Raw genomic sequence first — 69,014 nt, forward strand, 5'->3', positions numbered from 1 at the left:
ACTTAATGAGGAAAGATAAGATCAATTAATAGTATTGTGGTTTTGGGAAGTAACAATTCATTCAGGACACACATTTTTGTAAGTCACAAAATCTACGACCACATGTTTTATGCAATGTGGAGAATACGTATTTCGTCGGTCTAAACTCATACTGCTCAGTGGTAGCCTAAGTATACGCTGGCACATTAGCATTACCACAATATTAGTAGACATTCAGTAATGCTTATTAAAATATTTTGAATTACCTCTTATCAAGACAGATAATCCATTCTGCAGATGCAGGGGAATGGGTGGAAGTGTGCACCGCTACCATCTTCGCAAGATCAGCGACCTGGGTGACGGTGAGGAGATCTACACTGGCAGTTCTAGATAATGTTGGTGTGTTGTTCATTTCACTCCTGTTCTTTCAAAGCATAATTTAAAGTGACCATCCTCAATTTCAGCTTGCAGCCCCTCCACTTTTTAACGAGCTGATGGGGCATGCGATGGAGAGCACTTTCACGGGAATCTAATCAAAAACAAGCTCTGGCTCTATTTAGATGATTACCGTGACCACAAAAGCTTCAGCAAAAATACGAATTAGGTTAAACACATGATAATTGTCCAACTGACTGTCCATACAAAATCAAATCCTCATATTTGGGAAAATGTGTTGCCTGACACACGTGGAACTTGATACCAATAGGTGGTTTCGACCAGGGTGCTGTGACAGGTATTGCTGGAAAACATCCAAAGGTGCTAATGCTGTATAAAAATGAGTGTTGTTTGTTTAAATGTTACATATCCTGGCCTATTTTACATAATGTACTTTGCAGCTCAAACAGCACCAGTTATTGACAGTAGGCCTAACCTAAAGGAACATTACATGAACAAGCAAGAAGAGTGACATCGGCATGCTAGGGTGACCAAGCAATGGAGTAGCTGGGACTAACAGTCACCACGGTGACAGAGTTGTAAAAGAGTGAGTGGGAGGAATATAATGAAACCAGATCATTATTTCCACTGTCAAGTGACTCAAGGAACGGCATGGTTAGATTGTAAAGGCACAGCTCTGAATGCTCTGCTTATGGTATACTTTCACAAACAGCAGAGTTTTCTGCAATAATTGGTTTTACGCCTCGACAGGAACTTGGGGAGATGTAGCATGTGCTCTCCTGCAGATGGACATGAAGGCTGCAGGCGATGTGAGGGAGATGTTCAGGGTCCAAGTGGCAGCTGCAGTTGGATGTGCCAGAAGGCATGATTAACATGGGCAGTCAGCAGACCAGGGGAATTCATAACGCCCGCCCTGTGGGATATTAGCAGGCCGTGCCATGCAGACAGACAGGCATGTAGGCGGGCAGGCAGGCGTGGTTGTGGAAGTTGGAGTCCTTTACAGGGTGTGGTGTGGTCAAACAGGGCGGTGGGAGGGGGGGGGGGTGTGTGTGTGGGGGGGTTCAGAATCAAACCTCTGTCACTGTTAAGGGGCTACTACGTAAAACATCCCATTTTGTCGTGACAAAGTCATGCCAAACATGACCTCATTTGTTTTGGAACAGCTTTTCAAAGTGAAAAGTGCTCTGCTTTAAACACAATCTCATTAATAATAAGTGTTAAATTACTCATTAAAGGCCTTATTATTAATCATGTCAAAATCTAAAGGAAAATGCTTTTTTTGAGCTTTTATCATCACCAATTTCAGAGGCTTTTATAAACTGTATTCATGTAACCCCTCTGATTCCCGCTATATCGTTTTGAGTCAGAAGGTGGCAGCGTTCCCTCTTGCTAGCTATAGGTTGACAAGAAATGTGGATTAAACAACTCATACAAACATGAATTTAAACGCGTACATATGCATATGGAGCTCCAGTAGGGGCTTGATGAGGAGGAAGAGCTGAAGAGGAAGGAGCAGAGGAAACATAGTGCCTAACACAGTTGGCAGAGAGAGGGAACTTGGCAGACATTCAGCTCCTCAGTTCTAGACAACTGTTGCATTCGGACCACGCCACAACTTCCCTAGCTTATCACTACGAAATCAATTCTCACGCATTGTGGAAGCCTACGTTGATGTCCGACAGACAATCGCATGTCAAAGGCTACTGGGTAATAATTTTCGCGTGTTTTGTTTTGGATCCGTTACCATGGTGACGCGGGCCCCACTCCCGGTTCGCCTCTGCGTTGGGGTTCGTCAGCAGCCAGAGGAGGCCAGGTCGCTCAGTCTGAGGCACGCAGGGGATGAACAGCACACACATTCCTCTGGGACACCATACCACCAGCGGGGCACTGCTGCAGGCTGGCCCACAGTACCACCATGACAGCCACTGCTGCAGGCTGGCCCACAGTTCCACCATGACAGCCACTGCTGCAGGCTGGCCCACAGTACCACCATGACAGCCATTGCTGCAGGCTGGCCCACAGTACCACCATGATAGCCACTGCTGCAGGCTGGCCCTCAGTACCACCATGATAGCCACTGCATCAGGCTGGCCCACAGTACCACCATGACAGGGAAGCTGCTCTCGCACCCCACCTCCCCAAGTCCTGCCTTCTGACCAGGGCTCTTCAGGAGCTGATGAAGGGGTTACAGATATGTCAGATATGTTTGTGAGGATAGTGACGTTAGTTAGTCCATGTGGAGACTCTGACTCATTAGTTTTGATTTGCCTCACCTGCCGCAGACAGCTAACTGGTATCTTGTTGAACATGTATGATGACCTTTGATTAGAAGAGTTCTGGATCAACTGGTTGTCCCATCAAAGCTTTCATGCATACCTTTTTGGCGAAGAATCCTCGCTCTCCTTTTTTTAAACGGTTGGAATGCTATTCTAGGAATTCATGAGATTTACCGCATAGCCTTTTGTGTTGTGTGGAGGAAACACGGACAACTTTTTTTAAAGATTTATGTCAGTATTTTATAGATCTGGCAGTGAAAAAGACTAAACTGTTGCGCATGTGTTGTACTGAAACGTGTCAGCTGTGAGTCACATTGCTGCCTTTTGTACAGTACAACGTGAGCTTAAAGCCATTGCAAGTATGACTTGTTCCTAACTCTCCTTGATTGAAAGATACCACTTGTTCATCAGACATTCTTTGCGGTGTTGTCATGGGGATTGTTAGCTTGACGATGGACTACCCCTGTGGAAGAGCCGGCCCTCTGACTGCCTTAAGGCCTTTCAGTCCCCACAGTTGCTAGGTGATAATCCACAGAGCCCATGATAGCAGACAAACACATGCAGACCTCATGTGTACACGCTGCTCAGTTTAAATGCTGACATACTCAGACAGGAAGCTGTTTGTAGCAGTTGGTATGTAGAATTCTGTCCAAGTTTGGGTTTAAAAAAAGTATTTTGCACCCTAATCTGCGAGTCCTGTTCTAGTCTTCGGAGACACTTGTAGACAATTAAGTGTGAAAACAAATGTCGTTTGCAGAGTTGAACATGAGCCTTCGCCTGTATAAATGATTAGTGCTAGTGCCATATTTTAAAAGAGTAAGTTTAAGTTGTTTTGGCAGTTTCTAATTCAAATCATGTTGAGCCTTCACTGCAATTCCGAATACAATTCCCCAACATCTGACAAATTACACATAATTAAGTACATTAGTAAATAAGTCATCATTAAACCAAAAGTGTATGTAACGCGGAGCAGCTAAACTTCTCACATCAGATAATCATGTCTCGAATGGAATGTGAGAGCAGATCATTTCCAAGGACGTGCCTGCGAAGCAGACCACGTTAGTATGCCTTCACAGATTATCAATCTAAATGTAGCTACAGTTTTCTTCTCCAAAGAGCTATTAAAGAAAAGTGCTGATGGTGGATTGTTATATTTTGTTGTCTGCATCTCTGTTTGGTGTCACTAAACATACATTTTTCATGTTTCACTAAATGAATAATGTAGATGGGACAACTCTTGGATCGATTTTGAGAAGAGACATGCCCTGAGAAAGGGCCTGCTAATTAGATCACCATCTGTGCAGGCATGTTCTGCCAAGTCTGTTTTATCAGAAGTATTTGTTTGCTTTAGATGAGTCACACTGTGCTTGTTTGTTTGTTTGTGTCTGTTGCTGCCATAATTAATTTGGGCAACACCCACATTTATTTGAATTCAAACAGGCACTTTTCCTTTCCTAAACATTAAAAGGTTTCTCCATTAGAACAGTAACCATCGTCATCGACTGTGTCCACTGACAAGCAACAATGCAACTCTACATCATTGAATTGAACATCATTGAATTATCATGCTTGGAATGTGACAACATTGTGTTACAATCTGCTGTTTTATGAATCGGATGCCTACTTACAAATGCAGCCTATCAAATGGCATGTGTATAACAAAAGGTGGTGTTCAGAACACCATTTTTCTCAAACAGTTTTTACTTTTACATCCTGCTCTCTGTCTCATTGGTCGGTATTTTTGAAATCTAGGTCCTTGGCCAACTGGGAAATATCACAGAATTCTCATTCAGTGAGTTAATGACTGATCTCAAGGACATGGGCTAAATGCATTGTGGCTTGCATAGCATTTTCATACTCCAATTGACAGTCAAATATTTGTATGCTTCTTGATAACTGCAAACGGTGGCGTTCCTTTGAAATGTGTACAGACAGCCATGGAATAGCCGTGTTTTCATCTGCAGCATGGTGACGTGCGTTCATGTCTCTGATGAAGGAACACGCGGAAGTATTCTGGTTCCCTTAGTCTTGACTTCATGTTTTGTGTGTGCAGTGCTGTGATGCTGCATATCCTAGTTGTGGATTGAGACTTTTCAACTCTGATCAAGCCACAGCCACAGTACAAGTGAATGTAATATAAAAACCTGTTTTGTTTTGGTAGCCTTGTCTGCTAGCGGTAATGTTTAAGCCTCTTTGCTCGTGGCCTACTTGCATTGTCAGGAAGACTGAATATCTCCACAAAGGTTAGATAACTCTGTTACACAAAGAGCACAGTCAGGTACATTACTCAAGGAAGGGTTGCATTTCCTGAAGGTTTTTTTCCTTTTCATTCAGGTCTGATGAATAGGTCAAGTGTGATTGTCAATAGCGTTTCATGCACTTCAATTGCAAAGTTGCTGGACATGGCGAGCACTCTGAATATACACAGTTGGTGACCCAATTAAGAGTCGGCGACGTAGCAATAAAATCATTTTCTTATAAAAGCGCATTTCAGAAGTGATACAGCTTGCTTGTGCACGTAAACAATGTGCATGTTTGATCTCCCCTGCAGCAGCAGCAGGATACAGTAGCAGGAGAGCTGCTTCTCTATGAAATACAGTAGACTTGCTCTTTCCCACGCCATTCCCCAAAACTTAACTATCATGTCTGCGCGGCCATGCTCCCTGGAAAGGGGTGGGGGTTTCAGTCGTGGAATGTGTTCGTGTGCGCGCACCCGATCTTGTCTGATCTGGTAGCGAGCCAGGAGTGTTCGCGGGTGCGCGACGGGTCTGGAGTACAAGGAGGCAGGAAAGCGCTGGATAGGGGGGACGATGGCGGTGAACAAATGACAAGTTTGAAAGTAAACTGAACCGAATAGGCTACAGAGGATTTACCAACGCCCGGCACAATGGAACGAGTAGGAGGTGAGATATAAAGTCGATGGCGACGTGTGATAAAGCTTTGAAATGTTTCTCTCACTTTGTGTCGGGCTACTTGAATTGCTACACTGTGAATGTATGACTTTTCTCTCGTAGACACTACAGTCATAGAGAAACTAAAGTGCAACTTTGTTTCACTGAAGTCACTGCTGTCTAGTGGGTTGTAGATTTGTCTGTTGTCGGTTAAGGATTTCATTTAAGGGACACAGTTTACAATCCATGTTTAAACAATACCTTCTTTGGTCAACTGATGTAGAATCTATTGGCGCTATTTGCTAGCCTGATTTCTATTTCGACGTAGTTATGCCGGATAATAGAGAAATAGGCTGCATTTAATAGTCAACCACTGAATAGGTGAAATTGACTATTTTATTAGGGAAGTTGGTTTGGAGAATACAGCCCAGGTAGACAAACGCGTTGTATGCCCAAACAATGAAAAACGGGCCCTTGTTTTGAAAACTCTATTCAACATGTTTTAATTAGATTTGTTTTGTTAAGATTATGCGTTCTTTTCCTTGTAGATAACCACAACATGCGTGCGTAGTTGAAGAAAAGCACCGGAGAATCTCAGCGGGGAACCAATGGCACTAGTCGAGTAGTCAGGAGAGGACAATAGCCTACAAGTGGGACGACAAACAAGGAAATACTCTTCAGTTAAACTTCTTCAAACTCGTTTTCTCATGATTATTACTGGTTTATAAATCAATAATGATTAAAGCCGAGGGCAAAGGAGAGAGGACTCTGAGGAGTGCTTCCCCTCATAGAAATGCCTACAAGTCGGATTTCCACGCCATTAAGTGCTCCTTTGATGGGACAAAATCAGACGTCGCTGCGAAGTCATATGCAAATGGTTCGAGCGACACCCGGGAAGATGCAAGGGGGAGGCCTTTTGGAAATCGGGTAAACAAGATAAAGAACATTTTCTTGCAGATGGACGGACAGCAACAAGAAAGTCAGGAGTTAAAGACCGTTGTAAAATCAGACGCTGCCCCGGTTTCCCCGCCAAAGCCACAGTTTGCAGTCAGCACACCCAAAACTAGCTTAGGCAATGCCCCTAGCCCGGAGCCGCTTAGTTTAGACAAAACTCCCAAAGGTGAAGACGTCGAAATTGACAAAGTAGCTTTGGCAGAGAAATTTTCTGTGACCAGGAAACTCTTTGAAAGGGGTTTGAAAGAGCAGCCCACCGCTGAGAAGCAGTCTACAGTTCGAGTAGTCAGCCGCGTGTCCCTGGGCAGTGTGTCGGATGAGGGCAAGAGCGCTAGGAGAGTGTCGGCGTCCACAGAGAGCAACATAAAAACAGAGGGGACTGTTACTTCAGTGAAGAGTCCAGATGAGAAGAGTGATGCGGAGGATGTAAAGCCTGTTTCCAGGCAGTCTCTTAATGCAGGGCCCATCTCAAGGAGGTTGGATAGCTACAAAGATGGTGACAACGAGGAGATAAACAAAGCCAATGCTACAGGCAGAGAGGCTAGATCATGCACTTCCACCGATCGCTCACTACCCACTTCTCCAGCAAGGGAGAGTTTTTCCAAACCCACATCTGCTTCTAACGAGGCCACTACCAAAGCCACATCCCCCACTGGTAGTGCCGTCAACAAACCAACCTCACCAGTCACCACCATCACTCTCAAGTCCACCTCCCAAGTTTCCAGTGCCACACACACGCCATTGTCCCCAGTGACAGATGCCACTCCTAAACCTGTGTCACCAGACCAAGCCGCCCCAGGCAGCCACGGTTCCTACAAACGCTCTTCGTCAACCGGGGACAGTAGACAGTCAGTAGGCTCCGAGGAAATCAAACCCACCAGTCCAAATCCAAGAGATCAAAAACAGCCTTCTACTTTAGCCAACAGCGTTAACAGCTCCAGCAGGCCCAAAACGTCCGACAGGACCAGGAGTGACAGGAACGCGTCGCAGAGTCCCACCAAGGACCAGCCACCAGGCCAGGCGTCCCCGGAACCCCAAGGGGTGGGCATGGTGCGGGCAGAGCTGGTGGTGGTCCAGAACGAGTCGTCGGAGAGCGAGGAGAACGAGGGGGAGAACGCGGAAGATGACGTTTTTGAGGAGCTCGACGTGCGGAGGCCGGCGGAGACGAGAGCAGGGCCCCAGGACTCCCCCCTGGAGAGGCTGAACGGCGAGGCCGCTCGTCACCTCGCACGGAGGGACCAGGGCGAGGCGAACGTCGTCGTCCCGGAGAAGGGAGATGCAAGTAGAGTTCAGGAGGAGCGCCAGCCCGGCTGGAGGGAGGTGGGGAGCGAGGAGCCGCGACCCGCGGCTCAGACTGGGGAGACTCGAGAGGAAGAGGGCGAAGAGGAGGTCGCAGAGGAGGAGGGCGAGCAGGAGAGACCCGCCGAGCAGGAGAGACCAGCCGAGCAGAGTCTGAAAGACTCTCCAGCGGTCTACGGGATTGAGAACGCAGCATTTGTGGACGACAGGGACATACACCAGGCCCTCTGTGAGGAAGAGGAGGAGGAGGGGGAGGAAGTGGAGGGGGAGGAAGAGGAGGGACAAGGCCCACAGGAAGAGGAGGAGCCTTGTGAAGAGTATGAGGAAGACTATGAGGAGGCACCTGGGCTTTCTGACGAAGAGGAGCTCGCTCCACGGAGGAAGATCAAGTTCTCAACAGCACCCATACGGGTAAGTGGGAACACTTCAGTAAAACCTTCCGAAAATATTAGGAACCTACTGTAAACAGTTCATGTTAAATGTCCAGATGGTAACGTCTAAGACAAAGTCACACTTGGTTCCATATAAATGTTCCTGACTTGACAGCCAGGTTATAAAGTTGGCAAGGCACACATTTAGTGGCTATTGCGTTAATGTGTTTTCTGTGCTACTGTATCATTATAAGAGCTGTTTCATGGATTGGAAACCAAAAACCGATGTGAGGCACTGCCCGGAGATGTTTTTGAGGGAGCACATGTTTAGCATGTCAAGGATGCAGTGGAACAGGCAAGGAGACGGGAGATGCGTTTGTGGGTGTTAGTTGGGAATGCTCCAGGGGGTATTTTGAGGAATATTGTTGCCGCTACATAAGAGCTTTGTGAGAGCCCAGGCTGAATGAGGACAGCCGGTAGACAACTGGAGGGTCCTGTGGAACTGTACTGTAATACAGTAAACAATGTCATGGCTGCTACTACAGTCTGAGATGAGTTGCCGGTTGATTGTGCTCTTCCAGAATTCTTCATCTTCTTGTTCTTTTGATGTTCAGCCATGTACAGCTTTGAACGTGTAAAGACGCCTTGGTTGTTGTGGTCTCAAGGAGCGTAGGCGCTCGTTCACCCTCGTGATCTCAGTCTCGGGCTGGGCCTTAGTCATTTCGTTTGTCAGGGGAATTCTGGGCTTTATCACTCCAACTCTAACTTTACAAGCAGGACGTAAATCCAAGGTGAGAACAACGCATTCCACCTTGGCAGGATCTCCTTACATCTTCTGTTCATTATCAGTCAGGTTAAAAATGGCTGTTGAGTGATTTAGAAACCAGAAACTACAGAACTGCTTTTCTTTGTCCGTGTCTGCCATTCCAAAAACGTAATAAAGTCATTTTGGGAGGGATTTATTTCTGCCACAGGATCTGATCGTGTAAACACCATGAGGGAAGAAGGATGTTGGCTTGTATCTCCTGTTATCATCAGATCTAATCACCATTTTCGGCTGAACAGGGGAAAACAAATCACTTCAGTCCAGTGCATTCCAGTGCTTGTGAACGGCTGGGTGTTTACGCAGAGCCTGAAATGTGTGTGTTGTTATCTCAGGGTGTGGATCCCCCAGTTGTCGTAGCAGGGGATCCTGGGAGAGGTGACCAGTAGCTGACCTGGAGGTGGACACACACACACACACACACACATGCAGTGTTTGTAGTGCCTAAGTTTAAGTCAGGGGTAGGCAACCCTGGTCCTTGAGGGCCCCTGTCCTGCATGTTCTAGATGTTTCCCTGCTCCAGCACACCTGATTCAAATGAATGGTCATTACCCGGCTTCCACAGAGCTGGATAACGACCCATTCATTTGAATCAGGTGTGCTGGAGCAGGGAAACATCTAAAACATGCAGGACAGCGGCCCTCGAGGACCAGGGTTGCCTACCCCTGGTTTAAGTAGTAGCAGACTAGACATTAGGCATGATTCACAGTTCACAACAAGATTAAATACAATCAAGAAATAAAATTTACTGTTGTCAACCCACTTGTTGACAGAAACAACAGTGAGAAGTAGATGGCCACCACCAGAGAAATTGTTTAGACATTCCCATTATGACCATTGCCCTTGGAAGTGGTTTGGATCTCGTCCAGGGTGTGACACCATTGTTGAATGAGTTCACTGTTGGTCTCAGCTTGTGTTGCTGTATAGCATGCTTGGAAACCTCCTCAGTCCTGCCCTGGCATGTGCCTCTCCTTGTTATGTGGAGATAACCCACACTGGGGCAGGATGACGACGTGTCACTACACATTTCTCTCAGTGTGTATCCGCTGGTTTCGATTACTGTCTTCTATTCAGAAGTAAGTGCATGTCCTCCTTCTGGTCCCCATATGGTGGGTGGCCCTATTTCATTCTATCTAAGTTCTTCATATTGAACTGAAAGTGAGCTACTGTACATTGCTGTGAGGCGACTCCACCTTGACACAGGGCCATCTCTAAACACGAGACAGACCTCGTTCTAGCACCTTCTCCTGCCATTTCCTGACACCAGTTGGAAAGGTCCTTTTCACCCATCCACTACAGCAAAGTTGTGTGGTGAGATCACATCAGATGGGTCTCTCTTACAGTGCTTATCAGGTTGCTCCATAGTGGTAGCGTAGGCATGTTCGGTTACCTCATGTATTTTCCCCCTCCCTCCCTCTTTCCACCACCACACGTCCCATGTTAAATAAAATGTTGCAACAAGGGGTCATTGACAGGCTGTCTCTTGCCGGTGGAATACCAGTGCTTACTGGTGTGTGTGTGTGTGTGTGTGTGTGATTATCTGAGCAGTGACATTTGCATTTTAACAGTTCGTTCATCTTTGCCTGAGCCTCGGGCATGATCAAAAAAACACGGTGAACGCAACACGGTGAAACAGCTTTGGCTCTCCCGATCCTCTTCCCCGGTAGCGCTTGGCCAGGATCTGGTGTTGACAAAAGGCCCCCCCCCACTGGTCCGGGCCCCTCCTGTTCAGCCTGCTGGTCTGGGCTGGGCGCTCCGGAGTCTTGGCCTGCTATCAGAGAGGAAGGCCTTTGTACTGGAGCCTCCTCCAGGATCTGGGCCCTGTGTAACCTGACACGGGCCAGAGGAGGTGTCCCGGGCAGGAAGAAAGCTCCTCTTTGTGAGATGCTGAAGATGGTCATCCCGGAAAACAGGGTTTATGTGTTGCTCAGCTTTAGAGTAATCAGACACGGGGAATGCAAGGTTTTCAGTGGGTTCTGTGTTGCTTTGTCAGTGGAGCACTGGCAATTTACATTACAGTGTGAAATGTAAAAACAAAGTAAAAAAAGTGAATGAACATGACAAATCTAGACTGCCCTTTAACCATGACCTTGGGCACGCCAGAGTAATCTTAAAATCTAGTTTATCATACAGTGTTTGACTTGACTTCTTTATTCCCTGTCTAGACTAGTCTTCTCTTCTGTTCATTGTCTTGTTTACACGCGTGCCTGTGTTGCGTCAAGATTATTTTTCCTGTCTGCGAATGTAGGACAGGACGCTACAACTAGTTGATTTACCGTGCAGTCGAAATATACTGCACTGGGCCAGTGTCCTCAGTCTATGGAATCATATAAATTATTTGTGATAGGGACCATTTTTTTTCTTCACATTTTGGTTAACCCTATTCGGCTGCTGTAGCACTTTTCGTGGGGCGTTGAAATGCTACACTCTCATTGCTGCTGTGTCAGTAGTTCTGAGGTGTTCCGGAGAATTCCCTGGTTGCCTTTCCCTCGTCCTCTGGAATGAGTGAACACACGGTTCATGTTTTCATAGATGTAAGACCCTAACCCTGAAAGTGTCTAATATACATTTACGTTTACATGTAGTCATTTAACAGACGCTCTTATCCAGAGCGACTTACAGTAAGCACAGGGGCAAGCAGGGTGAAGTGCCTTACCCAAGGACACAACGTAATTTAGCGCGGCGGGGAATCGAACCGGCAACCTTCTGATTAATAGCCCGACTCCCTAAGCGCTCAGCTATCTGACCCCGCTATACATCTGACCCCGCTATACATGCTACATGAAATCCTCATCGTTATTTATCTGTATATAAAAATGGTTCTACCTCACGCAATTTTGTGACGCGTGACGAGGAAAGGGTTAACTCATCGGCGGTGAAGTCTGAATGGTTTTCCGAGGCGTGTCCTAATCGAGAGAGATTCTCAGGTGGCGTGACTCCTTAAAAAGGTTTAAACTTTAACCACAGGGTGCTGGTGCAGCCAGCAATCTATGACTGCTGGAATTCACGTTCACCTTTTAGATCTTTGGTATGACGACCAGCCCGAGGGTTACAGGCGAGGGCAACTGAGCAACACTCCTGCTGCCTTGAAGCCTGTTATTATCCTGCTTCAAGCAGCAGGTTGTACTTTAGCACACAGGTCGAGATGTCAACGCATTGTCCAATGCCAGATCTGTCCAGAAGGTTGTGAAATCTTGTCAGCCCGTGTGTTTGTCTCTGAGTCAGAGAGGACATTTGGCACTGGAGTGGAGCTGAGAAGGAGTTAATCATCACAGAAAACGACATGGCAGGAACCAGGATCTGCACCTGCCGCTAGGCCCCTCCCCCTCTCAGGCTGTCACAGGAAGTCCAACCAACCGCTCTCGGCCAAGCAAATACTGCCACAGTCCCTTCCCTCTCGCTGTGGTGAAGAGGCTTTTGAAAACCCAAAGAATGGGTTGGGACTTTTTGCGACTTTGACTTTTGTTTGCACCTGCGCTTCGCCATTGATGAGTGCAGGGGAAGGGAATGCAGAGAGGCTAATGGAGGGGGGAGATTGTTCTTTTGTATGAATAGTCCACTTTCTAGTGAGTTGGATCTCGCTCTGTCATTAGGACATAACTGTGTGCTGGCCTCGCTTTATGGAAAGGTTGACTGCCAGCTCAGCCATGTGTGCAGTCGGCAGTGCTGCAGAGGAGAGCACAGTGTGTCTAAAGTGACCATTCTCCGTCCCCCTTCTGTGCCCCTGCCCCCGTTTGTTCGAACCCAGAAGGCCTGAACACGAAATCCCCGCAGCAGCGGCTGTGTGATTACTGATGTATGTTGTACAATCTGAGATGAATCCATTGTTCCCAGTCAGTCCCTGCCTCTCCCCTGCCTCTCCTCGCTCTGTTTCCTGTGTGTTCGGAGGGTAGAGAGAGCCGCGCTCGGGTGTGTTGTGTGTCTCTCTCTCTCTGTCTCTCTATGTCTCTGTGTCTCTCTGTCTCTCTGTCTCTGTCGACAGCTCCCAACAACATCCACACGGAGAGAGCAGAGGGAACACTCATCCCCTCTGCAGTTCCTTCACCAGACAGGTCGTGTGTGTCTGTGCACCCAAACCTGCTTATTCAGGGCTGCAGCTGGACTGGACTCGATCCTGATTATACCTGTCCCTCCCAGTGTGTGTTATTCTTTCCATTTCCTATCTGTGTTTGGTGTTCTGGTGCCCAGGAATGTGACTGACACACTCCACCCTCCATCCTGCTTAGCAGACAGGCAGAGAGAGAGACACACAGGAAGGCAGACAGACAGACACATGCAGGCAGACAGACACATCCAGGCAGACAGACACATGCAGGCAGACAGACACATCCAGACAGACAGACCCATGCAGGCAGGCCGACCCATGCGGGCAGACAGAGAGACGCAGGCAGGCAGACAGACACACAGACACACATGCAGGCAGACTGATGCAGGAAAGGCAGACACACATGCAGACAGAGAGACACAGGAAGGCAGACAGACAGACACAAGCAGACAGACAGACACATGCAGACAGGCAGACAGAGGGACACTGGAAGGTAGACAGACAGATACAAGCAGACAGACAGAGACACAAGAAGGCAGACAGAGAGAAGCATGCAGGCAGACAGATTCAGGCAGACAGACACTTGCAGGCAGACAGACACATGCAGGCAGACAGAGAGACGGATGCAGGCAGACAGACAGACAGACAGACACATGCAGACAGACAGACAGACACAGGCAGACAGGCAGACAGACAGACACATGCAGGCAGGCAGACAGACAAACACATGCAGGCAGACAGGAAAGCAGACAGACAGACAGACACAGACAGACAGACAGACACATGCAGGCAGGCAGACAGACAGACACATGCAGGCAGACGGACAGACAGACACAGGCAGGCAGGCAGACAGACAGACAGACACAGGCAGGCAGGCAGGCAGACAGACACAGGCAGACAGGCAGACAGACAGACACATGCAGGCAGGCAGACAGACAGACACATGCAGGCAGACGGACAGACAGACACAGGCAGGCAGACAGACAGACAGACACAGGCAGGCAGACAGGAAAGCAGACAGACAGATGAACATAAAGACCCCATCCAGGATCTGGGCTCCTTCCAGCCACCTGGCCAGCTCTGAGTGGCTGGATGGGGCCGGGGCTGCATACTAACACACCCAGCTCAATGGCAGCCATTAATGGATCAGCTGGGATCAAGACTAGGGCTCCTTCATCACAGCATCGTACTGACTGTCATTATGGCATCACAAATACAAACATGAATAAACACTTTTTCTTTTCCTCTCTGCTTTTCTTTGCGGTTTTACTGAAGACGAGACTGTGTTCGAAAGTTCACCAGCTGCACCAACGAGACCCAACAGTGTGTGGTGATGTGAGGCTGGGTACTGTTAGTACACAGACTCGCCCCGCCTGTCTTCAGTGCTTCTGTGAAACCCAAAATGGAAGCCATGATATTCCACCCCTTTCAGACTCCATCTCACCATATGTAATATAATATGGCGTCATTAGATGTGGAGAAACAGACTGCTGTGGGTCTTCGAGGATTCTCACTCTGTCGTTCTCATCGAATCCATGAGATGAAAATATTATTCAGGCGAAATGTCATTCTGCGCTTTGTTTATTTAGGACTTGGCTGCACCCTTTCTTTCCTAATTACTGGATGATGTGCTCCAAGCCCCTGCCACTAGCCTGCCCCCGGACTCCCTCCCTCAGCATGTTTTGATTTGCTGGCTTTGTGGAGCTGCTTACATTACAGGCTCCCCCAATTGGCACTCGGTGCTCGCTTTGGTGCCCTGGTGCAGTGTGAGTGCTCGGCGCTGGCTTTGGTGCCCTGGTGCAGTGTGAGTTCTCTTCTCTGGGCTCGCTTTGGTGCCCTGGTGCAGTGTGAGTTCTCTGCTCATCGCTCGCTTTGGTGCCCTGGTGCAGTGTGAGTTGTCTCTCTGGGCTCGCTTTGGTGCCCTGGTGCAGTGTGAGTTCTCTCTCTGGGCTCGCTTTGGTGCCCTGGTGCAGTAGGAGTTCTCTCTCTGGGCTCGCTTTGGTGCCCTGGTGCAGTGTGAGTTCTCTTCTCTGGGCTCGCTTTGGTGCCCTGGTGCAGTGTGAGTTCTCTTCTCTGGGCTCGCTTTGGTGCCCTGGTGCAGTGTGAGTTCTCTTCTCTGGGCTCGCTTTGGTGCCCTGGTGCAGTGTGAGTTCTCTTCTCTGGGCTCGCTTTGGTGCCCTGGTAGAGTGTGAGTTCTCTTCTCTGGGCTTGCTTTGGTGCCCTGGTGCAGTGTGAGTTCTCTTCTCTGGGCTCGCTTTGGTGCCCTGGTGCAGTGTGAGTTCTCTTCTCTGGGCTCGCTTTGGTGCCCTGGTGCAGTGTGAGTTCTCTTCTCTGGGCTCGCTTTGGTGCCCTGGTGCAATGTGAGTTCTCTGCTCGGCGCTGGCTTTGGTGCGCTGGTGCAGTGTGAGTTCTCTCTCTGGGCTCGCCTTGGTGCCCTGGTGCAGTGTGAGTTCTCTGCTCGGCGCTCGCTTTGGTGCCATGGTGCAGTGTGAGTTCTCTCTCTGGGCTCGCTTAGGTGCCCTGGTGCAGTGTGAGTTCTCTCTCTGGGCTCGCTTTGATGCCCTGGTGCAGTGTGAGTTCTCTCTCTGGACTCGCTTTGGTGCCCTGGTGCAGTGTGAGTTCTCTCTCTGGGCTTGCTTTGGTGCCCTGGTGCAGTGTGAGTTCTCTCTCAGGGCTCGCTTTGGTGCCCTGGTGCAGTGTGAGTTCTCTCTCAGGGCTCGCTTTGGTGCCCTGGTGCAGTGTGAGTTCTCTCTCTGGGCTCACTTTGGTGCCCTGGTGCAGTGTGAGTTCTCTCTCTGAGCTCGCTTTGGTGCCCTGGTGCAGTGTGAGTTCTCTCTCTGGGCTCGCCTTGGTGCCCTGGTGCAGTGTGAGTTATCTTCTCTGGGCTCGCTTTGGTGCCCTGGTGCAGTGTGAGTTCTCTCTCTGGGCTCGCTTAGGTGCCCTGGTGCAGTGTGAGTTCTCTTCTCTGGGCTCGCTTTGGTGCCCTGGTGCAGTGTGAGTTCTCTTCTCTGGGCTCGCTTAGGCGCCCTGGTGCAGTGTGAGTTCTCTCTCTGGGCTCGCTTAGGTGCCCTGGTGCAGTGTGAGTTCTCTTCTCTGGGCTCGCTTTGGTGCCCTGGTGCAATGTGAGTTCTCTTCTCTGGGCTCGCTTAGGTGCCTTGGTGCAGTGTGAGTTCTCTCTCTGGGCTCGCTTAGGTGCCCTGGTGCAGTGTGAGTTCTCTTCTCTGGGCTCGCTTAGGTGCCCTGGTGCAGTGTGAGTTCTCTTCTCTGGGCTCGCTTAGGTGCCTTGGTGCAGTGTGAGTTCTCTCTCTGGGCTCGCTTAGGTGCCCTGGTGCAGTGTGAGTTCTCTTCTCTGGGCTCGCTCAGGTGCCCTGGTGCAGTGTGAGTTCTCTCTCTGGGCTCGCTTAGGTGCCCTGGTGCAGTGTGAGTTCTCTTCTCTGGGCTCGCTTTGGTGCCCTGGTGCAGTGTGAGTTCTCTTCTCTGGGCTCGCTTTGGTGCCCTGGTGCAGTGTGAGTTCTCTTCTCTGGGCTCACTTAGGTGCCTTGGTGCAGTGTGAGTTCTCTCTCTGGGCTCGCTTAGGTGCCCTGGTGCAGTGTGAGTTCTCTTCTCTGGGCTCGCTTAGGTGCCCTGGTGCAGTGTGAGTTCTCTTCTCTGGGCTCGCTTAGGTGCCCTGGTGCAGTGTGAGTTCTCTTCTATGGGCTCGCTTTGGTGCCCTGGTGCAGTGTGAGTTCTCTTCTCTGGGCTCGCTTAGGTGCCTTGGTGCAGTGTGAGTTCTCTCTCTGGGCTCGCTTAGGTGCCCTGGTGCAGTGTGAGTTCTCTCTCTGGGCTCGCTTAGGTGCCCTGGTGCAATGTGAGTTCTCTTCTCTGGGCTCGCTTAGGTGCCCTGGTGCAGTGTGAGTTCTCTTCTCTGGGCTCGCTTAGGTGCCCTGGTGCAGTGTGAGTTCTCTTCTCTGGACTCGCTTTGGTGCCCTGGTGCAGTGTGAGTTCTCTTCTCTGGGCTCGCTTTGGTGCCCTGGTGCAGTGTGAGTTCTCTTCTCTGGGCTCGCTTAGGTGCCCTGGTGCAGTGTGAGTTCTCTTCTCTGGGCTCGCTTTGGTGCCCTGGTGCAGTGTGAGTTCTCTTCTCTGGGCTCGCTTTGGTGCCCTGGTGCAGTGTGAGTTCTCTTCTCTGGGCTCGCTTAGGTGCCTTGGTGCAGTGTGAGTTCTCTCTCTGGGCTCGCTTAGGTGCCTTGGTGCAGTGTGAGTTCTCTCTCAGGGCTCGCTTAGGTGCCCTGGTGCAGTGTGAGTTCTCTTCTCTGGGCTCGCTTAGGTGCCCTGGTGCAGTGTGAGTTCTCTTCTCTGGGCTCGCTTAGGTGCCTTGGTGCAGTGTGAGTTCTCTCTCTGGGCTCGCTTAGGTGCCCTGGTGCAGTGTGAGTTCTCTTCTCTGGGCTCGCTTAGGTGCCCTGGTGCAGTGTGAGTTCTCTTCTCTGGGCTCGCTTAGGTGCCCTGGTGCAGTGTGAGTTCTCTTCTCTGGGCTCGCTTAGGTGCCCTGGTGCAGTGTGAGTTCTCTTCTCTGGGCTCGCTTTGGTGCCCTGGTGCAGTGTGAGTTCTCTTCTCTGGGCTCGCTTAGGTGCCCTGGTGCAGTGTGAGTTCTCTCTCTGGGCAGCTTCTCTCCTCTGCTGACTCATTTCCCACACTGGTATTTTTTCAGGGGGAAGGGAGCACGGAAAGAGGGAATGAGTTTATGTTGTGTGTGGGTCTGCGTGTGTGTGTGTGTGTGTGTGTGTGTGTGTACGTACAGCAGGCAGCCCTTTGTGGTGGTTTAAGGTGGATGAAAAGTAATTGACAAGCCAGGCATGCTGCAGGGAGCTGGAGGTTCACAAGCCGCGGAGAAGATGAAAACATGGAGCAGATGGCACAACGGTCTCCCTAGCCACATCAGAACTTCTGTCACCCCATAAAAAATGTAGAGGAAGAAAATGACATAAAAAGAATGCCTTAATTGCCAAGCTCTCAGTCAAGTGTTGAAGAGAAAGCGGTGGTTGGTCAGAAGCACAGGATGTCCTTGTTTTTGCACTTGTCGACTGACAGGTTTGCGTCCAGAATTGAGCCACTTACCTGCTGAACCAGGCCTGTACTCAAAGATAAAGGCAAACAAGTGTTTCTCCTGGTAACCGGAGACGGCGATAACCACAGCAAACTGTGTGTTTCGGCGGGCTAATAAAGAGATAGATTTCTGGTTCTCTTTAGTCTGAGGAAGACGGTGCTTGGGTGATTAGGTTTCAGCAAAGAAAGGGACATTGTTCAGAATAGCTGGAGTATTCCATGGCAACAGGGAAGCCGAACGGGGAGGGGGGGGAGGGTGAGGGGAGAAGACGAGCCCAACCACTTTACGATTGCGGCTCCAACTCAAGCCTGGGAGACTTCAGTTCCCCCTGTACTCTGCTGCTACATTCTCTGCTCTTATTTACCATAGCCTCCATGGTTTCATCCTTAATTAAATATGTCTGCTCTAACTTTATGGATTCATTTGGATTTTAACTGGCTATGAAGCTGCAAGTTGATCTGCTTTTGTGGTTCGTGTAAACGGTCTATTCCTTTATGGCTCGTTTTATTTTTTCTATTTTGTGCAGATCTATTAACTCTGTGTTCAAGATAATGCAGCCGAGCCTGATGATCTTAGGCTGAACTGTTTTCATGGGAAACAGCAGAAGGTATTTTGTGTTTCCTGTAGTTGGATTAATTGGCAAATCCACTGTAATCTGGACTCCTCATGAGATGGCTCTGCCTTGTGGTCTGTGAGCCGAGGCCTTGTCTGTCTGGCCCCCAGACCCCAGCCAGTAGAGGCTGGAGGCCCGGGGCTGTGGTGGGTAGAGCTGGGAGTAGATGCATCGCTCGAGGCTGGATCCTGATCTCAGGAAAAGGAGGATGAATGTGGTTGATGGGAGGAGTGGAGGCTGTGTCCGAATCCGTCTATCCTCTACCACAGTGCTGCGTAATCCTGCAGTCTGTAATCGGGGTTCATGAACACGGGAGACAGAGCTGAATTAACCCCTCCCACTTTCATCAATTGCATACCGTGGGGTCTAGGGTACCGCAACAAAGCAGTCATATTCTTGGAACGGGGTCATGTGAATAGATCGCAGATTTACAGCGTGGAATAATAGTACTCAAATAAGAACATGGTTCTCCTGAAGCAGAACAAGAAATCAAATCAAAAGAAAATCTAATATTAGCCTGTGTGTGTATGTGTGTTTTATATTTTATATATAAAAAAATATACTGTGTGTATGTGTGTGTGTGTGTGTGTGTGTGTGTATATGTGCTGTGGAGCCTTTTTATAAACAAGTAACGTCACAAATGGCTTCACACATGCCTATAGACACCTAAAACCCTCATCAAACTCCCCAAAGAAGACAAGCAGCAACTCCTAAACTCAGAGGAAAAAATTGAGGAAACATTGGGAGAAGCAATTCAGTGGGGATACCTTTCCCCAGAGACGGTTGTTGATCCAGAGAGGCCCAGTCCATAGGCTGAACACAATCAAGCACTAAGAATAGCGACAAAAAAACAAACAGATATTCAGGGTTTGGAATTCGTACGGCATTTGCAGGGTTCTGCATTTGGCGTTGTTCCCAATCCGGATCCTCTTTCGAAGCTCTTCGTCAGCAGTGAGTTGGATGGAAACCAAAGATTCCACGTGAGACAGGGAGACTGAGGGAGTGGGACTCAAGAGGCTGGTGGTTCTGAGACACTGCAGGATCCAGACCTCAGACTCACTCTGCTGCCCAGAGTGGAAATAGTTGCGGACTTACATCATCTCAGCTCGCTCCAAGCTTCAAAACAAGTCCTCTAATCCTATAGAGTTGCTTTCTCTCAGTTTCCCTCAGCGAAGAGCCACCTTTGGCTGCTTCAAGGAGGGCTTTCATCTTGTCAGGCACGTCGCAACATCTGAAGAGCACTTGGAAGATCTGATGAGCTTTCTCAGGGAGGGAGATTAGTCTGCCTGTTTGATGGCTCCGGTACCAGGCCATATGTGAGCACTACATTCGATCACCTTTTGTCCCCAAGAGGATGGGTAAACCAGTCTGTGTGTTTTGCGTTCAAGGTGTTTTCTGCCAGATTAAAGTGCTGTGTGCCACAGCAGGGGCCGCCCTCTTTGTTCAGAGCCTCATTTGGGCTGAATGGCCCCCGCGAGGGTGCTGGGTCAGGGCCAAGGCACGCCAGGGAACCAGCCCAGTCCATGTATGGAGGGGAAGGCTGTTTCACCGAGTCACACTTCAGTCAGACCTTATGGCTCTCGGGAGCAGAGTGAGTGTCAGTCTGGAGGTCACGTCTTTGGCAGAAAAGCAGAGGAGCAAAATTCTGTTGTCACTCCAACACTTGTGTGTGAATTTGTCCCACTTTGACACACACACGTGGGAGGGGAGACGTGGAGCTGAACGGCTGATGCTTCCCTCCTGCTCCGCTGTCACGTCGACTCTGATTGGTGGAGGCTAAATCTGACTGGCGAGCGCTGTAGAGCAGACAAGATTTACGATCGGAACATCCCAGCCGGGCCACAACGGGCTGTGACAGGACATTCTAGTGAAGAGTGTGTGTATACAGGCCTGTGAATGAATCTGGGATGTATACAATCTCTATATCCTGGCTGGAGACTCACCAGATGGTTATCTGCAGAGGGCAAAGAGTGGTTCTGGAAACTCACCTTAACTTGACTCGGCGAGTGTTTCACAGATTGGATTATGGAACCCGGCCATGTTGGCCTAGTAATATCTGTGGTATGCGGTGTAAATACAGTGTGTGTGCTGCCTTATTTAATCACAGAAATGGCCCCACCTGCAATCTAATATGAATGAGGGTAAAAGGTTTGAAATCCAATGAGGGGTTCCTGTGTGTGTGTGTGTGTTGTTGTTATCTACTGATAATAGCACTTAACACGACCACCTGTCTCTCCTGAGCATGGTCTACGCCTCACTCACTCCTCTGTGTCTCTGCTGTTCCCAGCTGTGCCCTACTTTCTGCCCGTGCGCGTTCCGTCTCCGTTCGCGCTCTGAGGCAGCCTCGGGGACAGATCCAGTCCTCTCCTCCTCCCCCCCCCGCAGGAATTCTTAGCTCTTGTAAAGCCGTAATGAAACTTGTCTTTCACAGAACGTCTTTGTGCGCGCCTGCGTCTTCAAGCGTCTGTGAATGTGTTTGCTGTAAACCTGGGAAGGACTGGGGGGACCGCCCTGTCTTCAGCGAGCACAGAGGCCTCCTTCTCTGAGGAGACGTCTCTGAATCGACCCTCGGTTGCCACTCTCATTGTTGTTGTTTTCAATAACCGTCAAGCAGAAAACGTCAAACTTGTTAGTGTCACTGACCCTTCGCTCGTTAATATCAAATGAAGAGACATTCGGTGTGCGTGAGCTGCTTTAAACGGTGCCCTTCTCCGCGTCAACGCGGCGATCGGCAGACTTCCGGGTTCCAAGCGGCCCGGCTCTGAGAGACCGCTGACGCCGTTTCTCCCTGCCGCAGGTGTTCAGTACCTTCTCCAACGAGGACTACGACCGCCGCAACGATGAGGTGGACCCCGTGGCCGCGTCGGCCGAGTACGAACTGGAGAAGAGGGTGGAGAAGATGGACGTGTTCCCCGTGGAGATCCAGAAGGGTAAGGGTTCCTCGCGGCCTTGGTGGAAACCCGTCCCAGGGTACGCCGTCTGTCCACTGGTAAGGTCACCGTTCTGACTACCTTCACCCCCTCCCCTTCCCCCACCAGGAGACAACGGCCTGGGCATCAGCATCATCGGGATGGGGGTAGGGGCTGACCAGGGGCTGGAGAAACTGGGCATCTTCGTGAAGACCATCACCGAGGGGGGAGCAGCGGAGAGAGACGGGAGGTGAGGCTTTCCGACCGGGGGGCGCGTCGATGAGCGCTGACCCTGTTCAGATTGGGTTTAATGCGAGTCAAACCGCCAGTGCCGTGCGCTCCATTCCTGCTGCAGCGCTGTCTGATGTCAAAGGACACAACTGGTTCATCTCCCCAGAGTCCCGAAACACCATTTCCAAACAACCGGCTGTATTTATAACCTTCTGAGGCAGCGAAAAGAAAATATCTATTTCCGTTTCCCATGGAATACATCTCTGTTGAGCTGCCAGCTGGAGAGAAGAACAAAAAAAATGCACTCGGATCTCCTAACGTTCTTCTTGAGGAGATGACTGAATACGAGTCAGGACGTTCACACACCCAAGCACTCATACGTACCGCGCTGGCGTGTCCTCTCCTCCCCCAGGATCCAGGTGAATGACCAGATCGTGGAGGTGGACGGGATCAGCCTGGTGGGGGTCACCCAGCTGTTTGCTGCCACAGTCCTGAAGAACACCAAAGGCACGGTCAGGTGAGTTCACAGTCCTCCTCTCCCCCAGCCCCCAGGGTGTGTCAGGAATGACTTCACAACGCTCCTCAGAACATTTACATTTAGTCATTTAGCAGACGCTCTTATCCAGAGCGACTTACAGTAAACATTCCCCCCGAGGCAAGTAGGGTGAAGTGCCTTGCCCAAGGACACAACGTCATTTTGGTGTGGCCGGGAATCGAACTGGCGACCTTTAGATTACTAGCCCGACTCCCTCACCGCTCAGCCACCTGACTCCCTCAGAAGAGAAGATAGGACTGGAGAACAACCAAGGGGCCGAGATGTGGTCAGCTTCTTCAGAGACTAGCAGAGCTGCATATTTGTAAAGTCTCATTTTCATTGTTGTTGTTTAGAGGTTTTTCCTCAGTAGAGGGCAGTCTACATGGAGCAGGGGTGGACGCCAATGATTTACCATAAGCAAATGAGTCACACACAAACACACACACACAGCAAAGTACTCTCACAGTTCAAACAGCGCCCACACAGGGAAACGTTCCAAAAACTTAGGCAACATCCGAACAGCTGCTGTAAGCGCATCGCAGCGCCGTGAATCAGACGCCAGTGGAGCCACGGTGCGGCATTCCGAGGCAACGCGCGAAGGAAACTTCAACGTCCTCGCGAAGAAAAGGTCGTCTGCCGCCCTCCTGTGACCTGCTGTGCTCCCGCTCCACACAGCTTCCTGATTGGCCGCGAGAGGCCGGGGACGCAGAGCGAGGTCGCTCGCCTCATCAGTGAGACTCTGGAGCAGGAGAAGATCCAGCAGCAGCAGCTAGAGGACCCCTACGAGCAGTCCACGGAGGAGGTGAGTCCCCCAGCCCCCCTGCTCCTCTCCTAACCCCCCTTACACCCACCCCCTCAGCTAGCCAGGCCTAACGGCTCGGCTCTGGCTGCTTGGCGGGCCCTGGGGGAGGCCGTCCCTGGTCCCTCCCTGGCTTGGTGGTCAGCTCAGCTGGGAAGCGAGCAGTTAGCAGTGAGTAAGCCTGTCAGCTTGCTGCTGTGTGGGAGAGGTGTGCGTGACACTCTGGCTCGTCTGCCTGACTGTCTCTCTGCCTGCCTGTCTCTCTGCCTGCCTGTCTGTCTCTGCCTGCCTGTATGTCTGGCTGCCTGTGTGACCATCTCTCTGCCTGCTTGCATGCCTGCCTATCTGTCTCTGCCTGTATGTCTGGCTGCCTGTTTGACTGTCTCTCTGCCTGCTTGTATGCCTGTATGCCTGTATGCCTGTCTCTCTGCCTGCCTGCCTGTCTCTCTGCCTGCCTGTCTGTATGCCTGCCTATCTGTCTCTGCCTGCCTGTCTCTCTGCCTGCCTGTCTGTATGCCTGCCTATCTGTCTCTGCCTGCCTGTCTCTCTGCCTGCCTGTCTGTATGCCTGCCTATCTGTCTCTGCCTGCCTGTCTGTATGCCTGCCTATCTGTCTCTGCCTGCCTGTCTCTCTGCCTGCCTGTCTCTCTGCCTGCCTGTCTCTCTGCCTGCATGTCTGGCTGCCTGCCTGTCTGCTGGGATTGTGCAACGTTTATTTTTCAAAAGCACAAGCAACTACAGGCCTTTATTTCAGTTATGGGTATGAGCATGGTTGGTCTGCCTTTTGGCACCTAGTTTACAGGTATTAACATTCCAAAATGTCCAGCCTGCTCGTATGACTTTTTCACGAGGAAATGTTTGACGGGACTTTTGTCTACCTGTAAACAAAGAGCTGGTGTTGGTGTGAAGAAGGGGTGACGTATTTGGCGGATGCTGTGTGGGTATGCAAAGCATGAGCAACAGAAGTGTGTGAGTGTATGTGTTTGTGTGTGTGGTGATGAGTAGTGATGACAAGTCTCGCTACTGTTCGCTCTGCAGGCCAGCCCAGTAACGGATATGATGAACAGATTAGAACTCCCCCCTCCTAGATCTGAGCTGTACCACTGGGTGTGTCGCCTCTGACACACCCAAGGCACGGCATGGGTGGAGGCAGGTGATTGGCTGAGGGATGTCATCCTGTGTGTGTGTGTGTGTGTGTGTGTGTTCCCTTTCTACAGGAGGAGGAAGAAGGGATACTTGGATCCAGTTTTGGTGACGTCGGGAGGTCCGTGGCGGTGCTGGACCTGCCCGAATCGGAGGACTTGTTCATGCCCACCAACATGGACTCCTCACAGATGGCCTTCAAGTTTAAAGAGGTACTGGAGATGATGTCGCTGTCAGTCCTTCTGTTGTCCTACCCGGTGTGGTGTGTCACATGACCATGAAACCTGCTTCTCCACAGCTCCAGCACCAAAACAACATGGCAGCTTCTGAGATTAACCAGCTGAAGGAGAAGGTATGTAGGTTGTAAAACGATCAGCAGTGACTTGGCGGACAAAGGACGGGAGGTGTTATGGAGGTGTTAGTCAAAAGGTGTATTCCGAAGCCGTTGGCACGAGCAGACGCGACGTGATAAGATTGTGACGCGATATTGAGAGAGACGTACGAGGGCGAGGCGAGGATGTGACCCGCGTGATGCCGCCATGACCTTGAGCGCCGCCCCCTCCACAGCTGACGGCCGCGGACGAGGACCGGGCCTCCAGGGGCGCCAGGGAGGCGGAGCTGGAGAGGAGGGTGGAGGAGAACGGGGAGAAGACGGCCACCCTGGAGAAGTACTGGCTGGAGGCCCAGGCCCTGTGCAAGACCCTCCACGAGCAGCTGAGCGAGGCGCAGAGCCAGCACGACGCGCTGGATAAGAAGTACAACAAGGCCAAGAAGCTCCTCAAGGACTACCAGCAGAAGTGAGTTCACCCGGGGTCAGGCCCCGGAGGTGCTACGTCCGCACTGCCTGCTGACTCTGCAGCACTGTTTACATGCCTGGTATCTTGGGTGACGCGTGTTTGAGTTGGCGTCGGCTCCAGGCACTTTCGTCCAAGCTGCTGCGTAATGCTGCATGAAGTCGCACAGTCATGTCGTAGGACTGTGTTGCACTGTTATGGTGCCTGAAGTGGCTACACCAGTCGACTTAATGTCATGTATTTTGTTGCAGGCGTGTTTCTCCGAAGCTAGGATTTGAACCTGAAACCTCTAACCTCTGATCTATTCCCTCCCCAGTTTTAGATGCTGATTATCTGTGGTTTTACTCTCCAGGGAGATTGACTTTGTGAAGAAGGAGGAGGAGCTGAAGAAAGTTCTGGAAGAGAAGGACAAGGGGTACAAGGACCAGCTTGACGCACTGCAGCAGAGGGTAAGGTTTGAGGACACTGGAGTGGACTGGGGCTTAGGAGGGAGGGGCCTGACGGCAGGAGGGAGGGGCCTGACATCAGGAGGGAGGGGCCTGACGGCAGTTGTTGTGCCTCGTCCACAGCTAGCTCGTCTGGAGTCCCAGGGGCTGGAAGCCGGGGGCGGAGCCGGGGAGTCCGACCCAGGGGCTGCAGAGGGCGGGAGGAGGAGCAGCCAGGGCAGCGAAGACCCAGCACAGACTCCTGACACACCAGGTAACATGCTCTCGTCAAATGTGAAATTGGAAGGATTAACCTATGCCAGTGGTAAATCCTTCCAATTTCTCCCACACCAATCTGTTGTTTGTGGCTTGATGAGAAGCGTCTGCCAGGGAACTACAGTGGAAATGTTGCCAGACTAGAGAACATGATTAGATGGTGTTTATTAAGCCCAGTGTCTCCGTGCGTCGTGTGTTGATGCTAGTTTTGCTATGACAATGACACTTTTGACCAACATTTTGATTTAACACTTTTTTAAATGTTTTACATTACGTGACTGTTGCCTTGCCTTGTCATAAGAATCCCATTGCCCAGAAGGACCTGTGTTAGCCGAGTTATGACAGATATGACCGTAAGTCTCTCTCTGACCTCTGTGCCGGTGGCGTCCTGGGTCTCTCCCCCCCCCCCCCCCCCAGAGGCTGACTGGAGCGAGGTGGTCCCTGAGACGGAGCGTCTGGACACCAGCGCTCACAGGGCCCGGGCACAGCTGGCCCAGATGTCGCGGCGCCAGCGGCCGTCCCGGAACAAGCTGAAGGAGAACCTGGGCGAGACCCCCTGCCGGCCGCAGGTGAGCCCACGACGACCCTCCTGCCTTCGGCCGCGCGCTCCCCCCTGGACCATGCGCTTCTCCACAAACCTGCACACACACACACTTCTCTCCACAAACCTGCACACACACACACTTCTCTCCACCCTCCTTGCTTGGTCCTTTGACCTGCGTTTGACCCTCCGCGCGTGTCTCCCAGGATTCCAAGGATGAGGAGGATGAGGAGGTGGAGGAGCAGGAGGAGGTGGAGGAGCAGGAGGAGGTGGAGGAGCAGGAGTCTCCCAGGAGGAGGAGGTCCATCCAGGAGAGCCTCTCCCTGCCCGTCCCGACCTGCTACCATGGCAACGGTCCGAGGGAGGAGCCTCCGGGGGCCGAGGAGAGATCCAGGAGCAGGGCGGAGCTCTCCGGCAGCCCCTCCCTGCCCCCGTCCCAGCGCCACAGCGGGGGCAGCGGGGGGACCAGTCCCTCCCTATCCCCCCCCACAGACGCGTCCTCGCCTCAGTCGGGCTTCCTGAGGAACGTCAAGAAGAGGGAGTCCAAGGGCAAAGGCAAGGAGCTCAAAGGTGCTGAAGGGCCGCCCGACCAGTCCGTCCACCACTAACACAGCTCCACCCTCAAGCTCCACAGCTCAAATGTTGACATTCTGCACACACAGGAAATGCAGACGATGTCCCACAGAGCCCCCTGCTGGTCCTCTGTGATGGTGCCAGTTGATTTCTCTGTCCGTCGTGTCATGGTGTGTATAAATGTCTCTGTTCCAGATGACGGCAACGAGAGCGCGTCTGCGGGGAAGCCAAAGCGACGATTCCCTGATTTTGGGTGAGGACAGATTCTTCTCCATCGCCGGGCCAGTTTGCTTGTTTGTCTCTTGTGTGACGCGAGTGTTTTCAAAACACACAGGGGCCTCAGGAAGTCTGGGGGCAAAGGGAAGAAACACGACAAGGAGGCCATGAGATCGTCTCTGGACAGCAGGTACTGTTACGCTGAGGCGTCACTGCCTCACCTGCTTACAGGTCGTCTAGTCCTGAGATGACGTGTGTGTGTGTGTGTGCACCGTCCGCGTCCGCTTGCGTGTGTTTTATTTTGGCGTGTGTGTGTGCATGTGAGTGTTCGCATCCCTGCCTTTGTATCGGTGTGTGCGTTTGCATGCTTGTGTTTCTGTTTCGTGTGTGTGTATGTATGTACAGGTGTGTGTAGGTGTACCATGTAACCCGGTGTCTTGGTTCCTCTCCATCTTCCTCCCCTCGGCCCCAGGGGGTCCCGGGGGTCTGCAGAACTTCTGGAGGAGTCCGGGGGGAACCTGTCCCCCTCCGACTCCATGAGCTCCATCCCCACCTGCATGCCCTTCTCCTGGTTCGGGGACAGGGACAAGGACAGGGACAGGGAGCCCTCGTCCTCCAGCAGCAGTCTGCCATACACAGCCACCGAGACCAGCAGCGAGCAGAGCCAGGACCGCAGGAACAAGGTGAGGACACACACACTCACACACACACACTCTCATGCCATAGTGTGTGAGATAAAGGAAGGGGCTTTGATGGCACCTCCATTTCGATGGCTTCTCCAGTAAGGACAGATGTTTAGTGTCTTCAGAATGTACCTTAAAGAGGAACAAGAACAGCTGGCTGTTACAAAGTCAATGGACAAAAGTTCAAACATTTTGTCCTGGCAGAGTTTCATTCCGTTCTTTGAGGTCTGCACTACAGAGCGGGATGAAATTCCCTGACCTGACCCCTCTTCCTCACTGCGAGACGACGTGATAATGAGCCGGCCAGCGACAAGACCGTTTTTGTCTTGTTTTGACATTTATTGCCCGTTAATGATTATTATCCACTCGTCGATGGTTTAGGTATTTATGGGAAAGCTAAGAGCAGTGAATGAAGTGTAGCAGCGGGCTGGTGTCCCGTGTTCCCTGCAGAGATTTGGCTGGTACCCTCCAACGACTCCAGTTACCTCAGCCTTAAGAACACAGATGAATCGTGTCTTTAGTCCGAGAACGACGGGGAGGATCCAGTGAATCCAGGATTCATTGGCTTAGCAAACCAAATCATATCTAGATGAAATCAAATGAACGTGTGGTTGGAGGTCTATTTAGTTGACTGAGGCTGTGGTAGATCGTATGAGCCGACAGACAGGCAGACAGACAGAGACAGACAGACAGGGCCAACCAACCACCAGTAGTAGCTACAAGAGTTGGCTTGACTGTTGTTTTCTGAGGCTGTCAGGACTGTGTGTTGGTCTCTGTGTGTCTCGGTGTCGTAACAGGAGGCACACGGAGGAGTTCCTCACTAACAGTCCTTCTCTCAAACAGACAAATCTCTCCTGGTCCTCTTTGTTCAGTCGCTCCTTAGATTTGGTACAGTATGATTTCTTCTTCCCCCCCAATCGTAGAGCAGTCCGTAGATTACTAACACGTCTAGTTTGATTGGTCCCTGTCTCCCTCTACATATACTAATAATAAACAATTAATTTTGTGTTTTAGTTTGAAGTTGGTATGTGGTAGTGGGTTAAGAGCTCACATTTCAACAATGTTCACAATATACTGTATTAATCATGGTTGACATCCAATCGAATTTACTTCATACGCATGTATTTACCCTGCATTTAAAAAGTATTATCTTAATGCATTACCACATAATGATGGCAGTCCTGTGTTAGTGTTTCTTAAGTAGAATTAGTTCTTGGTGTGGTCTTTGAATTCCTGAAAGTCGTAGAAGTAGTTTTGTCCTGTGTGTGATGTTCTTGTACTTTGAAAAGTTATTTATGTCCCCATGGGTTTTAAGAATGTCTAGTGACACGACTTGAAATCCTGTAAACGTCCCCCCATTGTGATAATTGGGACTAATCAAGATCAATCTGGATGAATGGCGTAATTTCTTGACACCGTAGAAACAATCTGCATCGTCGTGAATCACATTCAAGAAGTGGATCCCCTGGTCCCCAAACCTGTCCCACATGATGAACTACTGTTGTCTAGTTAATGCGTCCAATGTCTCTACCTGTTCCAGAGCTTGTCAGTCATAGATGATTCTAACCCTGGCAGCCCCAGTTCAGACATCTCAGGGTTAGTGGCTGAGCCCAATCTGTCTGGGCGCTCACACACTTTAATCTTCTCTTCCAACGAGGTGAGTGCTCTCTTTGTTCCCGTGTCACAAAGGGGTGTGTGTGGGATGCTGGGCCCAAGGGGGGGGACGTCCTCAAGCATGCTCTGTTGATGACAGAGCCCCCTGGTGGCCATGAATGGATGCGGTGGAGAATGGGGCAGGCTGAGAATGGGGCTGCATGCGTGATGGGCTGGCCTGTGAGGGGGTAGTGCAGCACTCTTTGTCTTCAGCTGTGGGGTCTCGTGAAGAGCACTTAGGGCCTTTGTCGGGGCCGGCCATTGTGCTGGTCTAGTCAGTGGAACCTTGGCTGCACCGGTGCCTCTGACGAATGTTGAATGTTTTGGCCTTGTCCACTTGTGGTTTATGTATTGGTGTTGATACATGTATTTTCGTCAGGTCGAACGGATGTTAAGTGTTTGCTTGTAACTGTAGCGACGTGGACATGCTACCTCTGCATGTTCTAGACCTGAATGGCTGCTTGTGAACACTAGACTAGTGCGCATGGCTTTGGAAGTTCCTTATTTGGGTCTTTTAGTAGGGTTATGGCATGTACCAAATGTTTTATCGCTACATCCTGCAATATGATGTTTATCGTTCTGCTCTGATGAAGTTAACCTTCTATATTTGATCCAGAGGACCCCTGTTTGGATAGCCATTCAACTCCCACTGCTCTTATGGAATGTTTTGGTTTGTTTATCTGGTCTGACGGCATCTTCCTCTTCATGCTCTGAAGACCTTGGATGACGACCCCGTGCCCGCAGGGAAAGAGTACCAATGGCAGAACCGCCCCGTCTCCGATTGGACCAATCAGCAAGTCTGTCACTGGCTGATGGGCATGAACATGGACCAATACACTCCTGAATTCACTGCCAAGGGGGTGGATGGCCAACAGCTCATGCACCTGGACAGTGACAAGTTAAAGGTAAAGGTGGAATTGATAGTGAACTGCCGAAATGGCCACAAAGTGTTGTTTACATAGAGTAGAATCAGCCAAGAATAAACTGAACCAGGCTGGCAGTTAGTCTCTACACACATGCTTTCAAACTAACTCAATCTACTTTGAAACCACTTTTGTTAGGGATATGTCATATGTCAGTCATTGATAAAATACCAAGTGATTGAAAAGTGGAAATGGAGGGGCATTCAGTGTGGCGTGACGACCAAACTCCTGGTGTGATTCCCGTGTCCCTCCCAGGCCCTGGGTGTGTCCAGTCAGAGCGATCGCTCCACCATCAAGAAGAAACTGAAGGACATGCGCAAGGCCCAGGACAAGCTGGAGAAACAGAGGGAGAAGAGAGAGAGGGAGGTGAGGCGCAGTGGACGACTACCCCCCACCACAGACTCTGTCTGCTGAGACTCTAGTCCCACCCAGCCACCCTCTGTCTGCTGAGACCCTGGTCCCACCCAGCCACCCTCTGTCTGCTGAGACCCTGGTCCCAGCCAGCCTCTGTCTGCTGAGACCCTGGTCCCAGCCTCACCCCCCCCTCGCCCAAGACAGCGCTTCTTTAGCCCGGGCCAGCTCCCGTTTCACACAGTACATCCATGCCATCCACTTTACACAAGTCAATACGTGCGCACAAACCATTCATTCATGAGGGGTGTGTCTGCTATGGCCACAGACATGGTGGAGCTTGTTCTTGTGTTGATTCAAGGTGTGATTCAGACCACTGAATTGTCTTTCTCCCACTAAATAACAACTCAGCCAATCAATCTTGTTTATATGAATTATACTGTACTTGCTTTTACATAGTTTAATGTTTTCCACAATTGCAGCAACCCTTTTGACACCACAGTTGCCATAACATTTATGATGGCATGTTAGGCATGTGACCAAAACCAGAAGCGACCATGTTTTTACCACTATAAAGCTGCACAAGCAATGCTTTTTGTCTTTAAGTTACCAAGTAGTATGTAGGTGGAAGATAGGTGCACAAGTGGAATGACTTCAGTAATGCATTTGACGTGTTTTATTCTATTCTTTGCTTGTGTAACTTACCTGTGGCCATGTACAGATATTTTCTTGCAGGAACATTGTACAGTTATTGAGATAAAAGCACTATTATCGTCTTTTAAGCTTCAAAGGGTGACAAGGTTTTACATGTATAAATACAGTTTTATACATACAGTATGCCTATTAACTGCATAACTTTTTAAAATGGAATTAATGATTAAAGTCCATCATTTAATACTTTATACTTTTTCTACTAAGTAGAATAGCCTCTAGAATGAGAACATTTTTGCTAAATGAAAGGCAAAACAAATCAAGTAATGACGAGGAGAATGCTGCTGATCTTGTCTCCAACTGTGCCTGTGCTTTGAGAATGGATGATTTACTGCTCTGTGGTCCAATTGAACCAACAATTTTCATGCACTGCTGAATGGTACCAAGATGTTGACTGTTATTCTACGCAGCACGCGTTCCACACATGGTGGGGTGTCTGGGTTCATGGGGAATGAGATGTGCCTATGACAAATGAACCTGTTCAACTGTTGACTTAATCTCGTGTTTTGTGTCAGGATGCATGCTAAGCTTCCTGTCTCAATAGGATTTGTCTTGATCCGTGCATGATTCAATGTCTCATTGATTAAAACTGCAGGTAAGAACAGACTTGTTAGAATTCTTCCATGTGTTCAATCAGAAAGTACACGGCTGTAATGGTCCTATTCTTGGTACACAATGACAATGCAGCATAAATAAACAAAAACAAATGAGGTGTTCGTGGTGCTTGTTATGGTTCTAGTGTAAGTAGCACTGACTAACACCGACACAAATCACCAAAGGAAAAACGAGATTAGAAATGTACTACTCAGCTTAACACAGCAACTATCCCCAAGGGTTCATGTTCTCATTTCATTTATTTAAATAAGGAATCCCATATAACCATAGCCTGACGTTGTCATACTCATAATTCTAGTCAGAATATGAGTCTGAGAACTCTCCGTTGGGCTTTGACTACGAGGCGTGTTTCAAACGAGCCTGGAAAACAAATGCCTCTTCGCTCAATTGGATAGATCTACAACCAATCAGAGCAACAGAGTTTAAACAGAAATTAAACTTTTACCGATTCCCGTAGGAAGGACGGCAAAAACATATTTTCCATCGACAAATGCCTTGATTGCGTCTCTCTATTCCTCTTTCAAATTAATGCGCTGTAGATGTCTTCTAAAACAGACTTGATGGCAGAATCATAACATCCCAGATCTCCAGCGGTAGCCATGTTTGTTCAAAACAAATTCAACTTAAGCCTCTTGTGTCGTGGGTGATTACGTTACTGTTGATCATCTGTCCATCATCGTATAAAGCCCGCCCTGTCAATTTAATTGGTTCGCCCAGATTCTGGTTTTCTGTAGTTGGTCCCCAATACGAGACCCTCCAGACCCAACTTCCCGACCAAATTTTTTTGGGGGCGGGGAGAAGTTGGGCTGGCAGCCAGGCTAATATAACCAGACAGAGACTGAACAATGCCTCAGGATTCACACGCCACCTCAACAGGTGTCTAAAGCAAACATTTCAATCTGTAACAATCACTTTATTGTTCAAAAACTGTGTCACATTACCTAACACGTTATTGTCTTGTTTTCTGCTAAAGAAAATACAACAGGTATGATCATGGCAACGGTGTTTATAACCACAACAATTAATTCTACTTGTGCTTTCCGTTTGTACTGAATAAACAAACTTCTTTAGCAACAGTTGAAACTAAGCAGTCCTTGCCTATCATACAACTACCAGGAAACAAATGTTCCTTCTTGGCTTTAATACACATTATAATACTTTGATATATCCAAAAAAGTGCTTATTCTAGCTGTTAAAGAATTATATTCTTCAATTCAGCTAAGTGTATTCTTCACATTATTTAGCTTGGCGCAACAACTTGGAGCTGAAACTTCAGACACTGTTTCTACGAGGGGCAAAGGATTGACAGAACGCCTCAGTGCCTATAACATCATCCACACAAAATCCAAACAGAAACCCCAAACCATTCATGACATCTGATGTGTGTAAACCAGCCCTCCAGCCCTCTGGGTCTAGAAGCTCCTGAAGGTGGTCATGTCTTTGGGCTCCTTGCTGGGCACGCACCAGTCGTCTGCCTCCTGGAGGGTCTTGTAGTGCTTCCACGCTGACTTGTTGTAAACAGGAAGTCTCTCGATGGACTCCGTGGATAATGCCTGCTCAATATTATGAGGTAGCACCACAAAAAAACACATATAATTTAATTATTCCCAATGTTCTTGTTTCTCCACGTAAAGCCATACAGTGTTTTTATCTATTTTAATATCTCACCCGGATATAAATGATGGCATCGGTGCCGTAGCCCTCCAGTGAGTACAGCTTTAGGTCTCCTTGAAAGTACCTGGCATACAGCCGGGAGATGGGCAGGCCGTAACCAAAACCAGCCTGAGGACAGCAGCACATTCAGCCCATGAAGATAAAGACGATGAGGCTAAAGATCTTAAGGCTGTGGGATGTGCAGTGACAGGGGTTCTGGGTGGTGTGTGTGTGCAGTGACAGGGGTTCTGGGTGGTGTGTGTGTGCAGTGACAGGGGTTCTGGGTGGTGTGTGTGTGCAGTGACAGGGGTTCTGGGTGGTGTGTGTGTGCAGTGACAGGGGTTCTGGGTGGTGTGTGTGTGCAATGACAGGGGTTCTGGGTGGTGTGTGTGGGCAGTGACAGGGGTTCTGGGTGGTGTGTGTGCGCAGTGACAGGGGTTCTGGGTGGTGTGTGTGTGCAGTGACAGGGGTTCTGGGTGGTGTGTGTGGGCAGTGACAGGGTTCTGGGTGGTGTGTGTGTGCAGTGACAGGGGTTCTGGGTGGTGTGTGTGTGCAGTGACAGGGGTTCTGGGTGGTGTGTGTGTGTGCAGTGACAGGGGTTCTGGGTGGTGTGTGTGTGCAGTGACAGGGGTTCTGGGTGGTGTGTGTGGGCTGTGACAGGGGTTCTGGGTGGTGTGTGTGGGCAGTGACAGGGTTCTGGGTGGTGTGTGTGTGCAGTGACAGGGGTTCTGGGTGGTGTGTGTCTGCAGTGACAGGGGTTCTGGGTGGTGTGTGTGTGCAGTGACAGGGGTTCTGGGTGGTGTGTGTGTGCAGTGACAGGAAGACCTACCAGAGGGGTGGCTCTGGAAGGTTCCATGCTGGGCCGGGGAGCGGTGGAGTAGGTGTAGGTGAACAGCCGGTCGATCTTCCGCAGTGGGACGCCTCCTCCTCGATCGCTGACCTGGGGGAGGACAACAGACAGCTGACCTTTGACCCTGAGGGTGGAAGCAGGGAGGGGGGGGTGGGGGGGGAGCAGTGTGGCGCAGCAGCGCTCTACCTTGACGGTCAGGTCTTCAGACCCCAGGGCGACCTGGGCAAGGACAGGAGGATATTCCATAGCATCTCCATACATCTCCATAGTGGCTCTCATGGCGTTCTACAGAAAAAAAGAAAGACAAATCCTTTCCTATTCCCTTTACTCTATGCAGCAAATGAATGGGTAACTAACCTCACTGGACAGTTTATGTAAAGCCTCCGTTGGTAATAGGGAAAGAGATGTCAAACGCATGTACCTTGAAGAGTTCGAACACCATGTGGTAGAGATGAGAGGGCACGTACACCACAGTTACAGGCTTGCCATCGTCTTTCACTGGCAGAACCAAATCAGAAAGACCGTCAGAAAATCTACAACCACTTAGTCATATTCTATTTATTTTATTTTTGTATTAAAGTATGAGCGATGAAATCTAAATGGTCACCATTAAATTCCTCCAGCATCAACTCTGGGGAGTTCATGTAATACCGGTCGCATAGGTTTCTGGCGTTCTGGTAAGCGTCTATGGAAGAGAAGGAAAACTGTCGATGTTAGAGCCAGCAACACTGCAGTAATCACCGCACGGTTCTCACAGCCTCTGAAACATCTAATTCAAGGACTTCACAGACCCAATTCCCTCAAATTCAAGAACCCAACACAGCATAGTTTGATAAAGGTTATTACAGTTATAACGCTGAGAATTTTTATAATGAAAACTAGCAGACTTAACAGGAGGCCCACAGATAACAGTTAAAAAGAGAGAGAGGCTTGAATGTGTGAACACTTCTTCATTGTGTCGTGTCACAGTGATGACAGACTCTGGTCTCTTTCCAAACGTGCAGCACAGCACTTCAATGTATATTACTGCACAAAATACATCAAGTCAAGCCCTTTCTGTAACCCATGTTTATATGTCCGTTTCCCAAAACTTTGAAAGGCCTTGTTATGTTTTTTTTCCTTTTCTCAAATTCACAAACTTTCAAGGATTTGAAGGAGCCATTGGTGCCCTGCCAAGGGAACACCCCATTGGATGAGAAGCAGGAACAGATCTCACTCACCCTTCACCACTTCAGTGACACAGCAGTGAGGGTCAATGCTCCCAATCTGTTTAGGATGAGCTGGGTTCACCTTCACGTTCCCTCCAAAGAGCAGGGCTACAAAGACGGGTACACACACACACGTTGAAATGATAGAAGATGACTGACAACATTAGGAGTTGTAATGTTAGCATATGGTTTAAGTTACAATGCTCTCATGTCTACTTTAATCTAGGCTAACAGCTGAACCACATCTTGGCCCTTGACAATAAGTGAGAACTTTAACAGATGTGGCATAATGCTCACTGTGCTGGTTAAGAAGCATCCTGATGGATATTCTGCTCATGTAGAATCGATCCAGGAAATACTGGACGTTCTGGCTCACGATGGGGTCGGTCCCATAAGCCTCTTTGTATTCCACCACCCCCTGGGCCATGGTGGGGATGACGTCATTGTGTCGGTTGCGAATCCTGATCACAGCATCAGTGAAGCTGCAATTGAGACCCAGTGAGCAACGTATGCAGGAATGGGTGGTCATCAAAACATAACCGATATTTTACAGAGCCCGTGAATCAACTTACTCATATGTGACTTTCTCGTCGTTAATGTTTCTGTCCTTGAACTCGATAATTTCCTCAAGACTTTGCAGATACCTAAAACCAAAACAAAAGAAAGAAAAAGAAAGTTAGAGTGCCCTGAGGGGTTGTTTCACTTTACAAACATGACACTTAAATCCCTCAAGAGAGTTGAAGACGGCACCAGCTTGTGTACTCACCAACTCTGGACCAACTTGACCGATGGGGTCCTCAACAAATTGTCAGGCAACAAGCTAATTTCCTTCATTATGTTGGCCAGCCTTACAGGCAACTCTTGTCTGAGAAACACGAATGATGTTTTCTCACATGCATTTTCAGAACCTAGAAACATACACAAATTTGCTTAATGTAAGTCACTTTTTCTTCAGAAGGAACAACCATCTAGACCAGTGGTTCCCAACCCTGGTCCTCGGGACCCCCTGTCTTGCATGTTTTAGATGTTTCCCTGCTCCAATACACCTGCTCCAAATGAATGATCGTTATCAGGCTTCTGCTGAGCTTGATCATGATCCATTCATTTGAATCAGGTGTGTTGGAGCAGTGAAACATCTAAAACATGCAGGACAGTGGGTCCCTGAGGATCAGGATTTGATACCCTGATCTCGACTATCGGTTTTCAAACTGGGGCATGCAAACTTTCTTCGGGGGGTATGCGACAAAAAAATCCGTAATGGCGCACAATGCATTGTATTTATTATAATTTGGCGGTTTCCTATATGTTTAATCTCTTTTTTTCTATAACTTTACATGCGTTGATGTTTCAATTGCGTGCTGATATTGTACCACATATATATATAGGCCTATTTTATTATAGAATTACTATAATATGACTATATCAGATGGGGGTACGTGGTGGACTATATTATTTAAAATGGGGTACGCAGATTATAACATTTGAAAACCCCAAGACTAACAGATTCGCTTTCTAAAGTGCCCATTGTTACACTTACCGAAATCCAAGAACTGTTTCATTGAGAGGGGTGATGGTGAGAATCTGGAGTAATAATCGATGTGTTTTGCGATGGAGACGTTGCTCATCAGTGTCCTTAAAAGTCTCATTTTGACTGATCCGGGTCTTATGTTCGTCCGGTTTGTTGATAGCTGGCTAGCTAGAACTGAATTGTAGATTAAACTAATAAGAGCCCACAGACGAGCTGCCGGCTGACCATAGCTAACAAGCTATAAGAATGCAAAGCGAAATCTTACCATGGTCATTAACATTAGCTGGCCAGCTAATTTTGCAGTAACACAACCTGTTTTATTGGGGTCAACAATTTAAGAGGTCTCCCCAAGTCTGGGTCAAAACACTGATCATTGACAGTCTATCTTTGTCCTCATTGGCCCAAGGCCCTTAGTTTGTCACTTGCGTCACTTGTAGTAAAAGTGTTTGGTCCCGCCTTTTCAGCCTCATGGCCCCGGAAGGAAAATCAAATGTTTTTATTTTATTGTTTTAGTAAATATCACGATTCCGTGTAAAAAACATAACGATTATAAAACTTACATTCATGGCGTTGTTATATACTTGATTAAATTACTTGAGAACGTTAGAATTGTTGGGTTCAAGAGAGAGCGTACGTGATCGTTTGGACTACAAATCCCATTTCTAGGAATGGGTGAACGATGCCTGATCTATCACGCATGTACACGTTCTAACCGGATGTAATTGCTACGTATTTGCCAGTAGCTCGTAGCTTTGCTAACGTCGATAAAACCAAAAGAGCAGAAGAACAAGAAGAACAAGAAAACAACCAAGATAAAAGAATAATACCTGGAACTACCAGCTGAACTCCAGCGTGATTTACGGCAAGTTGGGCTCGCTAGACGGCCAGTACAGTCAATTTACGTTTTTTTGTTTACACATCAGGCAAAATGGGGAAGCGACAACACCAGAAAGATAAAATGTACATAACATGTGCGGAGTATACCCATTTCTATGGTGGGAAAAGACCAGATATACCGCAGGGGAACTTCAGGCGTCTTCCATTTGACCACTGTAGCTTGTCCCTTCAGCCGTTTGAATACCCAATGTGCACACCAGAGGGAATCGTCTTTGACTTGCTGAGCATCGTTCCCTGGATTAAAAAGTATGGTACAAATCCTATCTCTGGCGAGAAATTGGAAGCCAAGTCCCTAATCAAGCTTCATTTCAGCAAAAACAACGATGGGAAATATCATTGCCCAGTCCTGTACACTGTCTTCACAAACAATTCCCATATTGTTACCAACAAGGTCACCGGCAATGTTTTCTCAAATGAGGCGGTGGAGCAGCTGAACATCAAAACCAAGAGTTACAGAGATCTCTTAACGGATGAGCCATTTACCCGTCAGGACCTTATCACTCTGCAGGACCCCACAAACCTGGACAAGTTCAACGTGTCCGACTTTTTCCACGTCAAAAACAACTTGAAAGTTCTCGACCCAGATGAAGAGAAAGCCAAGCTGGACCCTGCCTATCACCTTAAAACAACCAATCTGGAGACCCAAGAAACACTGGCAGAGCTCTACAAAGAGTACAAGGGAGACAAACTTCTGGCGTCCACCATGAAAGAGCCCGTAGCCAAGAAGACGGACAAGCTGAACGCTGCTCACTACTCGACCGGCAGAGTGTCGGCCTCCTTTACGTCCACAGCCATGGCCCCCGCCACCGTCCACGAAGCCGACGCCATCACAGAAGACACCGTGCGTTACCAGTACGTCAAGAAGAAAGGCTACGTCCGCCTGCACACCAACAAGGGCGACCTTAACCTCGAGCTGCACTGCGACAAGGTCCCTAAAGCAGGGGAGAACTTCATCCGCTTGTGCAAGAAGGGCTACTACGACGGAACGGTGTTCCACCGGTCCATCAGGAACTTCATGGTTCAAGGGGGCGACCCGACCGGCACGGGGACGGGAGGGGAGTCGTATTGGGGGCGACCCTTTAGAGATGAGTTCAAGCCCAACCTCTCCCACACGGGTCGAGGGGTGCTCAGCATGGCCAACTCGGGGCCCAACACCAACAAGTCCCAGTTCTTCATCACCTTCCGGTCGTGCGCCTACCTGGACAGGAAACACACGGTGTTCGGGAGGGTCGTGGGCGGCTTCGAGGCCCTCTCGGCCATCGAGAGGGTGGAGAGCGACCCCAAGACGGACAAGCCCCACTCGGAGATCAAGATCATCACCGCCACCGTGTTCGTCAACCCCTACGAAGAGGCCGACGCCCAGATCGCGGCGGAGCGCGAGCAGGAGCTCCAGAAGCAGGAGGAGGAGCGACGGCAGACGGACGCCTCTCTGAAGAAGCCCAAAGCAGAACAGGCCCCCCAGACTTTCAAGCCTGGCGTGGGGAAGTACATCAACCCTGCAGCAGCAACCAAGCGCTCAGCTCCAGCCAACGACAGTGGACCATCTACCAGCGGAGTGACCGCTAAGAAACCTAAAGGCAAAACTGGCTTGGGAGACTTCAGCTCTTGGTAGCACAGCCACAGTTTACCTAGGCCAGTATAACCCCCTTTTATTTTACTTTAATTTCAACCATCTATCTACCTATCCTTCCCTTGGCCCCAAATATGACTATTCTTGTGTATTTTAAACATTTGCTTCTAAGTTTTGTCACTAGGTTATAGAGCCGTCTTCAGACGGTAAATCTTTTATTTTGTAAAATAATTCCAATTCTCAGCTTCGATGGATGATATTGTACTTTCGTAAATTCAACATTCATAATAAAATAAAATCATTCTCAATAAAAGTTGTTTGGAATGAATATCAGTTGCAGTAGGCAAATCAAAGACAATGCATTAAGAGAAGGTGATGTTACTTATATAGAAATAACGAAATACGAAGTCATTAAGAATGTGTACTCTTTATTGCATTTTCACCAGTTGCATCTGTCGAGATGTACATATTATGTTGGAAATGTTCTTCAGATCAACATCACCTTAGTCTTTGTACAGATTTTCCCTTTTAGAATGATTGGCCTCAGTGTTGTTAGACGATATAGGGCAACAGTTTGACCGATGCAGTTACCACAAACACATGAAAAGCCTTAAATGTAAACAAAATTGTACCTGAAGTCAAAAATTAAGATTTTCTATCAGCATCCATCACATTTTTATTACAATGCATATTACAGTAGTCAACGCATTTTGTATAACAACATTTCTTTATGATTGTTGAGTGGAGTTCTAACATTCAAGTCTTGAATGAATATTAACGTTCAACACAGAATACAGTCAAATGGGATGTCAAGCATGTTCTAATCCAATGTTTCAGAAATAAAAGCAGCAATAAAACGAACTGCTCCGTAGCCATGGCATTGGCTTAATCCAAATATATATCACAGTATTTACCAGAAGAATTTTTTTTACATGGATTTATGGATTAGGTTATGTTTGAGTCAAACGCTTTCTTAAAATTGCAAACCTAGAGAGAACAACCAGCGGTGAGTCATTCCACTGTGTTGTCTGTACATTGATGACAACTACCTAAACAGCAGAAAAAAATCTTTGGCCAAATACATTGATTACAATTTAACATGTACTGATAACAAATAAATATACAGTGTGCCACATTATTTTCATATATACAAAACATTCCAGTCAACAGCCTACTGTAATTGTAGTAATGAGACAAACTAGACATCAATTGGGCAAAATGAAAGATTTATGTAAGTAAGTATGTAAGTACTTAAAGTATGTAAATACTTTATGTAAGTATTTCAGTGTATTCTCTGTATGAATAACTGTTCCAGTTCCTGACCTTGACAAGAAGGTAAGTTAACGTCCTCACCAAGTGGGGTGCCCCTGTTGCTCATCAGGTAGTATGAGTACCATACAGGCTTATGGCCTTAACACAGCAGCCTGGGTTCAATTCCAGCTTGTGCCGTTTCTGCATGTCTTCCCCGCTCACCTACATTTCCTGTCTATTATCTAGCTATCTCTGCCAAAAAAAGAACACAAATATTAATAATGTCATTTTTTTAAGAATAGTATTTCAACAAATGTTTCTCAGCCACTGAGATCGAAGAGAACTCTTGAAGCATATTTTATTTCTTAAATGCAGTCCAGATGTAGGTGAAGTTGTGTGTAAAAAAAAAGGAACAAGACCTGACTAAATATATAAAAAAATAAAGGGTTTGTGTCCCCAAAAGTCATGACGTTCACATCAGGAATAGCTGTCATTTTCACTCCAGGTTGTCATCCATGGTTTCCTCTCAAAAGAATTCAGCTTGACTTTTCCATCTTTAAAATGGCGCGCCTCTTTTCGAATCCGTACTGCGTTGTATCTCGGAACGCTGTTGCCATGTTTGGAGCGTTTGAAAAATCCACACTGAAAAAGGCAAAACCGCATAGTTACAAATGAGGTATCAATCAAGCCTGGCTCTCGTAAAAATATAGCTAAACATTGCATGTTTGAGCGAAAGCAAGCTTCAAATGTAGGTACTATTCCAGAATACATTTCAGCACAACCAAGCCAGGAAAGCATTAGCCTAGAAAAACAGGGCACATTCACAGCACACAGTCGTGTTACAAAAACACTTGACAGGTTTGAACAGGATAGAGCAATCGTTTTAAAGAACAAAAAAACGCTGATTAGAAAAGTGGAAAAAGACACATACAAATATCATGCCTGTCCAGCGTTGCGATAAGCACGTGTACATTATGGGATGCATTCCTTTAAATCAGTTTGTTGACCACAGCAGCAGCAGCAGCAGATTTGCCATGTCAGCGTTTCCTTTGAGGTCAAAGGTGAGTTAGTCTTGGTTAATCCCACACTCCATGCAGACATGGCTGCTTTACCCCAGGTCTGACAGCTGCACGGCCTCTCAAGCCTCAGTAGTGAGTTTCTCTTTGTCAGAGGGCTGCACGTGGATCTCAGCCTTTTGATACGCAGCATCGTACTGGTCTTTGGGGGCTCTCTTGAAGAAGCCGCACTGAGGGGGAGCAGCGCTCCAACAGAGACCGGAACACCGTAAAGAAGTGTCCTTAATTCATCATGTCATTATCTGAAACACTGGTGGACATTAGGATATCCACCTGCAGAGAAATGTGCTCCTGTGTCTAACCATAGATTGGGAAAGTAGACATCAAGAATGTATTCAATGTCATTACAGATACTTTTTTTCTTCTTCCAGACGGGTACACGTTGTGGACCTACCTTCCAGAGCAGGAACACCAGCAGTGCCAACATCAGGATGCCAGCCAGAACCGCCACCACGATGATCCACCAGGGTACCCCTCCGTACTGGGCCACAGTCTTCTCTGGGAACACGGTCACTCTCACCTGACAGGAAGGGAGAACAGAGTGTCGGATGCTCCCTGTCTCTCGATTCTTTCACTGTGTTACGACCGACCTGGTGTCCAGGCGGAGGGCGTCAGAGTGCTGGACACGTTCCTTACCTGCGTCTCTGCGTTCTTCAGTACCATGTTCTTTACAGGAGCGTCCAGGCTGAGTGACGCTTTCACTATGATGTCGAGGTAGTTGTAGTATGCATAATTCTGTTTTAAAAAACAAACAATGTATCACTGCAAACACACATTTGTGTTTTTGTGTGTGTGCGCGTGTGTGTTTGCGTGTGTAGGGGTCTCCTCTGACCTCAATGAATGTGGAATTCCACAGACGAGACCTTAAAGCGATAACTGCAGTAGTGTCCAAGCCCTGTAGGGGGCACTTGATCACCACACATTTGGCATCGTAGCCATTGCCACACATCTGAAGGAGAAGAGTTGAGCGTTTTGTTGAAACAGGCATCCTATCTGCTCCTGGAATTCAATGTCAACCTACAGATAAACTCACCAATATTTTGTGTTTCCTTTTGTCGGTCAACAAAGATATTTTTCTTCCCCCAGCATCACGCTTTTGCCGGGACGAGTTTGACCCCTGAAATGACATCATCGTATTGTCATCATCATAACAAACAACACTAATACCAATAGTAACATTGCTCATTTGTTAGAAATGTTAATAATACCTATTGTTGTTTTTGTTATCATGTAATATTAAAAGGTGAAGCGATAGTGAAAGGATCAGCTACCTGAATGTGTTTGACAGAGTTGATCTCCCTCTCGGGGGAGCAGCGGATCTCCTCCAGACCGCTGCTGCTGATCTTCACCAGGTACAGGAGCCACTTGCCGTCCACGTTCTCTTTGGGCCACTGGATGTTCAGCGACGCCGTGCCAAACGACTTCAGCGGCTTCCCCAGGTTGATGATCTGGAGGCGCAGAGAAGGGTTGCCGTTAGGAACCACGGCTATTATATAAAGGGAAAAACACTCAGTGCAAGGAATTCAGACAAACAATCATCATATTTACCCTGAATTCGTAGTCTATCAAGCTTCCTATCTCCTCCTCTGTCTTGATAGCACTCTCTCCTTTCACTTCACCCCCGAAATACACTTGTGAGGGTTTGGCCACCCTGGTGAAGCAAAGCAATCATTTCACATTTACATTTCATGGCATTGTGTAAATATCATTTCTCATCAGATGTATGCTATATATTTCACATATGTATATATGCCCAAAATAGGTATGAACATGTTCATAGACAACTTACCCTGCCACTGAGAGTAACAACTCAATCACCACTTTTGCTTTGGCTTTTACTGTCACCATATTTTCCTGTGTGCTGGTCCTAAAAGACAAATAAGAGATGGTTATCAGATGGTTATCAGATGGTTATCAGATGCTATAAAAGCAGGGGGATTTGGGGTGTTTCATTCGGGCCCGTCAGTCTGAACTCAAATGGGCAGTGCGACTCACGTCTGAAGCTGCAGGTCGATCTCAATCTCTGTGGTGTTAAGGGAGATTCCTGCAGTACTTAAGATGATGTAGAATGTCACCTGAAACAAATCATTTTGTCCTTTTAACATCCACCCCTACAGACACAGAGGACTAGACAACGATATCTTTTCAGAATACGAGCACGTACCTCCGAGTCTCTTTTGAAGGGGTTCCCCAGGTCGCACTCGGCTTGGGAGCCGTTCTGATTGGCGAAACAGATCAGCGGCTTTTCCCTCTGAAAGAAGAGCGGCCATTTTAGCGTCACGAAACACGTTGACGTGAGGAATGAGGGTGAGTCTGAAGCAGACGAAGGAAGACGGCGCCGCCGCTCCGCCTTACAGTGCTCTTCTGCGCTCGCAGGCCGGAGTAGGACAGGGCGTTGGGGAAGCGGCCAATCAGCTTGGCCTCGTGCGCGTCGTCCCCGTGCCTGTTCTGGACGGTCACCTCCAGAGCGATGTCCTTCTGGTCGCTCAGAGAGACCACCGGCAGGCCATTCTCCCTGCACAGACGCAACAGTCGACCGCTTGTTGAAAGCATAATTACCCGACTATCCTACCATGTAGGACTCTGTCACTGATGTACCCTGTTCTACTGTAGCTACTGAACATACTCACACAGGCAATGGAGGGAAGACATCTTGGTTGGTCTCTCTGTAGCAGAATCTGTACTGCAACTGTAAGTTACTCTGGCAGATATTATCCTTCCCACATCCCTCCTTCAAAAAGTTGACCTGCAACAACAGCACGTCAATAAGTCTCCCGTGCAACTTTGTTCCTCAGACAGGAGGACAGTACGTCTACACGAGCACGACATTAGGTACGTGATTTATATTGATGTATCGGGTTGTAGAACAGCATGGTTACCTCAGAAAGGACCTTGTTGGACTGAGAGGAGTCCAGAATAGGCACCAGAGGGGGTAGATTGTCCTGTCTTTTGTGGCGCTTGGCACCCTGAATGGCCACGGACACCTCGATTGGAATAGCGCGCAGCTTATCTCTGATGTTCTCCTACAAACAGAAGGAACGGAAGAAAGAAAGTCTCAAAGCTGAACTTTCCCACTGATTTCTGATGTGGGAAAATGTTTGCCAGAGTATGGCATACCTGAAGTTTGACTTTGGTCTTAACGCACGCTCTCTTGTTCTGTCCACGGAGGTCCAGGGTTCCAGTGGACTGGTGGTCCTGGTCTGAACCTGACTTGTTCAGGAACACCACCCTAGAGAGCAGCCCCTGCTTCCTCCGATCGGCCTCCGCCTCAAAGGCGTAGCTGATTGCTGCATGGCAGATAACAGAACAAAACACGATTGAAAGAAAGGAATCTGATTTATTTCAATGACGGACAGAGAGAGCTTGAAGTCCTCGACTCACTCAGTTTGGGGCTGTAGGAAGCTGGGTTGCATTTGTAGGTGAAGCACGCCTCCACATTCAAGCTAAGGACAGCAGATGAACAATGTCACGCCTAGCAATGGAACACAGCGTTCTTTGTATCTACATACTGAATATGTACCATTGTTAAATCTCTCCACCCACTTACCAAATATTGTTTCCACATGTCTTCTTGGTGAGGTCGATTTCTTTAGGAGTAATTTTCACCTCCAACTTGATGTTAATAACTGGCCTTGACCTAAGATGACCATGTTTCTTTTATTAATAGATATTTTGAAGTAACTGTGTGAGGTTAAGACTGAGTTGCAATGCACAGTAGGACAAGTTAGCATTAGCTACTGTGTGAGGTTATGACTGAGTTGCAATGCACAGTAGGACAAGATAGCGTTAGCTACTGTATGAGGTTATGACTGAGCTGCAATGCACAGTAGGACAAGTTAGCATTAGCTACTGTGTGAGGTTATGACTGAGTTGCAATGCACAGTAGGACAAGATAGCGTTAGCTACTGTATGAGGTTATGACTGAGTTGCAATGCACAGTAGGACAAGATAGCGTTAGCTACTGTATGAGGTTATGACTGAGTTGCAATGCACAGTAGGACAAGATAGCGTTAGCTACTGTATGAGGTTATGACTGAGCTGCAATGCACAGTAGGACAAGTTAGCGTGAGCTACAGCACCTGTAAATGAGCGCCGTGTCAGAGAGAGACCCTACAGCCAGGTCCGGGTAGGAGTTCTGATCCAAGTCCACGTTCCCGGCCAGAGAGTATCCAAACATTCTGACGCTGTGGCGTTTCCCCTGGAGGATCTGTGATCAAACGGAAACACACAAGGAAATGTGTGCGTGAACATGACAGGAGTTCAGAGCAACAGTAAATGTTCCCTCAGCCTGTGATATATGACAGAGCTGCATATGTGCAGCGCTCATCCGGCCGCGGAGGACCAACCTGTGAGGGCTTCGTGTGGATTCCTTTAGCAGAACCATGGTAAATGTAAACCTTCCCTGCCCCTGCATCATCATACGGAGCTCCAACAGCAATGTCTGCGACAGGAAAACCATGTTAGAAAGTCCACAGAAACGCAGTGAGAACCGAGTGACAGAGAACAGACACGGAGAGAAACAGCCGCACATGCTGGTTTGGTTGCTGACCTTCATAGGCGTCTTGGTTGATGTCACCGATGTTTTCCACGGCCAGTCCAAACATGGAGTCTTTGGTTCCGTTGAGGCGGACCGGGGTGACGTTGTTCCACCGTCCAGCCTGGTTGATGTACACATAGACGGCCCCTCCCACATCCCCTTCCTTCATGAAGAACTGAGGGGCTCCCACGACGATATCCTGCCACCTGGTGTCACACATGGAACAACCCGTTGGTCACAGGAACGATGGAAACGTGACGGTCGGTCACGTTGCAGTTCAGATCAGTGCGAGGTGGAGAGTCTTGCGGTCAGTGTCATTCATACCCATCTCCGTTCAGGTCGACCACAGCAACATCATATCCAAACGAGGACGCCAGCCCCGGGCCTTCAAGAATGTGCTCCGGGGACAGCCGTGTCGACGCCTCGTTCTCCTTCCTCAGCAGGACCACAGCCCCACAGTGATTGGCTCTCGGGGCCCCGGCCACCACAGTCAGGCCACGCCCCTTAGTGATGCTGTGACCAGAGTCAAGGGAGAATCCTAAAATAGGGAAGAGCACAGGAAAGTTTGTTTTTCCAGTAAAAGGCAGTGGACACTCCCTACATCTGTACACACGGTATAATACTGAGTATGACGTGGTGAATTTGACTTCAATGAATAACTGAAAGTGGATCTGAGACAAAAATATGTCTTAGTTGTGTTTCCATACATGTCAAATCAAATCTTTCTGTTGTCCCTCAACCACATACACAGGTGCAGCAGTGGGGGTAAGTCTTGGGTGCAGTTCCAGGCAACATAGCAGCGTAACAATCACTCTAAAATATAATAACTCCCCTTAATTTCAAGCATTCAGGCAAGCAATGACATGCAAAATCTTCACAAAAATTGAAGTGTTAGCCACCATGGACATGGAGAAGTTAGAGTCCCACGGGACACCTGTAGGATCACAAACCTAAGTAACTATTGGCCGTGACATCGCCGGTCCCCTCAATGGTGACCTGCAGCGGGAGCGACTTATACAAAAACTGATCAGGATATGCGGAGGACGAGCTGGTCATGAACACGACACCTAAATACACAGACCACAGCTCACAGAGGGGATAAACTGCTCCACACTCAGACACCCACCTAAGTAGCTGTTAGCAGGGACTGGCACCAGATCAGGGTCCAGCAGGTTCTCATCTCCAACTTCGAAGGGGCCGTCATCATAAAAGCCCATTTCCAACAAAGTGTTGTTTTTTTGCTCTACGCGTACGATGCCTGGTCGGGGGGGAGGGAGTGAAGGGTGTGGGAGATGTTTATGGAATGGTCCTTGAGAAGATTGATAAATACAATCATGGAGTCTAACAAAACAGCATAGTATACCTAGACATGAAGACCAAACATGATATGACAGCAATGAGAAATGAAAACAGCACTTGACAGGCAACAGAAAATACATAAGTATAAGCATTTCATGAAGTTAACTGAGTACGCTGCTATAATTTTCCTTTGCCTCAGGAAAGCAAAATAATTCTTTGGAGTGCCGATGCATAAGAAGAACGATATGTTTAGTGGAACTAAGCATGTGGCCTCCAGCCTCATCAAGCCCTCACAGCGGACTCCTCCTCAGTCCATCCCATCACGAGTTCCTGCGATTCAGTATGTCGTCCGAACAAGCGCGTACCTTTCCAGTTGTAGGCCCCTGGTGCTCCGAACACCAGGTAATGGTAGTCCCTGGTAAAGGTGGCCGCCAGCCCCTGCTGGCAGGAGCCGAATCTCTCGTGGCCTCGGGCGCGCCCCTCACAGAACTTCCAGTTCCCTCCATCCTCGTCTGACGAGGTGTCGACCGTGAGGTCCTGGCTCAGGACGTAGCAGCGGCCCGTGATGTCACGGGACTCCTGGGGAGTGTTGACGAACAGACGTCTCTGGTAGCGATGGGCGCACGTCTGCAATGACAGGAGGGAAGAGGGGGGGGGGGGGAGGGGGGGGAGAGTTACACTGCTCGACAAAATACAGACCACTTTGATGTGGCTAAGGAATACAGACCATTCCTTGATGTTGACCACTAAGATGCCGTCAGGACTATACACTGCTGACGACTAAGATACTGTCAGGACTATACCGACAGCACTACACTGCTGATCCTTAATGTTCTGCTGTACTTCACAAAGGCCCTATTTGTACGGCGTCGCTTTGGAAAAAAGCAGCGGGTAAACGAAAGAAAAGTTACAAAGTGTGAATCTGTGACTCACCACGACCTTCCCCCCAGGTCCCTGGCTCTGGACAGTCACTCCCATCCACTGGTCCTCCTTGTTCTCCGTCAGACTGTCCTCTGTGGGGACACGGCCACACGGGAGAGGTCACACTGCTGTCACACACCGCGCCGTGACCACTAAGCTAACATGTTTGTATAAAAAAAGGTTGAATTGCGCGTCTCACCTTCGTTGTCGAAGTCAATACGCTCGCAGTCGTCGGATTGGTCGGTGATGTCACAGCTGTACAGGCCTCCTGTCCTGTTAGACTTCTGGTAGGCTAGACCTTTAGCTCGGGGAGCACCAATCAATAATCTAGAAACAAAACACATGCGTTGAAATGCCAGATCTCGTTGGCAGAGCTCGATATAGTGTGGCAGGGCAGATCACTCACTGCAAAACGTCTTTTCAAACATGAGTGACATCAGCAGATGTTTGATATGCCTGGATATTCAACACTGCAGCTGCCATCCTCAATAATTCATACTTATATGAAGATTTATAGGACGCATCATGCTAAGATCCCAAGAGAGGAAAGCATAACGATATGTATTCATGCCATATGCTCCTAGCCAGAACATATCAGCCACAAAGACTCTTACTTTAGAGCACACTAGGCCTACACACGCTATCTCACTGCACGCAAGACAGTGAGCCGTGAAAGAGGACCCAGCGCACAGAAGCCCAGCAGAGGAGGGCAGACAGTTTGCAGGGCTATGGAAGACTTCCTGTCATTACAGACTGCGTTTGGTCTTTTGATCTGGCAGGCCCAGAGAAGCCCTTGCGGTGGCTTGTCTCTCCGGCGGGACAGTGGGCCACTGTGCTCTGTCTGGGGGGAGCACAGGAACGGACAGGCTCATTTGGAGCGCGCTCAATAATGGGATTGTCCCGTACAACATTATCTCACTAACCACAACGTATTCAACCCCCCCCTCATCCCGATGAAGGGTCCTAACAAGAGCTGCACAAACGTCTTCCAGGGCTGACTGATGTTCACAGACACTCTGGTATAATGTATGCAACCATATTTCATGTTGCCTATGACTGTTATTTCGATGAAGCATTCCGAGTGATATACTGGGAAGGCTTTTATGAGTTGGACGTGCTTAGTGCCACTTGAGTAAATGAAAGAAAAACGCCTCGCGATAGTCTATAGTATATAGTATAGTCTATAGGGGTGTAACAATATATCGTGGAACAATATATCGCAATACAAAATTGTTGCAATATGTATCGTAGAGTTATGGAAAACATTTTACAATATGACGTCCGTTTGATCCTATTGGTTGAGCTACCAGCACGCAACCTACTCTGCAACTGCGTCATGCGTGCATTCACTGCATTCACAGAAATCCCTTGAACTGAGTTACCTAAATTGTATGTACAACAAAGAAAATTAATGAAAGTTTTTAATGTTTTGGAAATAAATCTGTTAACTAAATTTCAGTTTAATTAAAATGTTGTTCAAAATATTGTGATACGTATTGTATCGTACACCCAGTATCGTGATACGTATCGAATCGTGAGCTGAGTGTATCGTTATACCCCTAATAGTCTATAGTATAAGCAGGCCAACAAACAGGCAGCTCACCAATGGACTACCACAGTGAGAGAAGAAATATTGCTGTAAAACAAAACTACATTTTCTATAGGGTCCTTAACCTCAATTTCCCCTTGCCAGTGACAATCTTAGTAGTGTGGTTTGTGCACTGTGACCAGAGACAGTAAACCAGAAACAGTAGACCAGTACAGTAGACCAGAGACAGTAGACCAGAGACAGTAGCATGCTGCCAGTTGCATTTGCCTCACACATTCTATGTAACACAAAGAGCATTCGGTGCTAAAGTGAACAGCATTTCCTCAAACAGGAAGGGTCCTTGTCACCTCTTCCTCTGCCCTGCATGATCCCTCTGTAGTCTGCTCTGTAAAACCAGCTATCGATTGCTTGGTTAGTGTCCCGGCCTTTCATTTAGCACGCGAGGGCTCCCTGGAGGAGGTCTGCAGGCAGAGGGCAGCTCCCCTTCAGAGGTCAGCTCCCCTTCAGAGGTCAGCTTCCCTGCTCTGCTTAAGTCTCCTCCCCTCAATCAACATCCACTGACATGCAAACAGCAGCATAGTCAATACAAAGATTTTCACTTCCATTTCAGAGCACATCTGTCGAGCCCCAATTCGAGCACAACTAAAAGTATGGCGGACTTTGGTTGATTCCACTTCCACTCGTTTGTGCTTTGCACTTGTGAATGCCAGAAGCCCAGAAGCACAAGGGAGGGCTTGCAAAGGGAAACAGCACATATGTGCAGAGCTTGTAACACAGAGATAAAGGGGCCGGTATCTCCCGACTTCACAGCGTGGTGTCTCAGTGATGGTTGTAGAATTTGGCAAGTAGCTGAAGGGTAACATTGACATTTACACGCAACACTCTTGGGCTTTGCGTCCAAGTTCTGGAGGACACACAAAAACAAGATGTTCAATCACGAGGGAAGGAAAAATACCTAATCCTCTGACTTATCCTCTCCAGATCGACTCGGCCAGTCGTGAAACGACCGAACAATCGAAACCGGGCACGGCTCGCCTTTCCAAGCTCCTTCTGAGAATCGGGGTTTCCGATGACAAGAACCAGGGCTCACTGTACGGCAGTTGGTCTGTCGTAGAGAGTCGATCTGTAAATGAACAGTGTCCAAGTGGAGTGATGGGCCTGACCCCACGGTCCTGTGTTCCCAGATGTGCTGTGTTTCTCTCCCAGCTGTGCACTCAGAGCCCAAACAGCCCTCCCCCCCCCCGCAGCTGTTCCAACGGTGTCCGTGACCCCTCTCACACCACTTGGCATCTGTCGGAGGTTGGCTAGGTACACAGCAGGCAGCGCAAACGCGGGAAGCAGCCGCGCGTGGACGTTAGATCCAGTTCCAGGGCTACTGTAGCGCGAGTCAACAGCCAGGCTTGGGAGATGTGATACGTATAGCCGAGCTGGTATCGCCTGTTAAGAGAGAGACCGTGTTGGGGCTGATCGGAGAAAGAGAAGCATGTTGATTCTGGATTCCAGATTCTATCGTGTTACATGTTCACAGATGGCCTGGTGGGGTTGGTCAGATGGGCTTTTCTCTCTGGTTTCAGAGGGAATATACCCTGACCACATCATCGACCCCTTCCCCAGAGTTATTCACACAGGAAGTATCTAATTCATTGTTTTCGAGAGGGTGCATTAAATATTGCGAATGGAAAAGGTGAATCTCTGCTTAACCCCCTCCGCTCCACAGGAATCCATATGAATAGACGGAAGGAAGGAGTGTCTGTGGGCCTCATAGTAGCAGCAGCTCTCGCTCAGAATGAGGTTGATCTCTCAAAGCAGCCATCGGGGAGCCTGAAGGATACAGTTACACAGCGATTGTTCACCTCATTCTCATTAGATAAAAGTCTCTCAACAACCCAGATTTGGTGATTATTTCTTTTTTTTACAGACAGAAACGCAGCAAAGCCCTGAGGCATGACACTGTCACAAGTTTCAACCCCAGGGTCTACCTGTAGCCGTGGTAACACAAACCACAGGGTCTACCTGTAGCCGTGGCAACACGAATCACAGGGTCTACCTGTAACCGTGGCTACAAAAACCACAAGGTCTATCTGTACCCGTGGCAACACAGAAGGTATAAGACAAGTCATGAAGGTTGAGCTTTAAAAAGGAGTGAAAATATGCCCACAATAGAGCACCACTTCCTGCAACTATAAGCAGCATGGCCGCTCATGAGATCAGACGTATCTGAGTTCTGTCACGTACAGGAGCTCCAGTCCAGGGGAGCCCTCACTGTCCCTTATCAACTGATGAAGTACATAGATCATGACTCAGAAGTACATGACTATGTTTAGCTTGTGTTCTGCTCCTCTCTCCTACCAACCGTCTCTGGAGGAGGGGATCCCTCTCTGAATTGCTCCTCCCAAGGTTTCTTCCATTTTTTCTCCCATTGGGAGTTTTTCTGGGAGTTTTTCCTTGTCTTCCTTGAGGGTTTAGGTTGGTTGAGGGGCAGTTCTATGGGCGTATGTGAAGCCCTCTGTGACATGCTTGCGTGTAAAAAGGACTATACAAATAAATTTGATTTGATTTGATCAGTAGACAGATGGACGGACGAACAGGTAAATGGGGAAAGTTAGCTTAGTGCAGAGCATTTGACTGCCATCAGTCACCAGGGGTTGCAGGTTCGAATTCCCCTTCTGAAGCTTTGGATAACAGAGTGCTAAAGGAACATGACAGATACTTTGGTAAATTGCAGAGGTAGGCTGTAGGTTGACAAGTTGATATTTGGGTTCCTGTGCGTCACACTACGACTTACTGTTAAACTGCTGAGTAGTTTCATGTTAGTCAGGGCTGCACATTAACTCTCTGTGTTTAATGAACCTCCACTCGGTCCACTGGTTTAGCAGAGTCACATGACGGGATCCCTGGGAGATCCTAGCCAGGTGGAACAACTGTGTTTTCCTGCTGCAGTGGTGTCAACTACTTCAAAATAATAAGTTATTCAATAGGTTATTTCTTTGTTTGTGTGTGAGCCAGGTGGGCGGATGTTAGGAATACAATCACAGTCTCACTTTTAGTAAATCAGTCTCTCCCCCTTCCTCTCTCATTCTCTCTTCCTCTTTTTCTCTCTCTCGCTCTCTCTCTCTCTATATATCATTCACTCTTTCTCTATGTGTCTCCCCCTTACCCCCCTCCTTTTTGCCACTGCAGTGAATCTTTACGTCTTTCAGCTTCACTGGAAGGCAGCCCAGTGCCATTGCTCTGAGACATTCCACGCTCATGTTTACCCCTCAAACATCACGCTGTCTGCCAGATTTCAAAGATCTACTCCAGCCCCCGTGTCACCAACTCATTTCAGCTGAACTATAAACATGCTATATACCCTATTACTATTTAATACAGTACACGGAAAGTGACTCCATTCATGACCCCATTACATGCGGGAGCAGAACAAGGGATGGAGGCCACAAACACCCAGATAAGATTCCTGGAGAAGAGTAATCTAGGGGGATCTGAGGAATCTAAATCTAGATTGTTGTTAGCTCATGGGCAGCAGTTAGGCCTCCCCATGGTTGACGCCACAGGTGCCCTGTGGTCGCGTAGCAGTTAGCCTAAGAGCTAGCCTGTTGGGACTCCCCCTCTGGCAGGCGCTGTGTATCTGACAGGCTTCGACACGCAGCAACCCCCCCCCCCCCCTCCTCTCCTCCTGCCCCCATGCCCGGTCACACTCTCCGGTGGCTGAAACACACCTGTGAGGCCCCGATTCCTCCACAACATATCCATTACTGCCAGTTTGTCATTGCCATTTGGAGTGTTTATGCATGTTGAACATTCCACGGTGAAAATGTGAGAGGTTACTGTTTTACATACAGTACTTTAGCGATTTTATTTGTTCTGTATTGCGAGTCCTTGACTGTTTAGAATTTGAACCACCTTATTGTTTGTGCTCGCTGTGTGTGACAGGTGGGTGAGAGGGAGAAGCCTGCATGTGTTCAATCTGGCTGCCCTAACTTCTCTCTGTCTCTCTGTCTCTCCCTCGCTCTCTGTCTGACTCTCTCTCTCTCCCTCTCTTTCTCTCTGTCCCCCCCCCCCTCTCTCTCTCTCTAAATCAGTGATTCACCTCTGCTCATGTCACACTCCTTCACTGTGATTCACTGTAGTAAATTGTTAGTCAAACACCAGTTTTGATGATGTGAGTTGGAGCTCTGAAATCCATGACGACTACATCCGCGTGGCCTCTGGATACAGCATGATTTCACTGATACAGTGAAGAGTGTACTCAAAACTGTCCAATAATTTAACACAAAAAAAAGCTTTCCTTCCCCATTTGCATGACAGTATCTCCTTTGTTTACTGACTTCGTGTTGCTGTTAGAAAGTTCGCTTTCTTTCCAGTCCATGTAGCCTACGGTGCCCCGCTGACTAACCCCTCGCAAGGGGATTGAATCACTTTCTTTTCAAACAAATTCAATTAACATGCATGATGTCCCGAAAGACAACGCTAGTTACCTCAGTGTCGGCATTGTTAGCTTATAGCAAGATTCCTGTCAAAGGGCATTCCCAGCACAATGGCTGGCCCCCACGCACTAGTGAATATCAATCCGTCATTGTGCCGCAACTGAGTATCACGAGTTGCCAATGTCCCTCTACCGCAAGCATGGCCATGTATACGTTACATTTAGTATGGGGGTTATTAGGTGAAATGCATTGACATCGTGCTTGAATTAAAACATTATTTGAGCATATCACAATGTAGTGCAGCATATTAACTTCCAGGCAATTCACATTCAAACACATTGTTATATTGTCACTGTCTATACAGAATATTGTCTCAATAGGCTACTGATGAAGTTATAGCAATATAGCCTATAGTTTAAATCTCATCGCAGAATGGAACGTGCGCAAAAGTCTTTATCCACTCCAACAAATTAATCCGGCTCCTGGAATTTGGTGAATGAACCTGCTACCGCGCGTCAAGTGTTGGTGAACCCGCTACAGAATGAGAAGGGACGTCAAACAAACGGATGCAAGTCTAGCCAGACAGTTAGTCTTTCAGCATGCTACTGAACCAACACAATGCAAAAAAACTACTTACATTCTTTTGTCGGGATTAAGTTGCCGATGCATGGCAAGAGAGAATCCAAATAAACTGCCTGCTTCTCCGTCTTTCCTCAGAATGTTATTGGTATCCAGGTTGAAAGCTAATATGAAACTCCATTCTAACAAGTGCAGAAGCGCCAGAGAAACGGATACATGTCCCCTAGAGAACCTCATCGCGTTATAGACCTAATCGTTAATCCCGTGGTCCAAGTTGTGCCGGTAGCCCCGGTGTTCCAGTAGGCTCGGGATTGTCAGCTAAATACTGTCGTTGTTTTCCCGGGGTAACGGATTAGAAGTTCGTGCAGTGCAGTCCCTCCTCTTACTCTCTCCAAACTCCAGCCCTTACGTCACAGCACGGGCTGAACTGAGCGCACCAGACACCAAACCTGCCTGTCCCTATGGCTTGCCCCTATCAATGACAACAAGGCTCTCAATTATACCACATACCTTCTTTAAAGCTGTTGCCTTCTGACGTTATTTGAGGTGATTTGATTGTCTAATGATTGAAAAATTCGGTGCACCAACCTGTATAACAGTTCAGTAGTCTACCTTAGAACTCAGTCTTGACAGCTATGTAAAAGTAGCTATAGGTTGCCTAACAAAAGACAAATGCAGTAGCCTTTGAAGCTAAGCAATCAGTACTGGTTGAAGCCAGATGGACAGCAGGTCAACTGTGAAGCTAATCAGCTGGACGGATGAACCTCACAAATCCATGCAGACAAAGAGATGGGCAGGACTACCCCACTGCTGGGACCGAATACTGCTCTCATCTCTTTGTATTTCCTAAGCCACAAGGAATGGAACTGTTCTATCCATAGAGGAACTCTGGACTGGAATGTCGACTAACACCTGAAGTCTAATAATGTTCATGTTACTCGGGTCTTATGAATATGACAGACAGGCTGGTATGATGCGTGTTCATCCCTGGACATCATACATGGCGAGTCCATTCATCTAGTTGCTGATCCAGACATAAATAGCCTCTAAAATATTAATGAATGTACTCATTACTATCACCTGGCAATAGTGTGCAGTTAGTGGTTTGTTAATTATTAATCTCAACATGATTGGGATGCCACTTAGTAGCCTACTGGCAGACTGCTGCATCTGTACGGGGAAATGTCATCCTTTCCACAAGGAAACCTTCAATCACCGTGGCAGATCCTCCTCGTCAGAGGAACATAGTCCTTGTGCAAAACAAGTCCTGTTCTGCTCCAAAACATGTCAGAAACACAAAACAATTGAATGAGTCACTGTGGGACAGATGATGATCAGGATAGCGTTTTGTAAATGGCGGGATGCCTACTGCTGCCTTTTGAACTTCAGGGCACAGCTGTGAATACAGCTAGTGTTAGGAGACTGCTGAGTCAAAGTGTGGGCAATAGTCTGTCTCATTGCTGGACAAAGGGGTCAACACAGTCTGTCGGCATATCCTGTGGGAAAAGATGTTTGATAGTGTCCTTCAGCCCTCAGGACTACTTTTCCAAAGATAATACAGAGTGCATGGAACGTGGATGGATACACATGAGCCCCTCTGTTATTTGGGTGTGAACAGGTCTCTGGGAGTGAACCAGGATGCAACGTTTTGATCATTCTTTGAAGGCTTTTTTCAAGCTTGAACTGACCTGTGCCTTATTTCAATGGCAAAATACAATACAATGTGGTCATTGTCAAGACCTCAAGTTCAAATCTGCCACATTACAGCAAAACTTTGAGAGAGAGAGAGAGAGATAAAGAGAGAAGTGAGAGTGGCAGACAAGAGGAGAAAGAGAGAGACATAAATAGTTAATTTCCACAAAGGGGAGGTGTTGGGTATGTGTGTTCGCCGTGCCAGCCGGGTGCAAAGATGTGTCAAAAATGAAGGGATTCAGTTATGGAGATCACAAGACCACAGCCAAGGTCCTTGGGACAAGTCTCTCACCAAAGTAATCCACTTATCTCATCAAGTAGACAGATTCTCGGCTGTAAAGGATTTACGTGCACATTTAACATTTCTCAGCCTACAATTCAGGATAAAGCATTTCTGGAGAATTGATTTGATTACAACTGTAAAAGATTAAATACAAATTTAGACTGCTTTCCATTTATGGAGTTGTCTAAAAGAGGGTAATGCCAGAGTACATCTGAGTAGCAGCTTGTTCTCACCAGAGGTGACAGACCCTGCTCAGGAGGGCCCCAATGTAACAAGCCATGTGCTGCCTCCTGCTAAACTCTCAAATGCTCACATAATAGGTTTACATGACGTTAACCTCATTAAAAGGTCTACGTGACTTTTCTTTTCTTTTTTCGACCCACAGATTCCTGTGTGACCTGATGCTTTTAGGTTTGCACCTGCACCAAAAGAGTACTTGGCTTTAGATTAAGAGAAATAAAAGAGACAATGGAATCTCTAGGTTATAATAAACATTTCTGCTTGGCAAATATCAGGAAGACATTCAATGTGGGTTTCAGTGCATGTCTGTGTTCAGAAAAAAAGGCTGTTTGTTGCTTTTAAAAGAAGTATCTCCCGTTAGCTGCTCTCTGGGAAACGCGTGAGAAAACAGAAAGAATGACGCGAGAGGTAGAAGTGAAAATAAAACATCAAGATGATGATCCGGGCCTGTGGACACACTAGGTGTGACCTCTCATTACCGCAGCGGGCCAGACTCCACACCTATGGAGGGGACAGTCATGCCTTTCATGTCCGCTATTGCCCCTGGGTGGCTGGGTAATGTGAGTCCTCAGAGGAGGTCAGGCAGCCTGGCCTGGCATTGTCTCAGGTCAATGGGGATGAGGAAACCTGAGTAAGGTGAATATTGAAGAGGGGCGCAGGTGGCCCCCACAGGTGAGCAAGCTTTTCTTCTGAGATTAGTTCGAACCTTTGTATGAACGAAGGAGGAAAAGCCTTTGATTTGAAGCCCCCGGACAATTAAGAAGTAGGTTTTTCAGACATAGAATCATCATGGAAATCCAGAATAAAATGGTATGTCTTAGTGGCCAGTGCTGTTAGTTTCCCTCAAAGACAATGTTGTTTTATTCACAGGAAGGCCAACCGAGCCTGATACTATTTGTATAAACTCTTGTTTTGTCAAGCTAGGGCACTCTGTCACACATCACATCTGAAAACATTGTGCAAGTTGAGCTCTTCTATTCTGTAATACAACTCTTTGTATGTAATGATTCTGTACATTGCTGCACTGTTTCAGCTAAATCAGTTGTCATGGTCATGTCATTCAAATGCCCACATGGTCATATAGTTTGTCTATCTAGACGCAGATCTCATCTCAAAACACCCCAGAGATGTTTATGCTGTTTCTATGCTAGACTTGCTAGACTACACATCTCTGAGCTGAACCGATACGAAGCAGTCAAGAGGAGCAGACCCACCACCTCTGATGTTCCTGCTGCTCGTGTCGTGCTTTTCATAAAGACGCCATCTTGAGGTACAAGAAAATAGAGGCTGATTTAACAAGACGAAGAGTGCGGTTCTCTTTGGGACTCTACCCTGCCGCAACCCTCTCAACAAGGCCTCCCTGGGAGCCAACGCTAAGCTCGGGGGGGAGAGAGACCCCAATCCCACAAGCCACTAGAGAGAGAGGGGCGGGCGAGGTCTGCCCTGACCACACAGCAGGCACAGCTCTGTAGCACCATTAGGGTCATTTAACCAGCTGTTGTCACTCAACATCCAACCATGCTGGTCAGTGCAATGCAATGCAGTGACAGATGCTGATGCACGCTGTTGAGAGGCCTGGGCTGATAGTCATTACCACTCCATCTGCTGAGTTCATTCATGGCGTCCATAATGGTGTACAGTATCTCCACGTCTCCAGAAGGAAGTGGGTCCCCAGTGGACATGCAAAAGGGGCTTTGAATTGGAATCGACATGAGTCTAATTCACACAAATCCTTTTGTGTGAAATCCTCAGTTAACCGCACGGTTCGCTCGGCACGTTATGCACAAATGAAAACTGATCTCAGGTTCCAGTGCACACGTGCGAGATCTGTTTACATGGAGGTTTTATAGACTGGGCTTGTTGCGGGTCAGGTCACACGGTGACGGTCGTGGGAGAGCCGGGCATGGAGAGGTTCATCATTCTAACGTTCACACGTCTGAATCTGAATCCAGCCTACAAAAGGAGAGGGAGAGAGAACCTGTCACCTGAGACAAATCCACCGTGAAGCTTCGAGTACCACAGTCTGAAACCATGGCGACGGCAGCTCTCAGTTGTCTCTGTGAGGTATTTTACTGGGAATTATGCGAAACTAACAGTGGCTGTATAACATTGCAATAGCATTCCCCAAACAGGTAGACGTCCAATCAGTAAGCCACATCCTGTTTGCGACGTAAAAAAAACATTGGCCGATCACAAAGCCTTCTCGCGCTCTCACAGTGCAAAGGCTGGCGCCACCAGGGCCGTACGCAGGCCCCAAAAAATACTGAGGTCATGAGTCAGAACTTCTAGGCGGGTTCGGGGGCATGCTCCCCCGGATTTTTTTTAAATTACATTATTTAAATATGGCCATTTTCTCTTATTGAGTCTTAAGGAGCAAAAACATCATCATTATGACATTTCAATATGGGGCGGTGTGGAGCTTTTGAAATTTTGAGGTAAACATGGGGCATTCTGAGGCTTTTTGAAGGACCTTTATGGGACTCATGAAGTAAGGGCAAGTTACCACAATTTTTTTTTAATTATTATTATATGGCAACGACGGTACGAGCGTTTTGATTGGATAACGGGTAGTCACCCCAGCGTGTTGCCCTCCTCGCCGGTCAATACGGATCCGTATTGCCCTCTGACGTCAGCTTCAAAATGAGCGATATCGACGAGTCAGCTGCTGAGTTTTACTATCCAGATGATGCTGAAAAGCTTTGTCATCGAAAGTGAGGATGAAGACCAGACTCTTTGAATCACTTGTGTCGTTATTTTGTGATGAAATTAAAGCCATTTTAGCAGAACCATGTTGTCCGCTTTCTATCAAAAGTAATGAGTTGCTTGGCAACACATGAAACACACCGTGAGAAGACTTAAGAGCTAGCTACAATTAGCCTAAAGGTACCATTTATTTTCGTTTACAAAATGAAAAGAATCTAAAATTGCCATATAATAAACTACTTACTAACCTCGACCGTTCGGTCATGCCGGGAAATATCAAACTGAGGCTGGAACGTATCGACCGAGCGATAGCGAGTCAGTTTGATATTTCCCAATTGCCACTGAATTTCATTTTCAATCAATCACATCAATGACATATCATATCAATCGCAAAATGAATGTTGATTCAACCGGTGGAAATTGATTGACCACCGGTACAGTACTGACGGAGTTAACCAAACTTTGATTTGATGTTTCCTTATCTGAGTAGTACGCTGCTGCAATACAATATTTCCACATGAAAATGAATCTTTCTTCTCACAGTCATCTGCCACTTAAACTTCTCTTAACCTACATGTTTAGTTTGCTGCGCTCCTCTTCCAGTGACTGTAACTAACATAGGCTATTCACTAACAGTAGCGGTATGTCTATGGCGGTAACATCAGCGTCCGACTTGTGTTTGGTGGTTACCATAACGACAGTACGTTTTGTTGATGACGCGCAGCACATATGTCCAAACTCTTGAGCTACTCGGCTCTTCAAGTATAAAATCACGTTACGGTTTGTGGGAGACCAAGATCATCGTCCTGCAGTCAGTTTCACGTGTACTTTATTTTGAGTTTATATACCACGATTTAAGCAAAAAAAAAACAGAAATACGAAAAAAAATACCGAGGACACGACCTCGGTGTCCTCAATGGTAGTTACGGCCCTGGGCGCCACGATTGACTTTACAAGGTAAAAGCCTTTGTGAAAGATCCAGCGTCCGAGAGCAAGTTTGGGTGTGTGTGTGCGGCAGTGTGAAGCATGGTGGGAAATCTCCCCGGGTGAAAAGAGAGCTCCTGATTGGACTGTGTGGTGACGGGGTGACGGCTCTTTGTGGAGGGGACGGTCGTAGTAAATCTGCTCTGCTCCCCCCTCACAAAGGACTGCCTCCATTTATGACTCTTGGGTGGGGAGGGGGGGGGGATGTGTGTGAGGGGAGGGGGTGCCTTTAGATCAACAATGAGAGAAGGGGGACCTCAGGGACCCCTCTGCATTCTTTCACAGGCAGGTCCAGTCAATGACACAGGGAATTCTGGGGGGGACGGGGACGTGTCTTTGTTGTCTTGGCACACTGCAGCGTCAGGCTCCTATTGGAGCAGAGTGATGCTTTCACTTGATGTTTCGTAGGGTTGTCGTGGCACTGTGAGATTTACTGTGGGTAAATCACGATTTGGTTTAAGTGTTGTGAGAGTCATGTAAATCTAATCCCATGTATTATTTCCCCTGCAATTTTCTTACGTTTATCTTTGTGTGTTTTTTTATTTTTTTTTTATGAACCTAACAGTGTGAAAACAGAGACGCTAGTATCTAGTTTTCACACTTCTACTAGTAGTATCTAGTTAATGACACTGTGGAAACACACACTCCGGCCCAAGCCTTTGTTTCCAGAACCTTAACCTAAATATCTGTTCAGTTCCAAGGTGTGCACTTCCTTTCTGCTGTTATTGTCTCCCGCAGCTTTGGAGCTATTGTTGTTAAAAATAGCTACTCCTCAGGGGTGAAGCTGACTGCAGCTAACGCTGAGGAAGCGGGTTCCATCATGAGTGCCTGCCTTGATGACTGCAAACGAAACTTCAGACATTTCCTGTACCCAGCAGAAGCGTCTTCCGTTGTTTTAAGATATGTCAAGCAAAACAAACGCTGCCAACTTGGCATGTTCAGAGAGGCGTGAAGTGAAATTCTCATGGCCCTTATACTGCGTTTCCTCTCAAATGTATAGAAACAACTTGTGTTTATCTTCGTGTCTGTCATCCTCTGAAAACACTTCGACCGTGTTGAAACCATGAGACTGTATATTCATTGTGATAACTGTCTCTCAGCAGGATTTGAAACAAACGTCCACATTAGCCTGTGTTTATGTTCGTTTAACCAAGAGTTGCGAGAGGCGAGTTGCCAAGGTGATGAATGCTTCAACACTCCAGCAGGACACCAGCTCAGGGACGACAGGAAGACAGGATCCTACCCCAACACTGAACTGTAGGACTGCCGGTCACACGCACCCCACCTACCAAACACCGATCCATCCCTAAACATCTGTAGCTCACAGATTTGAGTAACTAATAAGTCTACGGTTGTCTACACCTGGTATGTGCCTCTGTCTCTGTAGTGTACACAAACTGAGATATGAGATGTTAGTTGCTAGGAGGTATGTGGAGCTTCCAGTGGCTGCCTCATCACTTGCTATGAGGGCTGAGGGCAACACAGGGGCTTTTCAAGCACAGCAGGTCGCTCTGTGGAGGATTACTGCCACAAAAGGTCTCAAGAGGAGATATATCCTCAACTTTCTCCAGATAAACGAGAGAGAAGCAGGACAGTTCCTCCGTCATGGTATGGTGGACTTCACCAGCAGCATTTCTCTTCGCTTCAGTGGTGCTTAGTTGCAAAATCAGCAAACATTTCCCCTTTACTGTCAATATGAGGATCATCCAACTGTCAATATGAGGATCATTCAACTGTCAATATGAGGATCATTCAACTGTCAACATGAGGATCTTTCTGTGAGCTGTCACGAACCGTCTCCCCCTCCTCCTCTCACTGCCCACATCTGCATAAGGAAAGACATGGCAGCTTTTCTACAGGACACAGCAAGCGCAAGCAGATTTCAATGTTCCCCAGGGATACATTGAGCCCCAGATAAACTGTGTCCCTCTATGTTTTCACAGGCATGATACACAAGGTGTCTTTTTCAGCTTCATTACACCATGACCTAAAGCATGTTTAGTTTGAAAACAAGATGCGTGTTCCCAGCAATTTAGCAATGAAAGCTCAATCACATCATTCAACGAGTCTTTGTAATCAAGTTTGATGTCCGGGACAAAAAATGTAAGGTTGTTGGCAAGTGGCCAGTTGAAATCTTTTTCCTTCCAGACTCTTTTTTATTCGATCACTGAGCAGGAATGTTGATCTTTTAACCCTCACACACTCATCAGTATGAACTCCGTCCCAGATTTGAGGTTTGATTAGTCAGACCTCTCACCACTAGAAGCCCCTTGTCAGCATTCAGACAACTACAGTTCCCATCCCCCGCCATATCCTGGTTGCCATGACTGCCATGACTGTTCATGGGCTCTCTGTAGTTTTAGATGCATGGAGATCCACTTGTTCCAGCAACTGATTCTCGTTCCCATTATCAGAGAGAAAGTTTGTGGGAACAGAAAGAGTTAGCTCGAAGACCGTTGAGGGGCATCCTGATAGCTACAGCCTTAAGTCTATCTTTGTTGTTCCAGTTTGGACATTTGGCTCCGGGTCAAAGAAAGCATTACCCTAAAAATCCAAAGAAAGAGACTTAGATTCCCAACACTTCCAGTAGTTGTGACTACAGGAGGTTGGAGTCGCCACTTAAAAGTTTAAATAGCTTTAGCGTGCTACGTGTAACCGAGCTGCCCACTGAGAGAGATGTGTTAGCTAAGTGTTAGCATGGGTGTTGTTAGCTAAGTGTTAGCATGGGTGTTGTTAGCTAAGTGTTAGCATGAGTGACCATCTCCCTTGCAGCTCCTTCATTTACTCAGAAGACTTGTTCTCGGTCTAAGCTTACAGCACAGTTTTCCTCGACAGCTCGTGTACAGTTTTACAGAACGTCCAAACATCAAAGACATAACACAAAATGAATAACCTTCATCAAATCAATCATAACACAACAGCCCAACAAATACAAACCACGACTATCAATATACCCCAACATGGTTCACCCTATTTTATTTAGTTTTGCTTGACTTTGCTTTTGAATGATTATTATGAGTCAATATCAGTTGGTTTGACTTTTGTAATGACACATTTGCATTCATTATTCTGTGTTGAATCAACCTGGTTGTATTTATTGAAACGGTTTTGTTTTGAGTTACGTGATGGCAGAGCAGGTGGAGATAGGACAGGAATGTTGCTGTTGTACCACTGTGGCTGGGAGGATGTGGGTGTGGACGAGGAGGACGAGAAAGAGATGTTCACTCTTCCTCTCCTCCGGTAAGAGAACGGGAGGGTGTCATAGCCATTACAGGGCTCTGTTTGTTCATTTGAGTTTGAACAGATTGTGTGCTGTGAATTTCTGTGGCAAGCAAATAACAGACAGAGAGAGAGAGAGAGAGAGAGAGAGAGAGAGAGAGAGAGAGAGAGACACAGAGAGAGAGAGAGAGAGAGAGAGAGACAGAGAGAGAGAGAGAGAGAGAGAAAGAGAGAGAGAGAGAGAGAGACATAGGAGGGGGGAGGGGGCAGAAAAGAAGGTGTGAGAAAGGTTGGGGTAGAGCTAGGGGTAGAGAGAGGGGGTCAGAGATAGACAGAGTGAGAGAAAAGGGTCTTCTTATCTAGAGAGGGCGGTGGATAACATCTCGCAGTCACCTCGTCTAGTCTTTATTGTGTCGTCATGACTACACAACAGATAATAAAATAGTCAAAACATCAATTAAAAGACACCATAAACACAATAATTTACAAACCTACATTTGTATGTTTACGCAAAAATAATACATAAAAATACTTGAAAGCACATCTTCTAATAAAACCATTACAACATGCCTCAGTTTTTGAGAGTACAGAAAATTGCATCAACTTTGCCAATAGTCGTTAGTCACAGGAAGCTTTACTTAATAATAAATGACCTTTTCAACAAACATTAAATAATTGATCATGCATCAAAAGGTAGACAGAGTAGTGGCTCTATTCAATTGGCTAATCTGGAACAGCAGTTCAGTATCTAAACTAAACAGCATCCACTCAAGTCAGGTACCAGTCCTTAAATGCTAAAACTGTTAGTACCTCCTTCTGGTGGCTCAAGGTACACTTACATAAAGACTGTTCTTCCTTGCAGTCGCCAACATCTATCGAATCCTATATAAAACAATAACATTCGATGGCTTAAACATTGTGGAGAAACATAATTTTGTTCAGAGTGAATGAACAGGAAAGTAAATCATCTCACAGTGTCTCTCTATCCTAACCAGCGAGGGTAGCTGAGCGACACTAAGAGATACCTGATCACAAACACATGCTGAGAAGACTGCATGAGGGACATGAGGAGGAACAGAGGTAGGTTTTGGACACAGGTTTGGTAAGAGATCCCAGAGCCTGTCTCCTGCCTCCTGCCTCCTGCCTCCTTCCTCCTGTCTCCTGCCTCCTGCCTCCTTCCTCCTGTCTCCTGCCTCCCGTCTCCTGCCTCCTTCCTCCTGTCTCCTGCCTCCCGTCTCCCGCCTCCTGCCTCCTGCCTCCTGTCTCCTGCCTCCTGTCTCCTGCCCTCCTGCCTCCTGTTTCCTGTCTCCTGCCTCCTGTCTCCCGTCTCCCGTCTCCCGTCTCCTGTCTCCTGTATCCCGTCTCCCGCCTCCTGTCTCCAGTCAGGAAACAGTCAGGAAGAGAGTGGAGGTGAGGGAGAGAGGGAGGGAAGAGGGGAGAGAGAGGGAGAGAGGGAGGAAAGGGGGGAGAGAGAGGGAGAGACAAACATAGAAGGAGACAGACAGATAGAGATACGGAGAGAAAGAGCGAGCGAGTGGGAAATCAATCAACAAAACGTCACCATGGCAACCCACCTTTAGAGAGAACAGGCCTATCGACGTGTAATGAACTCTGAGCTCTGAGAGTTTGTTTATATTGAGCGGTTTCAGGGATATACAAAAACAGAAATCTGACAAAGTCGACTTGCGGCGAACGTGGAGTGAATCTCAATGTGTGAGGGAGCCTCTAAAACCTTAACGTTGAGCTCTCTAACTGTCCTGAGAAGAGAGACAGTCCGAAACACTGGTCTCATTTTACTGGAAGAATTTTAACATAATCTGGGCTCCTGTGTGTGTGTTAGTATTGGTTGTATATGCAGGCTTGGTCCAGTGCTCTGACAGGGCCTGAAGGGGAGTCAGAGCACACTGAGACACTGCCACCACAGTGTGAAATCCCTCCGTCCCAGCATGTGAACAAGTGATGACTCATGCATTCCTGAAGGTTATCTGCTCTCCCAAATTGCCGTTGACAGTGTGTGGGCTATCCATGCCAAGTATTTGCATTTTGTGCCATCTTAGCAGGCACACTTTAAAATGAAACAGGTGTGCATTCAAGTGGATCTGGTTCCAGGCTTTGGGAACAGACACCTCTTCGAGGACCAAAACCCCTTTGTCCACATCCAGAGCGAGAACAGTCCTTGATCACTGACTCACACACATTTTGTGAAACTGGCCATTTGCTAATAAGCTATAACCTTTCCAAAGCTCAAACTCTTATGAAATTCTCTGTGAACTATCAAGTGGTAGTTATCTGCTTCCAACTTGGTTGAAGGGTCCTTGTCCTGTCTGCAGAAGGCCGGGCGTTGGGGTTAGCCGGCTGAGTGCAGAGAGACGTGGAGATCTCTAATGAGCTGGGACAGCCGAGCTCAGCCGATGCTCTCTGGGGAGGGACGGCCTGTATCCATGAGAACAATGGCCAGATAGATCTCCTCCTAATGTGTGGACTGGACCAGGGACTCCAGCAGCCTGTCTGGGAAACCGAAATAACCGACCATGTCCTCCACAACAGATGGCCAGCCTGGGAGAAACCCCGTGGTAGATCTCTGTTCAGTAAGATATGGTTGATTTATCGGTAAAGGGAGGAAGGTGAAAGAAGGAGAGAGAGAAGGAGGGGGGGGGGGGGGGGCAGAAGGTCCTGCTGGCAGAATGTGATTACACTGACTCCTGTGGGTCATTTATATAAATGATGTTGAAGGACTATGCCCAACACCGGCAGGTCACTTATCAACAAGTGACCATGCTGCCACCTCGAGGTAGAATGAACAGGTGGTTCAGTGAAGGATGCCGCTAAATGACAACCATGCAGTTAACGTGCACTGTTCTTGTAACAATAGAATACGTTTACCTTTTAAATGGCTTTACTAAAAATTATTAACCTATTTTGCTGTCTTTGATTTCGTAGCCTACATAGCCTATACGTCGACGTCCATCATTTCAACTGAAAGTAGATTCGTTAGGCTTCCAATTAGGTATTATTTTACGTATTTCATTGCACTTTGCCCTTCTTGGGTGTGTGTCTGCAATAAACATTTACAAATGTAGGACAAAACATCTGTTAGAACTTGTATCTGCAATTCCATTGAAAACCAATAACTTTTCTGACTGCCACCACACGAGGACGCTAGTGCCATTGACTGTTCATTAGGGACCTCGAGTATAACTTAATAATAGGACTTTAAGGCTCACTGAGGTCTCTAATTTTAGGACGTCAGGTATTAAACCATGCATAAATCGATCATTTTAGAGTCCGTTTTAAGTTGCCATGGTCGTTTCGGCTACATAATCCCTATATTTCTAATGTGTTTGTTTATAAGTTGTAAAGTCGTCACGTTTAGTGCGTGTGTAAAAGGAGAGGTGTGTGATTTTTCAAACGTGATTAGTGTAGGCTAAATATAGGAATTGCATCAAGCCCATTATTTTGGATTGTCTTGTCACATTTCATATTAAGTAATCAATGACAGCTGATATTGCACTTTTCTGGGTCAACCTAAAAAAGAACAGGCCTAGTGGTGGTCTCAGTCTGCGCGCACAGGACGCATCGACCAACTCTCAAATCGGTGGCCAGATAATGGTGAAATTAGAGAATTACCAGTACCTCCCAAAATATTTTGACACGTATGAGTTCCTAAATTAAATCAGATTTTTTTGTTGTTGTCCAAAGTCTCTAATTTAATGCACATCCGCATCCACATAAAGGCGTTACGGGACGCTCAGAGTCTGTGGGGAGTTGTCAGACATGCAGTCATTGGCTGCCTCAAGTATACCAGCTCTGCCTCTCACGTGACGCTGGATAAATGCCCGCCCGCTTGCATCGAAGGTAGCAGACAATCACAGACCACTGTGAAGGGGACACACCTTTGACGCTTTTGGGTGCGATTTATGAGGATGCCATTTTATTTACCATACTGCTTATTTGACATTTGATAGTTTTTTGTTTTGCCGCTGTACAAATTGCAACACTTAAGCAACGGAGACGATTTTACGCAACAGTGCTGAAACAATGACTGGAGTTTTCGACAGCCTAAACACAGATATGCATTCGAACCAGATTACCTCGAACAATTACCACAGCTTGCACAAATCGCAGGAGTCTCCAACTTTACCAGTATCTACGGCTACGGACAGCAGCTACTATAACAGCCAACAGCCTGGCCACTGCGCAGGGTCTCCATATGGTCAACTTGGTTCTTACCAGTACCACGGCAACGCCATGACCAGCGTATACAACACCAAATCATACGATCTCGGTTTTAACTCCTCGTATGGTACCTACGGTTCTTATGTCTCGAGTTCTTCACCGACGCCAACTGATGCAGGTAAATTCAATTTCCTATATGTCCAGCCTAGCCTATACAATTTGGTCCGCACGAGTAACCTGAATGTATTTTTCCCGTTTCCACTGATTT

The 69,014-nt window shown here is 47.9% G+C and overlaps 5 protein-coding genes across 13 annotated transcripts in view; 3 read left to right on the forward strand and 2 right to left on the reverse strand.

Moving 5' to 3' along the window:
• The first annotated feature begins 5,355 nt into the window (after positions 1-5,355).
• On the forward strand, positions 5,356-31,043 carry ppp1r9ala (protein phosphatase 1 regulatory subunit 9A-like A). 2 transcript variants are annotated; one of them, XM_047046900.1, is made up of 20 exons: positions 5,356-5,554; positions 6,091-8,206; positions 21,525-21,657; positions 21,766-21,886; positions 22,280-22,384; positions 23,078-23,204; positions 24,418-24,555; positions 24,642-24,695; positions 24,911-25,140; positions 25,490-25,586; positions 25,707-25,836; positions 26,256-26,407; positions 26,586-26,949; positions 27,148-27,205; positions 27,287-27,358; positions 27,641-27,851; positions 28,695-28,739; positions 29,392-29,508; positions 30,221-30,409; positions 30,683-31,043. In XM_047046900.1, exons 2-20 carry the CDS (start codon positions 6,278-6,280, stop codon positions 30,839-30,841), a joined length of 4,431 nt encoding a protein of 1,476 aa, XP_046902856.1. In that variant the 5' UTR covers positions 5,356-5,554; positions 6,091-6,277; the 3' UTR covers positions 30,842-31,043. The 2 variants fall into 2 exon arrangements, with proteins under 2 accessions (XP_046902856.1, XP_046902857.1); XM_047046901.1 differs by lacking the exon at positions 28,695-28,739 and having other exon boundaries at positions 5,357-5,554.
• A 1,936-nt stretch (positions 31,044-32,979) lies between these two features.
• On the reverse strand, positions 32,980-37,754 carry pdk1 (pyruvate dehydrogenase kinase, isozyme 1). The gene is made up of 11 exons (XM_047046950.1): positions 37,353-37,754; positions 36,582-36,723; positions 36,388-36,459; positions 36,113-36,297; positions 35,828-35,923; positions 35,215-35,292; positions 35,029-35,105; positions 34,794-34,892; positions 34,587-34,697; positions 33,773-33,886; positions 32,980-33,657 (listed from the first exon to the last, which is right to left on the reverse strand). Exons 1-11 carry the CDS (start codon positions 37,459-37,461, stop codon positions 33,517-33,519), a joined length of 1,224 nt encoding a protein of 407 aa, XP_046902906.1. The 5' UTR covers positions 37,462-37,754; the 3' UTR covers positions 32,980-33,516.
• Positions 37,755-38,059: 305 nt separating this feature from the next.
• Positions 38,060-40,126, forward strand: ppil2 (peptidylprolyl isomerase (cyclophilin)-like 2). Its single transcript, XM_047046942.1, has one exon. It carries the CDS (start codon positions 38,272-38,274, stop codon positions 39,850-39,852), a length of 1,581 nt encoding a protein of 526 aa, XP_046902898.1. The 5' UTR covers positions 38,060-38,271; the 3' UTR covers positions 39,853-40,126.
• A 1,281-nt stretch (positions 40,127-41,407) lies between these two features.
• Positions 41,408-55,866, reverse strand: itga6a (integrin, alpha 6a). Of its 8 annotated transcripts, none has more exons than XM_047046904.1 (26): positions 55,508-55,866; positions 49,094-49,221; positions 48,907-48,986; positions 48,339-48,600; positions 47,801-47,932; positions 46,999-47,212; positions 46,687-46,880; positions 46,484-46,578; positions 46,217-46,344; positions 45,685-45,774; positions 45,519-45,580; positions 45,255-45,424; positions 45,017-45,160; positions 44,768-44,883; positions 44,493-44,652; positions 44,302-44,388; positions 44,133-44,212; positions 43,927-44,004; positions 43,686-43,788; positions 43,409-43,585; positions 43,171-43,254; positions 42,970-43,086; positions 42,774-42,872; positions 42,532-42,657; positions 42,174-42,358; positions 41,612-41,703 (listed from the first exon to the last, which is right to left on the reverse strand). In XM_047046904.1, exons 1-25 carry the CDS (start codon positions 55,684-55,686, stop codon positions 42,200-42,202), a joined length of 3,264 nt encoding a protein of 1,087 aa, XP_046902860.1. In that variant the 5' UTR covers positions 55,687-55,866; the 3' UTR covers positions 41,612-41,703; positions 42,174-42,199. The 8 variants fall into 8 exon arrangements, with proteins under 8 accessions (XP_046902859.1, XP_046902860.1, XP_046902861.1 ...); XM_047046905.1 differs by having other exon boundaries at positions 42,174-42,307; positions 55,508-55,865; XM_047046903.1 differs by lacking the exon at positions 42,174-42,358 and having other exon boundaries at positions 41,408-41,703.
• Positions 55,867-68,411: 12,545 nt separating this feature from the next.
• dlx2a (distal-less homeobox 2a) overlaps positions 68,412-69,014 on the forward strand; it is a 1,963-nt gene continuing 1,360 nt past the window's right edge. The window contains exon 1 of the mRNA XM_047046960.1: positions 68,412-68,924. Within this exon, the coding sequence (XP_046902916.1) occupies positions 68,609-68,924 (316 nt within the window). The 5' untranslated portion in view covers positions 68,412-68,608. The remainder of the gene's footprint in view (positions 68,925-69,014) is intronic.

Source organism: Hypomesus transpacificus, chromosome 23, assembly GCF_021917145.1.
Source record: "Hypomesus transpacificus isolate Combined female chromosome 23, fHypTra1, whole genome shotgun sequence".
NCBI classification, from domain to species: domain Eukaryota; kingdom Metazoa; phylum Chordata; class Actinopteri; order Osmeriformes; family Osmeridae; genus Hypomesus; species Hypomesus transpacificus.

Bases quoted from the DNA above. Each gene is read 5' to 3' on its own strand.
- ppp1r9ala (XM_047046900.1), top strand. From the start codon at position 6,278: ATGATTAAAGCCGAGGGCAAAGGAGAGAGGACTCTGAGGAGTGCTTCC. The intron at 21,887-22,279 runs GTGAGGCTTTCC...CTCCTCCCCCAG, and splicing joins GCAGCGGAGAGAGACGGGAG to GATCCAGGTGAATGACCAGA. The intron at 23,205-24,417 runs GTGAGTCCCCCA...CCCTTTCTACAG, and splicing joins ACGAGCAGTCCACGGAGGAG to GAGGAGGAAGAAGGGATACT.
- pdk1 (XM_047046950.1), bottom strand. From the start codon at position 37,461: ATGAGACTTTTAAGGACACTGATGAGCAACGTCTCCATCGCAAAACAC. The intron at 36,460-36,581 runs GTGAGTACACAA...TTTTGGTTTTAG, and splicing joins GTCAAGTTGGTCCAGAGTTG to GTATCTGCAAAGTCTTGAGG. The intron at 33,887-34,586 runs GTAGGTCTTCCT...TGCTGTCCTCAG, and splicing joins CTTCCAGAGCCACCCCTCTG to GCTGGTTTTGGTTACGGCCT.
- ppil2 (XM_047046942.1), top strand. From the start codon at position 38,272: ATGGGGAAGCGACAACACCAGAAAGATAAAATGTACATAACATGTGCG.
- itga6a (XM_047046903.1), bottom strand. From the start codon at position 55,686: ATGAGGTTCTCTAGGGGACATGTATCCGTTTCTCTGGCGCTTCTGCAC. The intron at 48,987-49,093 runs GTGAGACGCGCA...GTGTCCCCACAG, and splicing joins TATTGACTTCGACAACGAAG to AGGACAGTCTGACGGAGAAC. The intron at 46,345-46,483 runs GTTGGTCCTCCG...GTTTGATCACAG, and splicing joins TCCACACGAAGCCCTCACAG to ATCCTCCAGGGGAAACGCCA.